We start from the raw sequence: 72,089 nt of genomic DNA, 5'->3' as shown, positions 1-72,089 counted from the left end.
TTGTGGGCAGAGTGGTGGGGATGGTTTAGATCTGGGTTTGTGGTGGCTGTGGCCTATGAGCGTAGGCGGGTTTAGAGTTAGGGTGGGGAGAGTGGTGGGGATGGTTTAGATCAGGGCTTTGTGTTAGTTTAGGGGGAGTGGTGTGGGCTTAGGTTAGGGTTTGTTAAGGGCTGGTAGTGGTGACACGCCGTGCCGGTGGTGGTGCGGCGTATTTTTTTTGAACTTGATTGAAAAACATTTCGACTGAATTTCCGTCGTAAAATTCAGACAGATTAACAATCCATCGGAAATTTACAATTGACTTTTCCGGTACCAGAAAATATCTTCCGAGGACTAAATTCCGTCTTAAACGACCAAGATGTTTCCGATGGAATTTTTCCGTTGGAAATCGCCTATTCTCTAGTAGTGAAAACAACCATAGTTTCTCAAATATTATTGGGCCACAATAAATTAGTGTGAACCAGGTTCATTTAAGAATTTGTGATATATGTTTACCGAATAACATCCTAAATGTATTCACTTTGGCAGAGTCATAGTAGTTATGAAGTTACCCATTTACTGATGAACACACTTTAAATTTCAAAAATAAAAAAAATAAAAAATAACCACCCTTTTATTTATTAATCAATTTATTTATTTTGTAAAAAATAACCAATGAAAATCCTTTTTACTCATAACTACCCATATCACTCAATCAATAACCACCTTTTAGTGACTTTCACTTATTACTATTAGTCAATATGAACCAATAGTCGATACAAGTAACACGCTATAAAACAATCAACAAATTTTACAAGTTTACAACAACTAAGGTCTAATAAAAACAACTTGTTTAACTAAGGTCATGTTCTCATATGATTATTTTCAGTTTAGTTCAACTCCTAATATCCTTCTCTTATTCAGTTCAGTTGAGTTCAGCTCAGTTTAGCCGAGTTCAGTCAATGAGAACAGGCCCTAAATAGGCCTAAAAGAGAGGGGAAAAAAAGGAGAAAAACTTAAGTTATGCAAATTATCTCTTATATAACCAATCATCACCTGTTTAACTGTTTCGTTCTCCGAACCATCTCATAATAAGACATGAATTTGTGATTACACCTAGTGTAAAACAAACATCCTACATACTAACTAAGGGGCAAAGTCTTGTGAAAAGAGTTAGCAAGATGCTTTACTGAGTAATTAGAATATAACATACTTCGTATTAATTACAATACTCATTATTTGTGTTTAAATTTTTTTTTTAAAATGTGAGTGTATATATAGTATAAGACTATATGAGCAACATGAAACCAATAATCTGAGACAAAAGGAGGAAAGGTGAGTAAATTGATAGTTTAAAATTTTCTACTACCTCCGTTACAGGTTATGTGCAACGATTAGGAATGTTTCGTATCGCACTTACCTCAACTTCAGAAAACTTGATTGAGGACATCAAAATTCCATCAAAATTCCTATGTTTGATAGTAGAGACTCTTGGATGTGGCATTACTCGAAGGATGGGCATTTTACAGTGAAGAGTGCCTACAACTTGCTCACTGTGGAACAAATGCGTGACATGGCCTCGACCTCAAATGGAAGCTCTAGTTTTGATTGGAAACTTTTTTTGAGTGTAGATGTTCCCCAAAAGGTTAAAATGTTTGCGTGGAGGTGTATAAGAGAGGCGATTGCTACTCGAGAAAATCTTGCAAGAAGAGGAATGGTGATTGATACTATGTGTCCGTTGTGTGGGGATGAAATGGAAAGCATCCTCCATACGATTGTGAAATGCGAAGGTGCTAGCTTGATTTGGTATACTTCACCGCTTCGATTGACTGTGGGAAACTATACTAGGAACAGCTTTAGGGAGTGGTGTTTATCGGTCCTTAAGAGCTGCAAGGACACGAGTTGGTGGAGTTTATTTTGGAGCCTTGCTTGGGGAATATGGTTGCGTAGAAATGGGTGGAATTTTTCGAAGAAATGGGTGGCTGGGCACGAGGTTATTAGCAAGGCAGTGAGTTTAATTGGGGAGTTTACTCTTGCAAAGGAGGTGAGCAATGTCAGCCCCCTGCTATGGTGCTCGACACAACTTGGAAATCCCCTCCTCTTGGGGTGATCAAGGTAAATTCGGATGCAGCGCTGATATCCACATTAGCTGTTGGTTTTGGGGGGGTGATGCGTGACTATATAGGTGAGGTTGTTGTCTTTACTTGTATGAAGATGGCTGGTAGTTTTGATGTAGACGTAATGGAGGCTATGGCTTTGAGACACGCATTGCAGATCACTCTAGAGTCGGGTTTCTTGAGCATTTGTTTGGAGACGGACTGTTGGAAGCTTTACTCGCATTTGGTGAAGGCAACTATCACTCCAACGGCCTTTGGGGTGGTAGTTAATGACATTCTCAAGCTCTCTCGCTCGTGTCATATGTGTTCTTTCTCTTTTGTGAAGCGTTCAGGAAACCGAGTAGCGAATAGTTTAGCTAAGCTATGTAATTCTTATTCTGATCTTAGAGTTTGGATGGAGGAATACCCTTGTGATGTAACTGAGTTTGTTTTGGCTGATTTGAGCAACTTTGATGCTTAATAATATTTGAGAGCACTTCCCGTCAAAAAAAAAAATGTGCAACGATTAGACATTTTCCCTCTCTGCTTTATGTCAAATCGTTGCACATAACCTGTAACGGAGGTAGTATTTCCTAGTTATCCATTAATGTATCAATGATGCCCAAATATATAAATCTTAAGGATAGATTACCAGATCATGAGCGGTAGAATAGTGGTACATCCTAATGATTGTTACTATGAATTTGGATATTTGTGTGAATGTGTCTAAATTATCCCACTTTAGTCGATAGACAAAAGGGAAAAAACACCCAAACGTGATCAGTGGTTACATGGCCAAATCAAAGGACCCCAAAAGGCCAAAACTAATTATGGTGTTCATATAAAAATCTACCAATAGCTTTAATAGGACCTGCTTCCTCCGTTCTTTATTATTTGACCCGCTTTGACTTTTACACTATTTGCCACCCCTTCTTTGACCGTCATTTGTGAATAATATGTAAGGAAAAATATATTCATATATGATCTTTTAGTGTTCGTCTCAATAAATACTATCATAATATATAACTTTTTATAATTTTTACTTATGGAGAATTTAAGTTATTGATCGTTAAAGTTTTGCATTGGCAAGCGTGATAAAAGAAACAGGTCAAGTAAAAAAGAACAGAGGAAGTACATTATAAAAAATTGTAAAATTAATACTGTTTGCTTAACGAAAAAAAAAATTAAACTTATAAATTAATTGGTTAATGTCTTGAAAAGTGGACACTCAATAATGATCTACTCGTAAGATCAAATTCCATATACAATACAATTGGTACACCTTTCTTTACACTCACTTATAAAGAAAATTAAAATCTCCTAATATTCAAGCAAAATTCATCCTTTTTATCATAAAATCCGATACTAATCAAAGGAGGGTCAAGCAAGCAAGCATGCTACTTACTACTTGCATTCCAAATTTTGAAAAATGACAATTAAGGATCTGTTCTGATTTAATGAATTGAGCTGAACTGAACAGAACTTAATTTTTAAGTTCAGTTAAGTTCAGCTCCAGCCAGTTCAGTTCAGCTCTTAATTTCCTTCTCTCATAAAATATTCATTTCAGTTCAGTTCAGCTCCAATCAGTTCAGTTTAGTAAATGTGAAAGAGACCATAAGTACTTTCAATCACATGATATGATCAACTATTTTTGTGCAAAAAAATTCGGTCCAACTAATAATTCGAGTGCAACTAGGCGCATAGCTGTTATTTATTCGGTATGCATATATGAAGGCTAACTGGTAAATTTACATGATTTTTGTAAATTTTTTATCTTTACAGTGAGATTTTTTTTTTCAGGGAAAAAATTTTAATTAAACATGTACAACATGACTATATTAGACTATCTAGAGGACAAAATATATGTTCAGGCCGGTGCACGTGCACGTGCACAACTTTACTACTCTAATTACTTTTTAGTCCATTCATACTCTTTACACAAATATTTGCATCAAAAAAATACTCTTTACACAAATACATGTACATAATTTCAAGTTTTAGAAAATTCAAGTTTTAAATTACTCTGCTTAGTTCAATTCCTCTGTTCCTCTCTCTAGATCATTCATTCACTCTCTCTCTCTCTTCTGTGTTTTGCTTCTCTCTTATGTGTCTTTCTCTCTCTTCTATCTTGGCTCTTCAATGGACCACCTAAAAGACATGTTTCTTGGTTTTGGAGTTGTTTCCAAATGGCCGAATTCATCACAATAATTAGGTAAGATTCATTATTTTATTGTTTATTTTTAAATTTTTTAAAAATTGAATAATCTAAACTCATTCAATTTTACTTTTATACACCATATTTGTGAGATAAATTGTATAACAATAACAAAACTTGAGGAATCAGAGGATTTAATTTTATATCCTCTAAAAGAACACTTGAGGGCTTTGGTTGCGCTTTGGGATGAATATGAAGAAAAGGATGAAGACCCATAAATTGTATTTCCAACTAAAGTTGATGAGGAAAATGATCCCAGAAAATAGAAAGAACTTCTAATCAAGGGAATTAGGGATTTAGAAGACAGTGAAGTTGCTAAGAGTTGGGTGAAACTGGTTCAATTGTCTTCTTGTAGAAAGGAAGCAATTTTGTTTTTGTATGGCGCTATTTCAGATTGCAACGAAGTTGTTGGTTTTTGGCTAGCTTTGTCTGATTTAGAAGCCTCAACAATAGGCAAACAAGTTCTGAATTCTGATAGGAAAATTTTCCCAAAGGCGCCCTTTATTTGGATCTGTGGCGCCATGCTCGAAGAGCGTGCTAGAAACCTCCTCATACTATTGAATTTTATTAAAAGGTGTAGGCGTCGTTTGAAGTGTGCCTACGTTAAAGCATATGTGAATATGCTTGGCACTCATAGGAAGTGGGAATTGACATAATACGATTAGGGACGAGGAAAGTAGGGAGCCGCCAACAAGTTTTTAAGGAACTTGTAAACCGTTCACGGATCATAAAAGGCAACCACGATAAAGGGACAACGAAGGCAACAACGATTGACCCGTGAAGGTTACACCCCATTCATAATCCATGAGATTACTAACTCCATATGGTTCGGAACCACGAAAGGAAGATCGGAGATGATGGTACAAAGTGAGTCATGGAGTCACATTCGCCCGTATTGGCCTCTACTAGATTCTTATAGTGAAAAGTGATTCCTGCGATCTCAAAGGCATACAAACAAAATATTCAATTTACTCCAAACTATTATTAAGCTAAATTGGTTAAATATTAATGCAACACATAATTCTAAAATATTAGTGATCACTTGATTAAACAACAAGATTAAAAAGGAACCTAAACCGGTTGTCCAAATTATCTTATTAGGCGTGATTTTCAATTACATATTCCCTTTAACATGCAATATAGTGATCATAAAATAATAGAATAAACATTAATATTGGAAGCAATTTAACCATAATATCGTTAGTCAAATTAAATATAAAATAACCTAATCATGATACTAGCAACAAGAATAAAAATAAGAGTAATTAAGTGATTAATTACTCACTTTCCGCGTTTCCTTTAAATTGCTACATCATGAATAAACTGTTAGTAACTTCAATAAAAATATAAATCAAATTGAAAATTAAATTAAATTAAAAGTAGAGTTAATTTGGTCCAAACCCTCAGTTAATTCTACCTTTCACGCTTTGGTTTAAGTATAGAACTTTGGGTATTGTATAAACTCCTTGGAGCGCTTAGGGGAAGTATTATGAGAGAATAGGGTGGCTATTGTTTAAGGCTAAAGAGGAAGAAAGAGAATATAATGATTTTTTGGTGTAAAAGAGAGAATGAGAGAAGGATTTGATGATCAAGCTTGTTGATCAATGAAAAAGGGGAGATATGACCTCTATTTATAAGGAAAAAGAGGGTCGAAGAATCTAAAAGATAAGAATTCGAATTGGATAAAACTCTTGCGATAGACAGCAGTTTTTGCGGCTTTTGTTTTTATCATATCTTTTGATCCAGAAATTGGAATAAGATAAATAAGATATCGTTGGAAATATCTTGAATTCTAATTTCTAACGCAATTAGAATCAGATTAAAATGTTTTGTAGAATAAAAGATATGGCCGAAATAGTGAGACGGTGTCAGTTTTGGATAGAGTTTGACATTTTATTCATATCTTTTCTGTTATAGCTCGGAATTGATATTATAATATATCATTGGAAAGATAATTTCAAGGGCTATCCAACCATATAAAATTTGGATAAAAAATATGAGTCATGAAAATCATATCTGATTATCTTTGAACGACTTTCAATTCTGATAGAATTAGGTCTTTCAAATAAAGGAGTTTTATTCAATTTCAAACTCTTTAATCATATCTTTGCAAAAAGAATAATTAGGATCTTTTAGAAACTTATAGAAGCTTCCAATTAATCCTAATTGATTTAGGAATGGGATTAAATAATTTGGACCCTCTACATGATCATTGGGTCGTAGGTAAGGTGGACTTAGGTTCGGTTTGGGCTCAATTTAATATTTTGGCCATAACTTATTCGTTATAACTCGGATTTGGGCTTATAATATATCGTTGGAAAGCTCTTTCAAAGCCCCATCCAAATATTCAATCATTGGACCCATATTATGGACCAAAATAAACTGGATTAAACGTTTTTATAAAAAGGACACGAAATGAATGATTTTAAAGGACAAGAAATTAATTATTTTGGGTTTAAAGGCACGAAAAGAGGAAAATAAGTTACGGTTTGTGGAAATGGGCTAGGAATTGGTTTTTTTATGAAATGGAAATATAGATTTAAGCACTCAAAGATTAAATACTCAACCCGACCAATAATGGCGATGAAAGGTTGTTCATCATCGGGCTTGGTTTTGGGGAGACATTTTTTGGTGTCTACAGAGGGCAATGATAGTTTAAGGATCATCAGGTGTATCAATCAATAAAAGACACTGGCTTAAGGAAGCTAAAATGGCTACAGATGCTGGGTGTCCTAATACATATTAAATTGTCATTAAACAAATTTTTTGCAATTTTGCAACCGAGAGAGATTTATTGACTGCACTTGTTGTTGATGAAAAATATTACTAAAAATATTTATAATATGAAAAAATCATGCTTAATTTAACATTTAAATGTTTAATGTGAGAATGATTATAGGCAAAATATATCAATATACAAAATTATATGTGTTAATTATGTACAATATAATATTTATGTAGTTATACGCAATTTGTTAAATTATAAATAATTTTACGTAATTTGTTTATACATAAATAATATTAATATTTAAAAAATTTGGGAAATTCTCTTTGGTAACACTATAGTTTTTATTTTTCTCAGTTGTAAATTGCAAAATAAATCATTATCCTTGGTAAACTTAACTAATTATAATTTCTCAATGGTAAACTTAATAAAATTATAAGCTTAACCTTAGTTAACTAAAGAATTAATGAATAATTTACCCTTAATGTCAATTCTAGCTTTTCATCTAAAATCGTTCAACCCAAAAACTACTACGACCCAACAGTCAGAACCACCGCTCAACAATCATAGCTGATGCCTAACCGCCACCTCCACTGCCATCACCTAGAACATTCCCCTTCAAACCAGGGTTAAGTCTTGGCGCATAGCGCCTATTGATTTCAGCACATATAGGATGTCAATTTTGCAATTAAAAACTACTGTTCAGATAACGTATACTTTAGTGGTACATTATACATGCATAATGGTACAGTATAATGTATCATTAGAGAGTCAGCTTTTTCCAGAAGTTGAAACTTATATGATGGTAAAAAGTACCACTACACTCGAAATAGTCCACAAAACATACTATTCAGACAAATTATACTTTAGTGGTACATTATACATGCATAATGGTGCATTATAATGTACCACTAGAGAGCCAGCTTTTTCTAGAAGCAAAAATTGAATCTGCGAAAATTACTTCCTTACCCTCCTATTTACATAACTCACCCATAGGTGCTATGCGCCCAGACTCACTCTTCAAACCAGCCCATTCCACCATTACACAGTCTCAATAATTGCCGCACCACCTGACCACAACCACCGTCACCCACCATCTCCAATCTCCACTCAACCTTGCTGCCTAAAACACCCTCTGGTTCACCCCGTATCACCAATCTCATCCCTCTCCAGTCACGAGTCTACACATCACAAGAACACCAACAACAACCAAACTCACCACACATATACCCTACTCCACCAATCTAGAATCAACATCCACCTTCACCAATTCTACCTCGCCATTCAACCACCAACCACAGCCCACAACCCACCGCTCCACAATCGCAAACAACCACAACGGTGATAGCAATTGGTGGAAGCCCAGCAAAAATCACATTCGCACTTGCCGCCAACAGAAGCTCTTCACAACAACACCATACACAAAATCGCAACCAGCCCACTTCAATTAAGGAGCAGCAGCCCATCAATTTCATTATACAAAGCCCCAATTCAATTGATTATCAACCTAATTTCCCCAAATTTAATTGCAAGGTTTGATTTTCTGATTATTTTGTAGGACAATTCTTTAGTAATTTACCCTAAATATAAACAAGAAGATTAGTGGGGTCGACTAACAATTTGATTTCTTCAATTTGAAGATCAATTACAAAATTTGGGGAGGGTTGGTGGTTTTTCAAGGGGGGGGGGGGGGAGATGCGGCAAGGGTGGGGTGGCCGGCGCACCGGCAGGAGAAGGGGCTAGGTGCGGGCGCCGGCATGGGTGGAGGATGGAGGTAGGGGAGAGGTGGTTGGTCGGTGGTGATTGGGTGGAATTTGTTTAGAAAGTGAAAGGTAAAGATGAAAAATTAAAGAGAGGAGGATGAAGATGATAATAGGTTGGGTTTATGTGGGGGGCATTTTAGGTATTTGAGTGTATTAAGTAAGGACATTTTAGGAATTTTCAATATTTTTATTTTTAAAAAAATTTAACCATAGTTAAGAATCAACTAAATTAATTCATTAAGTTTACCATTGAAAATTTATAACAATAAAGTTTACCAGGGAAAATAAATTTTTTTGCAATTTACCACTAAGAAAAATGAAAACTATAGTGTTACCAAAGATAATTTCCCAAAAAAAATTGGTTTTAATAATCTCAAATTTGAATGATTTTCTTTAGGAAAAATGGAAACTAAAAATCCAACCTTTGCGCGATCTGACAATAAAAATCCAACCTTTAATTAATCTCATAAAAATCCAACCTTTATACCCCACCTTCTCCCACAGATCCATTTGACCTTGAACTTGTTAAACAGGTTAATTTTTTTTTCTTTTTTTCTTTCTCCTTCCTCCTTCCTCCTTCCTTTATCTTTCCTTCTCCTCCATATTTTCCGGTCACCAACCACAACCACCCAACCACGACCACCCAGAACCCACACCCTTACCCCTCCCCCCCAAAATTCGAGCCACCCTAACCCCTCCCCCATGAAAACCGACCACCCCAACCCCCTCTCCCATGAAAATCGACCACCCTAATCCCCAAATCGACCACCCTAACCCCCTCCCCTTCAAAATCCGACCACCCTAATCCCCATATTGACCACCCTAATCCCCTCCCCTACAAAATCTCTGCCACCACCACTTACCCCACCCAACCCATACCTAGTACAGAAACCACCAACCCCACCTTGCGTTTTCAGGGCTACAATTTCAGTGTCTGCGTTTAGGGTTGATTTAGGGTCGCCGTCAATTGGGGTTTGATAGGGGCTAGGTTTCACGCAGGGGAGGGAGGGGGAGGGAGAGGAGGTTGCACGCAGGGGAGGGGAGGGGGAGAGGGAGGTTGCGCTGCGCAGGGGGAGGGAGGGGGAGAGGGAGTGGTGGCAGGGGAAGGTGGAAGTGGTGGCAGGGGAATTGGGTGGTTAGGTACGGTGGGGATGGGGTGGTGGGGACTCAGGAGGTGGGGTTGGGATTTTCTGTTTTTTATATATATATAATTTTTTTTCTTTTAATTTTTTTTGTTTTTTAATGATTAAAAAAATAATTGACCAATTAATGACTGACACGTGGCACAAAATTTACAAAATGTGAAAGAAGGTGGGGTATAAGGTTGGATTTTTATGAGATTAATTAAAGGTTGGATTTTTATTGTCAGATCGTGCAAATGTTGGATTTTAGTTTCCATTTTTCCTTTTCTTTATATAATCTCGACTTGTGATTATTTAGGAATTATCTCATTTATATTAAAAAAAAAAAAAATTGTATTATTAATCCAAACTTTAGGCCATTTACTTTAATTAATCCCAACTTTCGATTATTTTTTTTTATAATCCCAACTTTAGGGGTGCATTTTATTTTATAAGGTTATGACCGGTCAACCACCAATGACCTTTTGTAACAGGTTACATGACATGTGTTAAGTCCTGGTGTAGTGAATATTTCAAGCATTACCCCAAACTTGAACCCCACTGTGATCATACACTTAAGCATGGTGGCGTCGAAAGGGAAGGAAGCTAGAGCAAAAGAGTCGCCAACAAGTTTTAGGAACTTGTAAACCGTTCACTGGGTGAAGGTTACACCCCTTAACGATCCAAGAGATCGTTAACTCCAATAGGTCTGGAACCAAGACTTGAAGTTCGAGGATGAAAGTACAAATCCAATATAAAAGAGAAAGAACCTCCCCAAATAATATGCCTCTACTTTATTCTTCTCGTATTCATGTGCGCTTTCAGACTAACATGCAATCAATAGGTTTACCCTAAACCTGTTTAATATATGTTGGTTGAATATTAATGCACAAACAGAACTATTATTGGCGATCACTTGAATTATAATCATGTTAACCCTAAACAAGATTATTAATTATCTTATTAAGCGTGATTACAAGTACAAATTCCCTTTAAACATGCATAAAAGGCGTGATCAAGCAATAACAATAAATAAATATCAAGCAACATAATAATAACAATAATCATAATCATCATAATAATAATAATCATCATAACAATAATTATAACAATTATAAAAATAATCACCATAATTGAAATAATCATAATTGAAATAATCATGTTAAAAATAAAAGCATAATAATAGCAAGATCCTAGGCATGATACTAACAAGATTAATAACAAACCCTAGCATGTCACTAAACATTAAAGATCAAAGCTTTAGCCCTAACATGATACTAACATGACATTAGGAAAGAAAATAGGAAGCATCACAACAATCATAATTGATATAATTAAGAAACTTATTCTTTACCCTAAACATCATACTAAGAAAAGCATCCTAACATGATACTAGGAATCAAAATAACAACCTAAGCATGATTTCTATATCATAATATCAATAAAACAATTAAAGCACTTACTTGGATGCCTCGTATCTCTTTCTAATAACAAAATACACATGTTAGTAACTTCAAGGAAAATATAATAATCAAACAATTAAATTAAAAAAAAAAAGAAAGAGTTAAAAAGTTTAGACTGGATTTGGGACCAAACCCTCCGAAATATCAAACCTTTCATGTCTAGGACGAAGGCAACTTCGAACTTGGCTAGGTGTGTCAAGTGCTAATGTATGAGGAATTGTGTTTGTAAAAGGGTAGGCTTAGAAAAAGGGAGAGAATATGCTTTAGCTTAGAGATAGAGAGAGAATCATAGAATTCTGGTTATTTTTTTATCATTGAAAACGGAGGTCTTAGGACGCTATTTATAATAAAATAGTCCGGAATTGATAATACGAATTAGAGTTCGAAAAGGAATAAAACACGCCTCTGTCGCCAACAACAGTATCTGTCGCCAGGCGACAGCCTATCGTTTGACGATGTAGAAGGTTTTTTTTACGCGTTTTCACTTTTTGATAAAATGAATTCGTAAAAGTCCATATGAAGGGTAAAATCGTAATTTCATTTAAAACACTTCTCTTATTCTTAATCAAACCCATAAAACATCATTATCAATCCTAATCCCATTAGGATTCAAAAGGACCTTCTAGAAGATTCTAGAAGACTATAATCAATCCTAATTGCATTAGGAATGATAATTCATAATAGGTCCTCCTCTAGATCATTGGGCCGCATATAAGATCCAAATCGGGCCCAGTTTAGTATTTAGGTCATAACTTCCTCATTATTCATCGGAATTGGGATTATAATATATCGTTGGAAAGCTCTTTTCGAGCCCTATCCAACTACACTATTATTGGACCCTTATCATGGACCAAAATAAGCTGGAATGAACATTTTTCATAAATAGGGTAAGAAAAGAAATATTTTCAAAAACAAAAAGAAGAGATATTTTAATAAAAACATCCTCATCACTAGACTTTTCACACTTTCGCTATGTTCAATAATCAATGACATGAAAGGTATTCATCACTGGGTTTGGTTTTGGGGAGACACATTTGGGTGTCTACAGAAGCCCCTACTTTGACTGAGTTTGGAGTAACGCAAGTTTCGAAAACAAAAGTCAAAGTAGCGATAGGGACGGAGAATGATTCAGAACGTTCTACGATCCTAAATCATTCTTGTAACGCCGATACCTGTAAATAGCGTTATTTAAAACAAATAAGAGAATTAAGAAACGCGTATCTTGCACCGTCGAGCACACATCTCTTAGAGTAGCCGGACTGTTGCATTTGCTGTTGTGACAACCTTCCACAAGCTAGGGAATGTCATCCTGCTGCTTTGACGATCTTCCTTAAGCTAGAGGATACCGCCTGAAGACTGCTACGCTTGTAACTGCCTCCAATTTTCGTTGCGATAGTCTTCTGCAAGCCAGAGAATCCTATCAAAGATTGCTTCGCTTGAAACGATCTTCTACCGCCTCATGACTATCTTCCGCAAGCCAGGGAACATGATCGAAGATAACTTCGCTTGAAATCACCTTCAGTTGTTTGTGATAACCTTCCGCAAGCTAGGGAACGCTGCCGAAGACATCTTCGCTTGAAGTCATCCTCATTTGTTGCGATAATATTCCGAAGAAAATTACCGAAGCCTAACACTTGTCGATCCTTAAAGCTTGCTTGAACTTTGCTGTTGATGCCTTGGGTGATGACAATCCTCTTTTCTTTGGGAATAGTTTCCAACACAACTCTTGTATGATATGATGTATGACAATCCGTATCTCGGAAAATTTGTCAAAATCCAATTTTGGGAAAAGTTGCCAAATAAATTCTTCGTAACAATCTGTCATAAGAACTTTGCTACAATCGACAATCCACACACACACACACACACACACACACACACATATATATATATATATATGTGTGTGTGTGTGTGTGTGTGTGTGTGTGTGTGTGTGTGTGTGATCCCATGAGAATGATCTTAAAATGAGAAGGATATAAAGGAATCTCAGCCATTCAAACAAAACAATCTAACGGCTGGTATAAAAAAAAATCCCTTATTTCAATCTCCCTCACCAAACCTCTGATCTACTGCATTTCGGTAGATTATAGCGCTTTGTGGTTGGTCTCCTTAGCTCCTCCCATTGATTCACTCTTCCATTTAATGAAGCCCACATTCGTCCTCAATTTTTCACTTCTGCACTTTCATCTAACACTCTTGTGCTTTCCTCTCTCTTCTCTCTCTAAAAAATATGGAGTCTTTGTTTTTTTTATTAATTAATTGTATTATAATAACTTGAAATTGATTATTATGACATTTTGGTTGCACAATTTTAGTGGATTATGAAGACATTAGTGGGCTCTAGTGAATTAGATGTCTGCAAACATTGTTGTTGAGCTTATGCTTAATTTTAGATATAATTTGCAGGTGCTACTGAAATCGTTAGTATTATTTTTTAGCCAATCATAACATATGCACATTCTATATAAACATTATGCATATTTGATTTATATATTATGCATATTCAAAAAAAAAAATTTAAAAAAAAAAAAGAAAAAACATGCAAATTCAGCCATGAAAATATGCACATAGTCGGAAAAATGTGAACCTGTCATTGCTAGACTATTATATTTGTTAGACGTCAGATTGCATTGGATTAAGAATGATATAGTATATACATGATATTCTAGGAAAAACAATTACTATGCACTTGAATTTTGAGAATTTTTTTTTGCACATTTTTTTTCAAAATATATGCACGTTTAATGTGAGGACTGGTCTACACCTATCCACACCTAGGGTTGCATTAAAACTCTCAACAAAGTTGCTCTTGTTGACATCTGACTTGATTGTTGGATTAAAAGCATGTTTGGACCATTTTCTTTATTCTCCCACCTTATGCATTGTTAAGTAATTAAGTAAATACACTATAAAATTCATGTTCATTATACAAATCACTATGAACACTACATTGTACCTTAGACAACTAAATGAGAGAATCAGGATTTGCCTTTTGTAATGTCTCCATGGCCTTCCTAAATGTAAATGGGTTGTATGCACCACATGTTTTCCAAAAAAAAGAGAGAAAATAAGTGGTCTTGGGAACTTAGACTTCCAGTTCTTGACAAGATGCTTACAAGAATACCTTCATCATATTTAGCCAATAGTTTTGTAAGGGCAATGTCTATACCCTGCACATTTTACAAATTCAACATATGTTAGGCTATATGCATGACATAATTAATTTAAGTGTACATAAATGACAATATTTTACCTGTTGCCTATCTGATATGATACACCACTCATCAACTTTACCACTACCTTTTACAAAGTTCTTCAAATGGCATATAAAAAATTTCCATGATTCAGTGTCTTCACTAGGTACAATGGCCCAAACTATGGGGAATAGTTCATTATTCCTATCCAAGCTATTGCAGATAATAAAACACCCCCATAATTTCCTTTAATATGTTCCCCATCTACCCTATTAGACTTGTTCATCTATCATCAACCCATCTGCACATGCTTTACAAGAAATAAAAATGCTTGAAAATGACAGAGGCCTCTCAGGATGATCTTCTACAGACCATGCACATATTGTCGTAGAGTTAGGGTTTATCACTTTGATAGCTTCTACATACTTAGGCAAATAGCTATAGGATACATCATGTCCCCCATGGATCTCAACTAGAGCCCTGGTTCTCATTCTGTAGAGAGTGCTTTGGTACATTTAAATACCGTATCTAGACCATAGCAACTGGTTTAGTGACTTGGCAGAAATATCATTGTTGGCCCTAATGTCTTCCATCAGCACTTTCATTGCCCACTTGACATTCACCATTGGATTCTTTGTTTCCAGACCTTGGCATGTATGCTTATCATTTTGAATTGACTTGATTTCCTAAGTCCTACCACTAGAGAGTATAGAAGCATGCAACCTCTAATTGCAGTGAGCATATGAACAAATGACTATGTATCTTTGGTTCATTTCTCTGTCAACTATAACTGAGAAGCCACATTGAATACTATCTTACCAAATTCCTCATCCATGTAAATCTCACCATTTTTATACAACTTGTTAAATTAGTAGTCTTTCCCATCATCCTCGTCATCATTAAATTTAGGGCCATCATATGGGTCAGATGAATCATGAACCATTGGACCATACTTATCTTCAGAATCAATTTCTTGATCTAAACTCTCATCATCATCATCATAATCTGTTGAAGCTTAAAGGTTTTGATGATGAGGAACTTAAACTAAAGCAAACTCATTTGATAAAGGTTTTCAAGTGTTTGATTAGTTTAGGTGAAGTTGAACATGGTGATGGAAGAAGTAACTGGAACTAAGAAGACATGAGGATATCTTCATACAAAAAGTTAAATAAAAAAGAATAAGAGTTCTCTAACAAGAACTAAGTTCTCTAACAAGAACTGAGTTCCCTAACAGGAACTTGAAGTCAGCAAGTTAAGGTCCCTGAAGGAACTTAGTCTGCGTGGAGCCCAAGTAACCTACATGTACAAAAGCGCGGCACAACAATTTAATTTAGCTAAGGTTTTTATCTTCTAGATTATTGTTAATATGTTAAGTAGGTTAATGCACGAGATTTATTAGAAGCGTGGCAAGTTTGCTTGGTAAATAAATTAGTAAGGAAAATATAAAGGATAGATTTTAGAAAAGATTTTCTAAAATGTTTTATTTCTTAAAATCGGTTTGTTAAAAGATATGATTCTTTTTCACAATATCTTTCTATCTTATTTTTCGGAAAAGATTTTCTTCAAATATGATTTACATAAAACCGTGTTTTAAAGATAAGTTAAGTTAACTTATTTATCTTTTAGAAAACCTACTTGCTATACAAGTCATACTTGTATAAATAGTAGAGATCGAAATGGTTTAAGGTTTTTGCGAGTTTATGCGTGGAGAAATTACTGAGCATTAATTGAGTAAGTTTACCAAGCTTCTAACTTGTCATATTAGTTTCGGATTTCGTGCATAGCTTGCCTATCGTATACTAGGTGTCATACATTTGTATTGGTTGGGTTATTTGGGTGAGTTTGTTATTTTTACATCGCATACAGATTGTGTATGCTTCTAGTGTGAAGCTGAGAGTTTTGTACTTTGGCAGTACGAGTCTAAGTGTGGTGCTTAGATTGGGTAGGATAGGGTCCTATCGAGTAGCAAGTGTGGAACTTGTGAATAAAGGTATGTGTTTAATAGGTTGTAACTTGGTATTTTCCCTATTATAGTGAAGTGGTTTGTGTTTTAAATCCCTAAGGTAGGGTCGAGGTTTTACTTCCAGTTGGGCCCTGGAAGGTTTCCTCGTAAAATTTGTGTGTCCTTGCAAGTTCCCATATGCATTGTTTTATTATTCCGCAAAAGTACCTATTAGGAACTCGATACAATTCACTCCCCCTCTTGTATTAATCATCTCAACTAACAATTGGTATCAGAGCAAGGTTCTCACGTGTAAGCAAATAACTTTGCTGAGTAAGTTCCTAGAGAGATGAATTACAAGGAGAAACTTGAAGAAGGGTATTCCACCCAAAGTCCACCCATGTTCAACGGTAAGTTTTACACCTACTGGAAGAACAGAATGGAGATCTTCATCAAGGCTGAAAATTACCAGGTTTGGCGTGTTATTGAATCTGGTGATTTTGAAATAACCTCAACCAATGAAAAGAACGAGGTAGCTCCTAAACTTATTTCTGATTTTGATAAAGAAGATTATCAGAAACTTGAATTAAATGCTTTAGCTATAAAGTATTTACATTGTGGACTTGGACCTCATGAACATAATCGTATCATGGGATGCAAGTCTGCTAAACAAATTTGGGATCTACTAGAGGTAACTCATGAAGGTACTAATGAGGTAAAACGTTCTAAGATTGACTTATTGATGTCTAGATATGAAAGGTTTGAAATGCAATCTAAGGAATCTATAGAGGAAATGTTTACTAGGTTCAATGATATTATTAATGAATTGAATTCCCTTGGCAGACATATTCCTATTGATGAACAGGCAAGGAAGATCTTAAGGAGCCTACCATAAGATGAATGCTGGAGATCCAAGGTTACTGCCATGCAGGAAGCTAAAGACTTCACCAAGTTTAACATGGAACAACTAGCTGGATCATTGATGACTCATGAACTTCACCTGAGTTCCAACACTGACAGTTCCAAGAACAAGAGTCTTGCTCTTAAGGCTCAAGACTCAGAGGAATCAGAATTTGATGAGGAAGAGATGGCAATGCTACTAAGAAGGTTTAAAAGGATGATGAACAACAAGAAGTTCGATAGGAACAAGAAGTACACAAGTTCCAGGAACACAACTTGTTTCAAGTGTAGGTCTAAAGATCATTTCATTAAGGATTGTCCAGTACCAGATGGTGATAAAGGAAAGACAAAAGGCAGGAAGCAATCCAAGGATTCAAGAGTCTATAAACCTTAATTCACCAAAGACAATGTGAAGAAAGCTATGCTAGCTGCCAGGGGAGATTCAGATTCAAAAGAAGAAGAGGACCAACCATTAGAGGAACTGCTCATCTGTGTTTGATGGCAAAAACAGATGAAAAAGCAAAACTGAAGGAGCTAGAATCTGAGGTATGGTTTTCTCAAAAAGACCTAAGATATTTCTCTAAAGAAAACTTGATATATGCTGTTTTAGAAATACAAGAGGACTTGAAAGAATTACATAGAGCCAAACAGCAAAGTGATGAAGCTTTGGTAACTTTTAAAGAAAACATTGAGTGGGTTAACAATATGAAATTTGATATTCAATACAGGTTCTTTAGTCTGTTTGATGACAATAATTATTTGAAAGAAATTGTAGACAGGTTGAAACATGATAATATAATGTTAAATGTGGAAATGTCCTTGATGAAACTCTATCTTGATGCTCCTACTTCTGAAGTTCCTCCACTTGCTCAATATCCGAATTTTGAAAAACTAAAATTTCATTTAGATGATCTAAGATCGGATAAGGCACGACTTGAGAGGGACCTTGAGAAAGCTAGGAAAGGAAAACAACCTATAGAGTACAGAGTTCCAGATTGGATCACCAAAGCTCAAACCAAAAGAACAGAAGGTTTGAGTTTCAAAAATAAGTTCCAAAAGGAAAAGAAGTATGTTGACCTGCCTAGTGCACTAGTACAAAACTAACCTCAAGTAACACCCAAAAAGTGTTACATAAAGTGTTAAAAGTGTTACTATAGACAATAGGTAACAGTTTATTGGGTGATACTTCCGCCCATGTTACCTAAGGTCTTATGTAACACTTTGAGTAACGTATGGTAACACTTTCAGAAGTGTTACCATAAACCCTCTTATGTATCACTTATTATATCATTTGTATCATTTTTAAAGTGTTACTTCTTATTTCTTAAGTAACACTTACTTATCTTTAGTAACATTTTTCAATCATATAGTATCACTTTTTCAACATTATGTATCACTTTGTCAAACTAATGTAACACTAGGTTCATTATTAGGTAACATTTTTCGATCTTCTTTTGACATTTAATAGCACTTTATTTGACATTATGTATCACTTTTTGCAAACTAATGTAACACCATATTAATGAATAGGTAACATTTATTATTATTATTATTATTATTATTATTATTATTATTATTGTTATTGTTATTGTTATTGTTATTGTTATTGTTATTGTTATTGTTATTGTTATTGTTATTGTTATTGTTATTGTTATTGTTATTATTATTATTGTTATTGTTATTGTTATTATTATTATTATTATTATTATTATTATTATTATTAAAATAACTTTAATATGTACAGCAACAAAAAAAATTTGAAATTAAGACATGTAATAGTCAATAATTTGAATTGAAATAATTAATTTCATAGTTCTTACAAAAAACATCCATAAACACCAATTTTTTTTATTCGCTAAACAATCTAATAATCAAAATAAAAAGAAAGTGAACTTCAGTCTCTTTTAGACCTTTAATCTCTAAAAAACAGTCAGCGCAGTTGCAGCAAACAATAGTAACAATAGCACATAGCAGCAGCTAGCTAGCTAGAAAAAACATTGGGAGTACTTGTGCTAACTGCAGCCGTAGTTGCAAGTGCGGCACTTATCACAGTGGAAAATCTATTTTGCTGAGTTTCAACAACTATTCTGGGATAAGAGACCATTTTCGTGTCCACAAACTGGGATTGAAAAACTGAACTAGACTCTACACGAACAATTTCTTCTGTGTTTGCAGCTAGCACTTCCTTCCCCCTGATTTTCTCCAGATTCTGCAGAGTACAGGAGCAAAATATCTGATTAATTCATTGTTAAAGGACATCATAATGCCATATGACACTCATTATGTTGGTAGTATTTTTTTTATAGTATCAGCGGTAGATGTCTTTCTTTGATTGCAGCAACAATTTTCCATCTTAAAGAACTCTCATATTGTCCTACACATACCTACAGATATATAGATATATAAAATATGATAGATATGCTCTCATCAATCAACATCATCCCTGATCCAGCAAGTGCCACTTTGATTACAAAGATGATCAGATATCATCAATCATTCAGCATTATCCATATTTCAAAGCATAGTCCATAATTCATGGGCTCATCAAATTTACGCAAGGAAGTACCATCAAATTCTATAATTTACCCAACAAATGAATAATGTACATATATTAAGATACACAAGGTCTTGATCTGATCTAAAGTGTCAAAATGTAGCTTCAAAGTATTCACATCTTTTATAACATGAGAAGCAGGCCCAAATTCAGGTATCAGGTTATCCAAGAGTACTGAACCAGCTTATAAAATTTACAAAGGCAGAAAGGTTTATATAATTAAATATGGTCTCAACCACTTAGAAAGACAAATACATATCAGGTAACACAAAAAAAAAACAAAAAAAAGGGTAACACAAAGCAATCTTATTCTGATATAACTGAGCAAAACAACAATTGTGAATTGTCATTACCATCAGACAAATAAAGACTTGAGCAAACAAAGATTGTAAACTCTCATTACCATCAGATCAATAAAGTAGGGGGTTATCACGCAATTCTAAACTCAACAAATATGTAAAAAGCTTCTAGACTACGTACATCCCGGCCTGATGGTTTTATTCTTGCCAATACTAAAGTCTGATAAGCTATAATCACGCAATGCAAAGATAAAAGTGCATTGAAATTGTGCCAATGGTAGAAATTTACCTTAGTGAATTGAAGTCGGCACAAGTCGCCTGCTGCCCAAGCACCTTAAAACCACTCAGCTCAAAACTGCCAAATGTAAACTTTGTCACTATATAAAATATGAGACCTTGAAAATTTGACTTGCAAAATAGAGGTCAAAGTAAATTTTGTTACACTACACTTAACCACTAACTTACAAAAATCATAACATAACAAGTTCAAATAGAAAAAAAAAAAAAGAAAAAGAAAAAAAGCACTTATATAATAGTTCAGATTGCCCCTCGGCAGTTAAATGAACATGCTAGAAAATGGTAATTGTTTCCTATCAATGTAGGTAAGAAAGGAGATGATCTGAATGAGTACAACCTTAGTGGCCAAACCTGAAGGATGAAAGAAAGTCAAATGCTAGAGAGTAAGTCGTTGGGCATTACACAATCAGGTGACACTTTTTAGCTTATTATTAAATTGCATTGTTTTATTACTTTCTTAATATATGGCCAAAATTTCTGATCATGTTTGTAAGGTGTGTAGTAGCTAGTATTGTGATATTTTATCTGTATACTTTTCCCTGTGATATCTTCCTCTCAGTAACTTAAAGTTTCTTTATGAGTCCATGGAATTCTGGAAGAGAAAGGCCACTACCACCAAGACATTCCTATAGTTTAAAATCTGGAAAAGTCTTATTGAAATTTTGTTCGTACTTTATCAGAATATATATTTCTAACAAGTACAAGAAAATTATATTATCACATCTGTAGAAGATTGTAAAAGTAATTTCAAATAGTAGGCACATTGATAAGAATACCAAGCTGAAACACCAATGTTGGCTAGAATCTGATTCACCTCTTCCCTAGTTCTACTTCATTCAAATGCTAGCTATAGCTAGGGTGGGGATTTAAGCTTGCAGCAGCTGCCTCGCCAAGACTGCTGAATTCATCTAGTTCACATATATTTAGGAATTAAATCAACTATTTCTGTTAAAATTAACAACTTCACATCATTCTTAATGCATATTTGATGCTTTATAGGAAAATCAATAAAATTTAAGATCAATAATAAGATACATATAACATCGTTTAAACAAGAAAAGTTCATTAATATACAAAAACAAAATGCATAAAATCGTGAATAACAATAGATGTAAATTTTAATTTTAATTAGTTAAATAGAATCCAACCAACAATATAAACCCTATAAACTAGATTGTAATAATATAATTCACATGAAAATTAATGATAACATAACCAAAAACGTTGAAAATCCACCAAAATTAACAGAATACCTGATTGGAAGCGCAAATTAGATGAAATCAGAGATGACTAATTCAACTGGATTTGTGATTTTGTGACAATTGAAACCCCAGATGGCGAATTTGTGACGAATGAAACCCTAGATGACAAATTGAACGAAAAATACTGATTTTGTGATGAATTTCGCAAGGCAACAACGAATTGATGAACTGTATAACCAAAGATATAATGAAGTAATGAGCACCGTAGTAGTACCGTATGCTATTATTCCTTCGCTCTCAAACTCTCGATTCATTTGATGATGTTGCTTGTGATTCAGATGATGGTATTTATCGATGATGATGATTGATTCAGGGGATGACGCTGTTAATAATGAAGGCGACTCCATTGATTGTATAATCTAAACTCATTCAGAGAGAGAATGGGTATTTGAGCAAGAATGAGAGGAGGAGATAGATTAGAATAAGATGTTCAAAAAAATGAAAAATAAAGGATACCGCCCATTTTTTTCTACAATGAGATTAGAAGAAAAAAAATATTTAATAAGGAAAAAAAATAAAAAGGATTGAGCATAAATTAAGTGTTACAACTAAGTGATACCTAATATAAAAGTGTTACCGTAAAGTGTTACATAATATTAATGTGTTACAAAATATGTTACTTAATACGACAATGTTACAAAAGTGTTACGTAAAAATCAAATAATCCTAAATTTTTTAAAGTGTTACCAATGGGGCAATGGGTGTTACTTAAGCCCAATTTTGTACTAGTGGTGGTATTGTTCGTTATTTTTGTGGCAATACAGGGCATAAACAGGTTAAGTGTCCTAAGAAAGAAAATAGTACACAGAAAAATGAAAAACATGTAGAACATATCTGGATCAAGAAGAATGAACCTGGTGCTGTTACATATGAACCTAGGGAAACCTGGGTTCCTGACACTAACGTATGATTTCTCTTGCAGGTTCCAGTGAGGGGGAACAACACCTAGTACCTCGACAGTGGTTGTTCTAAGCACATGACTGGAGACAAATCTAGATTTCTCTCACTGGATGCCTACTATGGGGGAACTGTGACCTTTGTGATAACATGAAAGGAGATATAGTTGTTATTGGAAAGGTAGGAAGGTCAAGTTCCCATGCTATTGATAATGTATTTTTGGTCAAGGGTCTCAAACACAACTTGTTATGTATTTCACAATTCTGTGACAAAGGTAACTCTGTAAGCTTTACTTCCAATAAATGCAGAATCATTCACAATGACACTGGGAACATTATTTTAGAAGGAACTCGTAAAGGGAACACATATGTTGTTGATCTTAACGAGATTCCTAACAACAGTTTAACATGTCTCAATGTTATTAAGGATGATCCTCTATTATGGCACAAGAGATTTGGCCATGCAAGCTTTACTTTACTTGATAAACTTATATCTAAGGAACTAGTGGAAGGACTTCCCTGCATTAAGTTCCTGTATGACAAAGTGTGTGATGCTTGTGTTAGAGGAAAGCAGACTCGAATTTCTTTCAAATCCAAGAAAATAGTAAGCACCAAAAGACCTTTGGAACTTGTTCATATGGATCTATGTGGTCCTATGAGAATCCAAAGCAGAAGTGGTAAGAGATATGTAAGAGAAAGAACAGAGAAGGACATGCAATCCATTGATTCACCTTAGATCAGATCATGGAACTGAATTTGAAAACTCAAAATTTGATGAGTTTTGCACTAAGCATGGAATGGATCACAACTTCTCTGCACCAAGGACTCCACAACAGAATGGAGTTGTGGAACGCAAGAATAGAAGCCTTGAAGACATGGTCAGAACAATGCTGATCTCAAGTGGACTGCCAAGGAACTTCTGGGTAGAAGCAGTAAATACAGCATGCTATATTCTTAACAGAGTATCCGTTAGAGCCATCACAACAAAACTCCTTATGAACTAATGAAAGGGAGAAAGCCGAATATATCTTATTTTAGATCTTTTGGATGTAGATGCTTTGTTCATAACAATGGTAAAAGGAACTTGGGAAAGTTTGATGAACGTAGTGATGAGGCTGTATTCTTAGGATATGCCTCAAATAGTAAAGCCTATAGAGTTTATAATAAGAGAACAATGTGTGTTGAGGAATCTGCACATATCATATTTGATGAAACTGAACAGTTAAATGATGTACAGGATTGTAATGATGATTTTGAAATTGGACTTGTGCGCAAGCCAGATCCAGGTGATTAATCAACATCATTGCAGAAGCAGCAAGTTGAAAATGTAGAAGAAACGAATCCAAAAGCAAATGCAGAATCTGAAATGGAGAATGCACCAGGAACTCCACCTTAAGAACAAAATCAAGATTAAGTTGAGGAATATCCTGTTGAAGTTCCAACTGAGACTCAAGACCAAGTTCCTACAGAAGAACCAGTCAAAAATAATCAGGAAAGGTTGTATCTAGTCAAGGACTTTACACCAAAATGATGGAAATATCAGAAATCACATCCTGTGGATGCAATCATGAGTGATATTACAAAAGGAACTCAGACTAGATCTCAGCTTAGAAACTTCTATGCATTCTATGCATTCCTTTCTTCTATGGAACCTAAGAACTATGTTGAAGCTTTAACTGATGCATACTAGATTAATGCTATGCAAGCTGAATTAAATGAGTTTGAAAGAAATAAAGTTTGGCATCTGGAACCTAGACCCAAGGATAAGAAGACTATAGGTCTAAAGTGGGTGTTTAGGAACAAGCTAGATGAGCATGGTATTATTGTCAGAAACAAAGCAAGACTTGTTGTTCAAGGTTTCAATCAACAAGAAGGAATTGACTATGAAGAAACATTTGCGCCAGTGGCCAGGTTAGAGGCTATTAGTTTACTTATTGCTTTTACTGCTTATATGGGATTCACGTTGTTACAGATGGATGTTAAATGTGCATTTCTAAATGGATTTTTAAATGAATAAGTCTATGTGGAACAACCTCCTGGATTTGAAAATCCAGAGTTCCCAAAACCATGTCTATAAGCTTGACAAAGCTCTTTATGGGCTGAAGCAAACTCCTAGAGCATGGTATGAAAGATTGTCTAAGTTCCTATTGCAAAATGGTTTTAAACGTGGTAAAATAGATAAAACTTTGTTTTTAAAATCAAATGGAACTGACATATTAGTTGTACAAATTTATGTTGATGATATTTTATTTGGTGCAACTAATGAATCTTTGTGCAAGTATTTTGCTGACCTTATGAATGGAGAATTTGAAATGAGCATAATGGGAGAATTAAACTTCTTCCTCGGATTGCAAATCAAGAAAACTGAAGTAGGAATCATGATCCATCAACAAAAATATATCAAGGAACTGATCAAGAAGTACAAGCTAGATAATGCTAAGACCAATAACACTCCAATGGGTATAGCAACCAGATTGGATGAAGATCCAACTAGAACTTGTTTTGATCAATCTATGTATAGAGGTATGATAGGTTCTTTACTTTATCTAACAGCTAGTAGACCTGACATATCTTTTAGTGTAGGTTTGTGTGTCAGGTTCCAAGCAAACCCAAAGGAGTCTCACTTGAAAGCAGTAAAGAGAATCCTTAGATACCTGAAAGGAATTGATGATTAGAGTCTCTTCTATCCTAGAAGTTACTTCTTTGATTTAAATGGCTTTACTGATGCTGACTATGCAGGTGATTTGGTCAATAGAAAAAGCACTTCAGGTATGGTACAGTTTTTAGGACCTTGTTTAGTTTCTTGAGGTTCTATGAAGCAAAACACAGTTGCAATGTCTACAGAGCTAAGGCTGAGTACGTGGCAGCAGCAGCATATTGTTCAGAAGTACTTTGGATAAAGCAACAGGTTAGAGATTTTGGTATAATTTTTTAATGTGTGCCTATTTACTATGATAATACCAGTGCTATATGTATTTCTAAGGATCTTGTTCAACACTCAAAGGTAAAACATATCCACATTAGGCATTACTTTTTAAAAGATAATGTGGAGCAAGGGAATATTAAGTTAGAATTTTGTCATACTGAAAATCAAATTGCAGATATTCTAATCAAGCCCTTAAGCAGAGAAAGATTTGAGAAATTAAGATTAGAACTTGGGATGATCAAGCTAAATTGATTGCTTCTGAAGTTCCAAGATGTTGGACTTAATGATTTTGATGATGACACAACCTCACTTACTTACAAACTAATAAGTTCTTGATTGTTTAAGTGTGTACTCAGTTACAAAGACTAGGAGAATGAAGTGTCTTGTAAATATACCATGAGAAACAAGAAGGCCAGAAGCAGAGCTAACCATATAGAAGAATTCCCTCACAGGAACTGGCGCTTCAGAAATGAAGACTAGAGAAGAGAAGGTTCCCTCAGGGAACAGAAGCTTCAGAGAAGAAGCCTCATCAGAGAAGAGAAGTTCCTCCCAAGGAACAGAAGCCTCGGAGTAGAAGCTTCATCAGAGAACATGAAGACTAAATATATTTTTATATTTTAGGATTTATGTAAGTATAAGATATTAAATGGCACTCGAAAAGTCTGTGTGGAATTGGTCTAAAAAGATAAAATTGTGCATGCTAGTTTTTAGGAAAACGGTTGCTTTCTAAAACGTTTATCTTTTGAAAGGGATTTTATTTTATTCTGAATTTCGAAAATATCTTGTGCAAAAAGATTTTATTTTATTTTCTTATTTTCGAAAATATCTTCTGAAAAAATAAAATCACCATGTTTTCCAAAACTTACGGCTTACTCTCCCATGTTCTATGTCAGTCATGGTTTTGCACATTGAGGAGTTCATGGTTCCTTAATTCTAGGAACATGATCTTCTTAGTGGGTATGAGTAGTGGCGTAATGGTGTTGCTGCACAAAGAGAATTTTCCAAAGCATTTGTTGATCTATAAATAGCCATTGATTTCTGTTGGAAAAACTCACCCTTGCTCACATAAGTTTTCAAGCTTCAAATCGAGTCAAGTGTCAATTCCACACAAGTTCATTAGAGTGTTCTTAATGTTCTTATACTAGAGTTTGTTTTTCTTTCGAGTTGTAATTGGGGAATGGGGAAGTTCGAGTGAACGTTTGTGTGTGAGAAAGAGAAGAGAGAGAGAGAAAAGAAAGAGAAGAGAAAGAGAAGAGAAAGAGAAGAGAGAACAGAGAAGTGAGAAGAGAGAAAGAGAAGAGAAGAGTAACAAGTTGGGTGACTTGTTCCTCAGGGTCTCAAGTTCGTAGAGGAACTTGAGTTTGAGTCTTTAGCTTGTAATAGGATCATTTGCCCTATTATAGTGAAGATTCTTTTCCCAAAATCCCAAGTGGTCGTGGTTTTTCTCCTTGTTAGGGCCAAGGAGTTTTCCACGTAAAATCTCTCTTGCATTCTTTAGTTCCTTTAGTTAATCTCTCAGTTCCTTTAGCTAACTTAATTTTAATTCCGCAAAAAGTTTGGCTAAATTCTCATACTACAATTCAACCCCCCCCCCCCTTCTTGTAGTATTCATTAAAACAACACAAGATATGGCAAAGTCAAAAATAATGTAAATAGAGCTAAAAGAGCATTTAGCACAATCTTGGAGTGCTAAACATAGCTGAAGTGTCACTGTTGTTAAAAACCAGAGGTAATTTCATTAAACACTTCAATGTAATAATTAGTAGTAATGTACATTGAATGTGTGTAGAAAGCGTGTTCCAATTGCGCGTTTTATTTTCAGAATTCTTATTTTCGAAAATTATTTGAATTTGGAAAGTAAAGATTTTTGGTAAATTCATCCTGCCTAAATGATTTTACAAAATTAATTGAACGTGTTCAATTAAATGACTGAACAGTGAACCCATTAATTTCCATCACACCGCTTCATTAATTATAAAAGCATCTTTCACCTACCACTTTCACCTCACTGTCAAATCACTTTAACCTTCCTTCAGTAAAAACCATCAAAGCTCAAAACCACCATTCAAAAACCATGGTTATCATTGCCGAAATTTTTTCGTCAGAAAACTCACACAACTCCGAAAGAACAATCCAAGAAGAAACCTCTCCCTTAGCCATGGTAAACTACAAAGCTTCTCCAACGTCAATCAAAGACTCGGAAAACCCTAAACCCTCAATGTCAAACCCTAAACTCAACGAAGAAGTGGAAAGCAAGAGTGAACAAGAGGAATCCTCTGTTTTTGAGAAGATCAAAGAATAGAAAGAAAAGAAGTTGAGAGGAAAAACACTCGAGGAAAAAATGGCAGAGGTTGATGATTTTGCTAAAGGGGTTAAGTCAGATGATGATGAAGACGATGGAGAAGAGGAACAGAACGAATCAGAGGACAGTGAGGAGGCTGAGGAAGAAGATGATGGTAAGCAATCGGAACTCAATGCCGATGCTAAGAGGTATGTTGTTGGCCATAGACTTGATTCATCTTGGTGCAAGAAGTCTAGGTTTTTGGAATTTCTTGATTTAATCAAATTTCAAGGGTGGGAGTACTTGTTAACTAATGCTTCAAATAATGTTATGTATCCTGCTGCAATGACTGAATTCTGTTGAAAATTCCAAGTGAAACAAGGAAAAATATCTAGTTTAGTTAACAAAAAGAAAATTGAGTTTGATGTCACAAAATTGGGAAAAATTTTGAAAGTACCAACTGAGGGTTATGAGATGTACATTAAGGGAAAGGGAACTGTGAAAGTAGGTGAGTATTTAGGGGGTGATTTGCTGAAGCCCTGGGAGGAAAAAAGGGGAAAAATATCATGAGCCACAATGATCTAAGCCCACTGAACAAGCTGTTGTTCAACTTGGTTTGAAAAACAATTCTACCTAGAACTCAAAAGAAGAATGAAGCGTGTTTGATGGATATGGCTGTCATCTTTTATCTCTCTAGAAAAATCAAAGTGAACTTTCCTTCACTAATGTATCAACATCTAGCACACTGTGTTCCAGGAAAAAAACAAAGTGGGCTATGGAGCTGTTTTGTCAACCGTTTTTGAGTCACTTGGTGTAAAATTGAAAGGGGTCTATGAAGGTTTGGAAGAAAAACCTGAGAATGTGATAAATGGAGAGACACTGCAGGGCATAAGTTTAGAGGTAGTGAATGGGAAGGTGAGAAGAGTAGAAGAGAAAAAGAGTGCAGGAGGAAAAAGAAAAGGGAAAGAGGTTCAAAAGCAGCATGTGAGGAAGAGCAGGAGACTGTCTGCCAGTTCAGTTCCTAAGACAAGCATGGATGAACCTCTGGAGCTTGATACTAAAGAAGATAAGGTTCTGGTTGGGCAGGTGGCAGAGCTTACTGATCAAGTTGAAACTGCTGAGAAGCAGCTTAAGGTAGCCACGGGGGAGATCAAGGCTGTCACTGGGAAGGTGCAGTAGTTGGAGAAAAATGTGCAGACACTTGAGAGCAATCTCAGGTCTCGAAAGATGGAGTTCCAGATGGTTATCAAGCGCATGGAAGACAAGCTGGAAGCCTCTGCACAGCAAACCAAGGAGGACAACAAGAAGATTCTTGAGCTCCTTCAGACCTGATCTACATTATTCCCAACCTAGCCTATTTAGCTTATCCTAGCCCTTTCTTATTTTAGTCATGAACATTTTTAGTTTATGTTTTTTAGTTTCTGAACAATTTTATTTTGGTTTTGTAAAAAGTTGTTCAGCAGGATGTTTATTTTGGTTTTAATGAATGCTTTTGGAACTGCTTATACATGTGTGTATTTGTGCATTATGAAAAATGTTGCAGGAAAGTGGAACTGACTTAAGGGAAGTTAGCAGCGCTACCTTCAGTTTCCCACACTCGATGAAATGCTTGTGGGGCTGTGGCTAGATGCTTAATAAACTTGAAAAATCAGGACTTTTTGATAGTGCCAAAAGGGGGAATAGAAGAAGCAAACTTCGAGGTTGAAGTTGTTCTGGGTTCCAGTTGAGAAAGTATTAGAAATTTCTTCTAATTATGATGCTGATAGTTTAGTTTACTTTTTGTCTTGTTTATTTTTGCTTTTTGTTTTTATTTTAGTTGTGTGTTACTTTATGTCAATAAATAAAAAAAAACACAAATATACGACCTTCTATTTTGTTTAACTTTTCTCAAGAGTTTGCTTAAGTTTGTCATCATCAAAAGGGGGGAAATTGTTGAAGCTTAAAGGTTTTGATGATGAGGAACTTAAACTAAAGCAAACTCATCAAATAAAGGTTTTCAAGTGTTTGATTAGTTTAGGTGAAGTTGATCGTGGTGATGGAAGAAGTAACTGGAACTAAGAAGACATGAGGAGATCTTTATACAAAAAGTTAAACAGAAAAGAAGAAGAGTTCTCTAATAAGAACTGAGTTCCCTAACAGGAACTTGAAGTCAGCAAGCTAAGGTCCCTGAAGGAACTTAGTCTGCGTGGAGCCCAAGTAACCTACCTATACAGAAGCGCGGCACGGCAATTTAATTTAGCTAAGGTTTTTATCTTCTAGATTATTGTTAATATGTTAAGTAGCTTAATGCACGAGATTTATTAAAAGCGTGGCAAGTTTGCTTGGTAAATAAATTAATAAGGAAAATATAAAAGATAGATTTTAGAAAAGATTTTCTAAAATGTTTTATTTCTTAAAATCGGTTTGTTAAAATATATGATTCTTTTTAACAATATCTTTCTATCTTATTTTTCGGAAAAGATTTTCTTCAAATATGATTTACATAAAACCGTGTTTTAAAGATAAGTTAAGTTAACTTATTTATCTTTTAGAAAACCTACTTGCTATACAATTCATACTTGTATAAATAGTAGAGATCGAAATGGTTTAAGGTTTTTGCGAGTTTATGCGTGGAGAAATTACTGAGCTTTAATTGAGTAAGTTTACCAAGCTTCTAACTTGTCATATTAGTTTTGGATTTCGTGCATAGCTTGCCTATCGTATACTAGGTGTCATACATTTGTATTGGTTTGGTTATTTGGGTGAGTTTGTTATTTTTACATCGCATACAGATTGTGTAAGCTTCTAGTGTGAAGCTGAGAGTTTTGTACTTTGTCAGTACGAGTGAGTCTAAGTGTGGTGCTTATATTGGGTAGGATAGGGTCCTATCGAGTAGCAAGTGTGGAACTTGTGAATAAAGGTCTGTGTTTAATAGGTTGTAACTTGGTGTTTGCCTTATTATAGTGAATTGGTTTGTGTTTGAAATCCCTAAGGTAGGGTCGAGGTTTTACTTCCAGTTGGGCCCTGGAAGGTTTCCTCGTAAAATCTGTGTGTCCTTGCAAGTTCCTATATGCATTGTTTTATTATTCCGCAAAAGTACCTATTAGGAACTCGATACAATTCACCCCCCCTCTTGTATTAATCGTCTCAACTAACATCATCATTAGATTCTTCATTTTCTGTTGCACTATGTCCTCTGAATCACTATAGTCTTCATCATTCACATCTTCATGACTGCCTAAACTAACATTCATTTTCCTTAATCTTCACCTCCTTGTAGCTTCATTTCTCCCCCCATGATTACTTGTCTCACTTCTAGTACTCTCTATTATCATCAGTGGCAGATCTAGAATTTTACGGGTGCTGGGTCTCCATCATCTATCGACCGCATACAAATCAATAATTAATGCATAAATATTCTAAAAGTTAATAAAAAAAAGTCACTCCAAAAATATTAAATATCTTGTGGGAGAGGAGAAGGGGGATTTGTGACGGATAATGACATAGAATGATGAGCTTTAACAAGTTACCTAGTGAAAATTAAGAAGGTAGAATTTGAAGGATGAAGTTAATAAATAAAAAAAAAATATTTCAACAAGTTGCCTAGTGAGAACTAAGAAGGTATTGTCAAAAATTAAAAATTAACAAGGTAGGATTTGAGCCTTTCTGGGTTAAAGTTAATTAATAAATAAAAAAATAAATAAAAAAATAAATAAATACAAAGGAATTGCTACTCTTAGGTATCAAAATCATGCCCTTTTGTCAAGAAACGTTATGCCTTGACCACTAGACTAGTGAGAAAATATGATTGTTAGTTGCAATGTTTTATATTTAAAACCTCTTTTTTTTTCTTTTTTTCTTTTTTGCTGGATCAAGTGACGCCCCATGCACAAGGATAGGTTCGCCACTAATTAGCATGCCCTTTCTCATAGTAGTTATGTTAGGTACTTTTTTTTGTGTGTAACCAAGATACATGTGAAGAATTGGATGATACTAACTTTCTGGATGGGTTTGTTTCATTTGATCCTGAACCCCTCCCAGTATTAGTGTTCAAGTCAACAATATTAGGTGGAAGGATAGCAACATTAATAGGTGTTGGATTAATCTAGGGCGTAGGTTCAATGTCTATAACAGTATCAGTCACTCTCCTTCTTCCCCTACCTCTCCATCTCCCCCTTCCCCTAGATCTCCCTCTCCCACTATGATCATCAAAAGTCACTTCCTCAATTACATCCTCATTCGCATTCACAACATTAATCTTCATGCCTCCTCAAGCCTACGACATCTTCATGCCCTCTCAGCTTGAAGTTCTCCCCTCCCCCTTATCCTAACCCTTCCTCTCCCTTTTCTAATGCCATCAAATGGTTTGATTGGTGAAATTACTACGTCTAGCCACTTATCATCTTCCCATGAATTCAACAATGCACCTGTACATTTTACATTTACAGGTTGTGGTCCTTTCAACAATGTTCTAGCAATCACTACAATTGGTATTGACTATGAAACCTCACCAACCCATATGTAAATAAGCTTTTTTTAGGTAAATTTGTGAACATATTAATCAGATCAAAATCATTATTCAACTCTCAAGGTTTCATCTTAAAGACATATTTAAAGGTAGGGTTCAAAGGTGTTGGTTTCCTATTCTTTCTAACTGACTCCCAATATCCAGTAACTAAATCAATGGGATTGACCTTATCAATATCATGTACTGCCACATTAGTATCCATACCCTGTACTGAAACCTTAGTATTATTTGGTCATTCATTCTGCAACAAATATAACAAAGCAGACTAATATGTATACATTATGAGATAATGACCCCCAATTCTACATATAATCCACAAAAACTCCCTACATTCAATTCTAACAGAGCACATAAAAATACAGGAAAAGAAACCCAATTCATTTGCAAAAAAAATACGACATGCTATTCACGCAAAACCCAATTCAATCACCAAAAAAAAAAAAAAAAACCCAATTCAATCACAAAAAAATACGGTGAAAAAAACTTCGATTTAACATTATACAAAACTCAATTTTACATATAATCCACGAATAAGTACGACATGCTATCACATAACAGAGCACTTAAAATATAAGAACATGAAATCAAGTAACTCAATTTTAAACTTAGAGTATATACCTTTACGCAATAAAGATAGGATATTTATGTGCCAATTCAACCACAACCCAAACGCCGTACTTCGAATTCAATCTCTACCCAGAAAAATATATACTCCATTGGTTGAAAAAAAACACCCCAATTCTACTCCACCTTTGTCGCAAATTTCAGAAGTAAAATCTTGAATCCAAGTTCTAAGGTTGAAGAACGGAAAGGTAGAAGATGGTGTTTGAATTTGAAATTATGGTGAAGATGGATGGTTTCTTAATAAGAGTAAATGCAAGGAGCGGTGCCCAATTAATTTGGAATATTAACATTGTATGTTAATATGATGGCATTATGAGAGGGGGTTTGTAATATTTTAATGTTTATATTTTTTTGCTGGTGATGTGTCATTTAACTAGATGTTAGTTAAGGGGTAACGGTCGTTTTGAATCCCGTTTGGTCTGGAATTTGAGAAATCAAATGCTTCATATGAGCTTTCATTGTCAAGCTTTCATCCTCCATTAAAGATGCTCAACCTTTTATCCTCCATTGAAGATGCTCAACCATCTCTGACGCCACCATATTTTCGGTCGCTGAATTTAACCCCTAAGAATAAAGGGTATGTTACCCAAAAGGGTAGGGATTTGTTCTCATCTTCGATAACTCCATTGCAGTTGGCCATTGAAGGTTTGATTGTTTGGTTTGACAGAGCTAACGAATGGAAGATGGGTGCCGAGATCTGAATTGCTCAGTCGCCGCCACGACCTCCTCTAACCTTTATTATCGGTACTAAATTGCTTATTGGTGCTGCAATTTGCCTCCACGATACCTCCACGATAATTACCAACTGCAATTCCAGTCAATTCCACCAACTTAATGTCGTGCCCAATTGCCCATTACCATATCATTTGAGGAGATGAAGTTGGAGGGGGAATTAAGAACAGGGTCATGAAATTTGTTCTACGGAGTGTTGAATGCTAAGGATTGACGCCGGTAGTCTTCAGTTAAGGATCCAATTCATGTTTATGACTTTACCCTCACTAAAGCTGCGAAATGACACACTTAACCTCATATAAAAGTGTCTCATTAATATGGCATGTTATCGAGTATTTTCTCAAATGCAAGTGATGTTGGAGAGGGAGGAGTTATACGTAGTGATGGTAAGTTTTTTTTTCTTATTTTTTTATTCGAAAATTAACCTTAAGTTAACCATAGTTACTTATTATTCTTAAAAGTGGCTAATAATGGTCATTAACACTATAAATAAATAATTTACAGTATTATGTGGCTAATTTAGATGATTAAAAAAGTTTTTGACCACCAAAGATAATTAGCAAAACTTGGTGACCACCAATGAGAATTTTTCTTTTAATTTTTGATAAAATTGTTTTACATTTAATTAACCTCTAATTAAGTTACCATTAAAAAAAAGACTCTGATTAAGTCATTAAGTTTGATTTATTTTAAAAAAATAAAAAAAGTTAAAAAAAACCAAACACCACCCTGACACCACTTTCCCCATCACGTAGCCACCACCTCTCACCCTCCCTCACGCGTAGGCTTCCCCGCCACTGACCAACTCCCCCACCTCTGGCCGACCTCCTTATCTCCTTTCCCCCTTACGCGACCTCCCCCTTTCCCCCGTTGCACAACCCCAGCGAAGCAAAACCGTGATAAAAAAAAAAAAAAAAATTCAATCAATTTCTCTCTCCAATCAAAATCGAACTAAAAAAAAATCAAAATTTCAAATCAACAAAAAATTCTTCAATTAAACTTCAAATTACCAAAAAAAAATCAAACAAAAACGAATTAAGCGTTCACTTACTTCGAGTAGCAATGGAGACGAGGGAAAGGGGAGCTGAGGACTGGGTAAGGGTAAAGGGGAAAGGGGAGATTTTGGTGGGGGTTAGTTGTGGTGGTCGGGAAGGGGTGGAAACGAGGCTGTAGAAGGGTTGGTGGTGCCTTGGTCGGGAAGGGGAGGAGGCGCATCTGGTGGTGGGGACAAGACGGAAGTGGTGGTGGGAATGGGTGGACAGAGCACTAGTGGTGTTTAGGGGAAGGAGAGAGAAAAGAAAAAAAATTGTTTAAGCCGGCCAATTGTATAGCAACACGTGGCAAAGTTAGCCTGTTTTAAAATTGAGACCCCAAAAGATTGTAATATTCATGTATAATGTATAATCCAAATGTTGTATTATTTAAAAAGAACGAGCCAAATGTTGTATTTTTTGTAATTTTTTATTTTATATTCTTATAGTCGCATTAGGCCCAAAATATTTGCAACGTATTTTAATTCAAATTTTTGGATCGGATTTTAATAATTGAATTGTAATTGGATTGGATTTGTGAGGAATTCGGATCGAATTGGATTTGATAATTTAAAATCGAAATTTAGTTTAGATATAATTGGATTTGGCTGAATCCAAACCGAAAATCGAATGGACACCCCTATTAACAACACTCTACTTGATATTTTTTCTTGTAGATTATTCCACGCATAAGGTTAAAGTTTGGTCAAATCAAACGTTTAGATAATTCCAAGTTAAAGCAGATCCGACCAAATCAGATTGGATCTAATCAGATGAATAAAAATAAGCGAATTAAACAAGTCGTTTGTCCGTTATAAAAAAAAAAAAAAAAAAAAAAAAAAAAAAAAAAAAAAAAAAGTCTTTTGTAATTCCTAAACAATACATTAAATTGACAAGGTAAGAAACACACGCAATGCGTGTGTGTGCAATTGAAAAAATTTCATTGGGCTATATACTCATATTTATTCTAATAACAAACAATAAATATATGTTGGCGTAAATTTATAAGCTGATGTAAAAAATATATATTAGTAAAAAAAATTATGAAAAAAAAAGTTGATGAACTAACTATCAGTTTGGCTTAAGTTCGAAAAAAAATTGTGAAAAAAGCTATATTATGGAGTAGTTTTTTATTCGTTTTGTTTTTTTTTTAAGAAAAAAGATAAATATAAAACCTTCTATCAGTTTGGCTTAAGTTTGAAGCTAATTCCAATGTAAAAATAAAAAAATAATCCAGAGTAGTTTCCCAGCAAAAAAAATGAAGAGTAAACTCTAATTTTGTTATAATACGCACCGTATTGCGTAATATGAACGGATTAAGAATACCGCCAAACATCATCGTTTAGCTTCCCATGCAAATTAAATATCGCCGCTCGAAACCTCATGCTCGATTAGACATTACACTGTGTGTTTAACATATCGAGTAAACAATGTTCATGCAAGGGTACTATAAATCCTCGCATAATCTGAAGGAAATATACACAACAATTATCGGAGTATCTAAAAGCTTTCTTTTGATCTCTTTGAAATCCTTTGTTGTAAAACACGTTATCAGCACCAATTTGCTCAAATTACTCAAAAGGTAGTTTTGCTTTTTTTCAAATTTTAAATTTAACTATCAAATTATTCATTACTCAAAAATGGAACACCAATATAATGGTGTCAATACATTTTTGAATAATATATCACTTTCACATATATATTTCGTAGTAGAGCGTAATGCCATACCTTGTGGTACAATACAACCAGCCCGAGGAAGTATAAATCAAGCCCGAAACACTAACGCCGCCGAAGCAGTCGAAATTCCACAAGTTGTTCCTAACCTCAATGAAAATCCCCCAATACCACCAACCGAAACCGAACCCCCTCCTCCAGATACTAATAAGTGAGGAAGAGATGAAACAGATACTCCCACCACCGCTACTACTCGTAGTAAACGTCGCCAAGGCGACTAATAGGCCACTCTAAGCAAATTAGCCACCTTTATGGAAGACAAGATTTGCATTTTAAGCCGCCTATATGGACGGGCCAAACTCTCAAAATGTCGTCTTGATGGTCGGCTTACGTTTTATTTTGAGAACAAGGCCACCTAAAATGGTAGGCAATTTATGGCCAGAAGTACGAAGACAAATTTTCCGTTTATTACATAAATTTAATTTTGCCTATTATTTCATGAATCAAATTTATTTTTTACTATAAGCAACTTTCTTCTCCTAATTATTTTTTATGAATATTTCGTTAAGAAGGGGGAAGAAAGAGAATTAGGATATTAGTAAAAAGGAAGAAAATAATAGGATGACTATAGACGCAAAAATGAATGATACTTACCTTTTAGAGTTTACAGTTAAGAGATAAAGATGATATATATTACATGCATACTCATTTACATGTGGAAATTATATTAGAAAACAAGATATAAACAACTGATACATGTTACAAGCCCCGGTTTTTGCATGTACATGCAAACCTACATGCAAACCTGACAAAACAAAATACTAAAACCAATAAAGACTTTGAAATGCATGTAATGGGATTATCAAGTTCTGATAGATGTTGGAGGTTGGCTGCATGCCAATGGTCATATTACATATTGGGTTTTCTTTTGTTTTTAACAAAAATAATAATCATGCTTATGGGGCATGTTTTGATAAGTATATTTATTAAACTTCAGTTTTTTTTTTTTTTTGGTTTTGAAATTTATTTTATTTATGTTTCAAGTATTATTCTTGTTCATTGTTTGGATATAATAAGTACTATAATAATTATAGTTTTTAATAATAATTAAAAAAAAAAAATATGCAGCCTTTATTAATTTTGCGGGGTTTATGCTTTTACCAAGTTTTAAACCCCTAACCTCTTATTTGTAAGTTGGGTACTCGGACCACCACAGCTTGCATTCCATAGTGATATTTTCTAATATTTAAAACCTTATATATACAAAAATATTTGACTTCCCTTTTACTAATTTCTAAAATTTTCGTGTAATCAGAAATGACTCGAATTACAAACCGGGACTGTGAAATTTTAGACATTTCCGGAGGAAGATACCTGGAATGGCGGGTGGACGCAAAATCCTACCTAAGGGCACAAAGCCTAGAACACGCTATCGCCGAAGAGGGAAACCCTACTCCTCTAGAACAAGCTAAAGCTTTGGTGTATATCAAACACCACATTCATGACGAATTAAAAACTAAGTATATTCTCATTGAGGATCCTAGAGAACTTTGGGTTTGCCTCCAAGACAGATTCGAACATTCACAGAGAATAATTGGGCCAAGGGTCCAGCATGAATGGTCTACCTTGAGACTTCAAGATTTCAGCTCAGTACGTGAATATAACTCTGTTGTACTCCGCATAACTTCACAATTGAGATTATGTGGAGAACCAATCTCTAAAAGAGTCATGATCGAGAAAACTCTTACTACAATGCACGCAAATAATATGGTACAACAAGAACAGTACCGAGAGAGGCGTTGTGAAAGGTTTTGTGACTTAATTTCTATACTATTAGTCGTGGAACAAAACAGTCAAATCCTACTGTCTAATCATAATCAGAGACCAGCAGGTACCGCAATACCAGAAACAAATGCCACAAAAACAGGCAAGCGCTGGAATAACATTATTGTACTAGGAGATTTTCAGGGCAGAAGTCAATACCCCAATAGGGGTAGAGGAAGGGGTAGAGGACGTCAAAATTGGCGTCAAAATACTTCCAATACTCCCACCTTGAGAGGTAGAGGTAGAAGTAGAGGCGGTAGAGGAAGGGGAAATTTTCAAAACCAAGGAAGGCCACAAGAAAAGTGTTTTAAATGCGGAATACAAGGTCATTGGGCTAAGGATTGTCGTACGGCAAAACACCTTGCAGACCTATATGTTGCCTCAAGAGGAGGCCAAGGGAAACAAGCAGAAACTAATTTTGTCACGCAAAGTTCCCCTAACCCAGAACTCGATTTAGCCGATTATCTTGTTGATGACATAGAAAATGTCTAGACTACATCGATCATGTGCTTATCCTGTGGTGTTTGCTTCATCGACATTGTCATATATTTTTCGAGTTGTTTGTCTGTTGTATTTGTTTTTCCCCTTTTCATCCAGAATCCTTTCTTTAAGCATGTTTTCCTAGTATCAAGTGTGTTTTAATATTGTAAAATATGCTATAATAAAGATGTGTTTTTCTCATACGTGTTTTATAGATGATAGTTACTAATCCTTTCTTTATTCATGTGAAGACAATGGAAAATAACAACACAAATGCTGAAAAATGCCTGATTAATAGCGCAACCATACACAACATTTTGAGTAACAAGTCATACTTTACTCATATCAAGCCAATAAATACCAATCTCAACACAATTGTCGGCACTATCAATATAGTTGAGGGCTCAGGAAAAGCTTGCGTAATATTACCAAAAGGTACAAAAGTAACTATAAAAAACGCATTATATTCTATCAAAATACAACGTAATCTATTGAGCTTCAAAGATTTACGTCTGAATGGTTATCACATGGAAAACGTTAATGAAAATAAAAAGGAGTATATGTACCTCGTTAAAAGAAAATCTGGCAATAACGAGACTCTTGAAAAATTAGAAGCATACTCCTCAGGATTGTACTTTACTTATATCAACCCAATTGAAACATATTTGGTGTCTAACCACAAGGTAGACAACCAGGAAATGTTTAATATATGGCATGATCGCTTAGGTCATCCTGGAACAAGCATGATGATAAAAATCATTAAAAGTTCAAATGGACATCCGTTAAATAATATACGGATCCCACAATCAAATGAACTTCATTGTAAAGCTTGTTCACTTGGAAAACTGATCATTAGACCTTCAAAAGGTAAACTTGAAGGTGAAAATCTTGCATTCCTAGAAAGAATACAAGGAGACATTTGCGGGCCAATACACCCGACATGTGGACCGTTTAGATATTTCCTCGTGTTAATTGTTGCCTCAACACGTTGGTCACATGTTAGTCTTCTCTCCACCAGGAATGTTGCATTTGCAAAAATTCTTGCGCAAATCACATGTTTAAGGGCTCAATTCCAAATTATCCGATCAAAAGGATTTGGCTAGATAATGCCGGAGAATTTACATCCCGAACATTTAATGACTATTGTATGTCAATTGGGATAGACGTGGAACACCCAGTAGCCCATGTTCATACACAAAATGGCCTTGCAAAATCATTAATAAAGCAATTACAATTAGTCGTTAGGCCATTACTCATGAAATCAAGACTCCCATCTTCTGCATGGGGACATGCAATAATACATGCCGCTGCTCTACTACGACTAAGACCGAGCGCGACACATAAGTTATCTCCAATGCAACTAGTAGTTGGAAAGGAACCTAGCTTGGCACATCTAAAAACATTCGGATGTGCAGTCTATGTTCCCATAGCACCGCCCCAACGTACTAAAATGGGCCCATAGAGAAGGTTAGGAATCTATGTTGGCTATGAATCACCTTCCATCACAAGATATCTCGAACCATTGACTGGGGATCTTTTCAGAGCTCGGTTCGCAGATTGTCACTTTAATGAGACATTCTTCCCAACCTTAGGGGGGGATAAAGAGGGCCCATGCTGGAAAGAAATATCATGGAATGCCCAAAATCTATCATACCTTGATCCAAGGACAAATGCGTGCGAACAAGAAGTGCAAAAAATAATACATTTGCAAAACATCGCAAACCAATTGCCAGACGCATTCACTGATACAAAAGGAGTGACAAAGTCACATATTCCTTCAGTGAATGCCCCTGCTAGGGTTGAAATCCCAGTAAAGAAAATGGATAATCCACTTTCAGATAAAATTGTAGCACGCAAAAGACGTGGCAGACCCCTCGGAGCTAAAGACCTAAAGCCGAGAAAATCCAAAAGAGTGAAAATGAGGAATAAAAAGAGTGAAAACCCCTCAAATAAAGTGGATCAAATCCAAAATGATGAAAATACAATCAACCCCCAAGATGAATCTAAAGAGTCAGATGGTACATCTGAGGGGGAACGTGAAAATGAAATCGTCGACAATCATGAAATTTCAATAAATTACGTCCACACTAGAAAACAGTGGGATAGAGTAAAAACCTATGTCAATGATGTATTCGCATACTCAATTGCCACAGAAATCATCACTGATGTTGAGGACACCGAGCCATCATCTGTAGATGAATGTCGACGAAGGAATGATTGGCCAAAATGGAAAGAAGCCATTCAGGTTGAATTAAAATCTCTCGCAAAACGCGAAGTTTTCAGTCCTGTAGTCCAGACTCCAAAAGGATTGAAACCCGTCGGGTATAGATGGGTGTTCATACGAAAAAGAAATGAAAAGGACGAAATTGTAAGATACAAGGCTAGACTTGTAGCCCAAGGTTTTTCTCAAAGACCGGGAATCGACTATGAGGAAACATATTCACCTGTGGTAGAAGCCACAACACTAAGATTCCTCATAAGTGTATCAGCATGCAAAGGACTACAAATGCGTTTGATGGATGTTGTGACTGCATATCTTTATGGGTCACTTGATACCGACATCTATATGAGAGTCCCCGAAGGACTTGAACTACCTGAACCTTTGAGGTCACAACCTCGAAAGCTACATTCCATAAAATTGAAAAAATCACTCTACGGTTTAAAGTAATCAGGGAGGATGTGGTTTAACCGTTTAAGTGAGTACCTACTCAAAGGAGGGTATAAGAACGACCAAATTTGTCCATGTGTATTCATCAAAAGGTCCGAAAATGGTTTTGTCATAATAGCAGTGTATGTCGATGATTTACACATCATCGGAACACATAAGGAAATCGAAGAAACCACTAAATGTATGATGAAAGAATTTGAAATGAAAGACCTTGGAAGAACAAAATTTTGTCTCGGGTTACAAATTGAACATCTGAAAGATAGTATCTTAATTCATCAATCCAATTATGCCGAGAAAGTATTAAAAAGATTCTATATGGACAAAGCACACCCATTGAATTCACCAATGATTGTTCGTGCTTTAAACATCAAAGATGATCCTTTTAGACCCCGACAAGAAGGTGAAGCTGTACTTGGTCCAAAGGTGCCATACCTAAGTGCAATAGGAGCTTTGATGTACCTGGCCATCAACACTAGGCCAGACATTGCATTTTCGGTAAACTTATTAGCAAGGTATAGCTCTGAATTTACAAGCAGACATTGGAATGGAGTGAAGCACCTACTTCGCTATATACGTGGAACAATTAATTTAGGGCTCTTCTATCCAAAAAATGGAAATCCTACTCTCGTGGGATATGCTGATGTAGGTTACCTATCAGATCCAGTAAAATCAAAATCACAAACTGGTTATCTTTTCAGCTATGGCAATACAACAATCTCTTGGAAGTCAACCAAGCAGACACAAACAACAACTTCATCAAACCAAGCTGAATTGATTGCCCTTTATGGAGCTGGTAGGGAATGTATATGGTTGCGATCTGTGACCCAACATATACTAAAAGAAAGCGGCATTAAAACAGTCGAAGACGACCCAACTACAATATTTGAAGACAACACTGCTTGCATCTCACAAGTTAAAGGAGGCTACATCAAAGGTGATAGAACAAAACACATCGACCCCAAGTTCTTTTCTACTCATGACTTGGAAAAAGAAGGTAAGATCGATGTCAAGCAGATTCAGTCATGCAACAACTTAGCCGATCTATTCACAAAGACATTACCACCTAGCAAATTTCAAGAACTCGTGCATATGACCGGCATGCGTCGTCTTTGTGATTTGTGCTAACTTAGGGGGAGCCCTATATGTGTTGTACTCTTTTTCCTTCGTCCAAGTTTTTATCCCACAGGGTTTTTCTTGGTAAGGTTTTAATGAGGCAGATAAACATATAGGTACAATAGCGGTAATATTTATTTTTACATACATGTAAATTAGGAGTCACCCTATAGAAATCCCTTCAAGGGGGAGTGTTGTAATATGCACCGTATTGCGTAATATGAACGGATTAAGAATACCGCCAAACATCACCGTTTAGCTTCCCATGCAAATTAAATATCGCCGCTCAGAATCTCATGCTCGATTAGACATTTCACTGCGTGTTTAACATATCGAGTAAACACTGTTTATGCAAGGGTACTATAAATCCTCGCATAATCTAAAGGAAATATACACAACAATTATCGGAGTATCTAAAAGCTTTCTTTTGATCTCTTTGAAATCCTTTGTTGTAAAACAAATTTCAATTATTATACGGGTGGGAGCAGGTTTTTTTTTTTTTTTTTTTGGGAAAGGGTGGAAGCATTTATGATAAGGTAGTTATTATAATTTTTGTTTTTTTATAATATTTAATTTTTAATTTTAATTATGAATAAAGAGGTAATATTGTAAATTAAGAAAGGTTATTTGGGGATAGTACTCCCTCCGTTTTTAAATACTTGCTTCATTTCTCCATGCGCGGAGTTTTAGGGGAAATTAAAGAAACTAATAAAATATGGAGATAATGGGATAGTTGAGAAAATAAAAAATTGTAAAAAGCAAAAGTAATGGAAGAATAGGAGGAGAGAATATTATTTTAGTCCACCAAGTGTGAGAAATGAATTAAATATTGTAAAAGCTTTCCAACACAAGTACTAAATGCAGTACAAAATAACCTAAATGCAGGAATTATTTATTTATATGAAAATAATAAAAGACTAAAATACCCTTATTCAATTTTTAGAACTCAATATATCATTTTAACTTGAACGTAAAATTTAACTTAAAAAATTCTCCATTTCTACGATCTACCTCTGCTAATCCCACGACATTTTGCTAATCCCGAAAATTTTTGCTAATCCCACAAATTTCACATTCATTTTTCCTCCCATCTAAGGTAATTTATATGTGTAATTTTGTTCTTATTGTATAATATTTCGTTCTTTTTTTTCGGGATTAATATTGACCCCCGAAAATCTTATCCGGGGGGTATTGTTGGCCCCTGGAAATCTGATCTGGGGGGTATTGTTGACCCCCAGAAATTTTATCCGGGGGGTACTGTTGACCCCCGGAATTCTGATCCGGGGGTATCGTTGATCCCCGAAAACACATCCCGACACCCTGACATGTCCTAGAATAGAATTGTATAATATGGAAATTTTATTTTGTTTGATTATTCATCTATAAATTAGATTTTACGGGGGAAAAAAAAAATAAAACACATAATTTTCATACCTCAAACAAATCGTCATAGTGCACTTCATTATTGTCCATCAATTTGTATAGTATTGAATATTACATAGGATAAAAGGTTAAATAACGGTAGGGATGATTATATTGTTAAGAGTGTAAAGAATTAAATAAAAACAAGGGCAAAATTGGAATATAATCATTTTTTAAAAAATTAACTTATTCTGCATTTAGGTAAAATTCTTCCTGTATTTAGTACTCCCCAAAAAAAAATGGAGCAAGTATTTAAAAACAACCGGAAAAGAAAAGTGGAGCAAGTATTTAAAGTAAATTTTATTCGCCAAAAAGCCCTTCTCTTCATATACAAGTATTACTATACAATTATACATACTATCTCCGTTACAGGTAGACCTGGTTATTAGGCGGGTCGGGTCAGGGTCGGTGCGGGTCGGTTGTGGGTCAGGGTCAAAGAGGGTCACATTTTATAGGGTCAATATAGGGTCGGGACAATGCGGGCCGCGGGTCGATAATTGGCGGGCCTAATATCAATTAAAATAAATATTGGACAAAGCCATTATTAAATACATATGAATACAAATTAATCTATATAATTATTTTTATATTATGTATTTTCTTTATCAACTAAATTGGAAAAACATGTTGGCCTATATTGACCCTACCCAATAAGGGTCCTGTCCATTAAAAACCCTATAAGTTTGGCCTTACTCTATTATCATTGGGCTAACCTGTCCAATAATCACCTCTAGTTATAGATTATATGTAACGATTTGATATAAAGCAGAGAGGGAAAATGTCTAATCGTTGAACATACTTGTAAGGCTGTAACAGAGGTACTACATATGTTGGTAAGGATATCAGTTTCCAACAACAAGAGCCTCAAATTCCCATCATTTTGAATGCAAGCAGCATTGGCAGCCATGGCAGCACACAGCATCCTTGCATCCGCACCTTCACATCCCACATTCTCTCTCCTCTCTCCTTTCTCTTCCACACCCACTACTTCTTCTGCTACTACCCTTTCATCTTCCCTTAAATCTTCTTCCTTCAATGGTGTTTCTTTCAAGCTTTCTTCCCACACTCAATCCCTCTCTCTTTCCGCTCCCGCCGCCTCCAAACCTCTCACCATTGTTGCTGCTACCAAAAAAGCTGTTGCTGTTCTTAAGGGTACTTCCGAGGTTGAGGGTGTTGTTACTTTGACCCAGGAAGACGATGGTATAATACTATAACTATCAGTTTTTGTTCGAATTGATTCATTGTTTGATGTTTATTGCATTTTGATTGAAATTTGAAATTTTGCAAATTGTAGATTGTTTTTTTGTGGGTTGAATTGATTAATTAATGTTACCTGTTTTTGTGTGTTTACTGCAATTTGATTACGATTTTGCAAATTGTAGAATGTTTTTTTTTTTTGGGTTGAATTGATAAATGTATATCCGTTTTTGTATGTTTATTGCAATTTGTTAACGATTTTGCAAATTGTAGAATGTTTTTTGGGGGTTGAATTGATTAATGCTATTACTTTTTTGATGTTTACTGCAAGTTGATTGAGATGTTTTGAATTGGTTGATACTATCAGTTTCTTATATTTACTGCAGTTGGATTGAAATTTTGCAGATAGTTGATTTTTTTGGTGGTTGAATAAATTACTACTTTTCTTTTTTGATGTTTACTGCATTTTGATTACATTTTGTTGTTTTGTGTGGTTGAATTGATTAGCACTATCAGATTTTGATGTTTAATGAAGTTGAATTGAAATTTTGTATATCCTAGATTATTTTTTGTCATTTGAATTGATTAGTGATATTAGTTTCGACGTTTACGGCACTTTGATTATATTTTGCATTTCGTAGATTTTTTTTAAAAAATTTTGGTTTATTATGATGGATTGAGTTGGTTATTGTTGTTGACCTTTTCAGGTCCAACTACAGTCAATGTTCGTATTACCGGACTTACTCCCGGGAAGCATGGATTTCACTTGGTTCATCTCTTTCTCTCTAAATTTGATCTGGTTTTTTTTATTTTTTTTTGTAATGCTTGTTTTTGTATCTAAATTTTGCATTTTTGTGGTTGTTCTTTATTTCTGGACAAATGGTGTAGCATGAGTTTGGAGATACAACAAATGGGTGCATGTCTACAGGTTCTTGATTTCAAGTCTCTTATGTCAAAATTAATGTTTAGATGTTCATTTCCTTGGTTGTTACTTGGTATCTTACCCCTACTGAATTTGGTTGATGTAGGTCCACATTTTAATCCTAATAAAATGACACATGGTGCTCCGGAAGATGAAGTCCGGCATGCGGGTGACCTGGGAAACATTGTTGCTAACACAGATGGTAAGAGATTTTAAATGAGGTTGTATTTACGGAATCCTTGAATAGCTTGAAGCAGGGAAATTCTTGGTGCTTCAACTGTCTGTAGTGATTATAACTTTTTGGCAAATTGAAAATTGCAGGAGTGGCTGAGGCTACCATTGTTGATAATCAGGTGTTGATTTAAGAGCTTATGCTACATTTATATAGTTTTTCTATTAGAGTTCTTCACCCTTTCTTGAAGTTCCAGCCTTGTTGAATTTTCCATCATCTTATTTTGCAGATTCCATTGACTGGACCAAATTCAGTTGTCGGTAGAGCCCTTGTGGTACATGAACTAGAGGATGACCTTGGAAAGGGTATATTATCTCTTATACTTGGTTGATTTGTTGGTTGTTTTCTTATATACAATAGTTTGGTTCTGTGTTGCTAACTTTAGTCTCTGTTTGCTTGCAGGTGGACATGAACTTAGTCTGACCACTGGGAATGCTGGTGGAAGATTGGCTTGTGGTAAGCTCGTTTGGCGTTTTTGTTTTCATCTGTGCAAATGTACTTGCTTTGCATGATTGTTTTGCTTAAGGATTGAGTTCTAGCGCTGTGTTAGCTGAGTACTAGATGCAAGTATAATGTTCTTGCAGGATATAATTAATCTTTAAACCCTGCAGCCAATTTCACTGCACCTAATTACTAAATCTACCTTGTTGAATACTTTTGATGAAACCCTCTTAAATACCACATCCAGTGTGCAAGTTGTTTAAGTGCATGTAGTGTTGCTTGGTAAAATGAGATATATCATGAGTTAGTTTTCATTGGCTCTCCCTTGAAGCCAGGACTACGGATCTATTGGATAAATTTCGAACTTTGTCATCAATTTATTCTCTTCATGATACATGAGGTGCTCCCAGATGGTATTTTAAGGTGCTCGGTATGTGGATGGGTAAAGATTTAAGAGGATTGCTTGTGAAAAAATATGCCATGGAAGTATCTCTATCTCTTACTGATAAAGCTGTAACTGATTTGAAGACAAGACTTCCTTTCATTAAAAAAAAAAAAAAAAAAAAAAAAAAAAAAAAAAAAAAAAAACTCAATTAGCATTTTTCATGCTCTACAAAATAACCCAAACAGGTTAGTGTAGATGCTTAGGCAATTGGAAAACTATTTTGGATGTAGATTACTGCGTAGTTGCCCAAGCTGTGTGTAACAGCTAACTTATAGGCATTTATCCTGACAGAACCTACAAGGTTAAATGAAGCTTTATTGATTCTTATTTCTTTATTATATTTTGAGCCTGTCCTTTAAATTACTTACTATTCTTGAGAAGCGACTAATAGTCAAATTTTAAAGGCCCATCCCACTGAAGATTAGAGATAATATTGAAGATTAAAATTTTCTTTTCGATATTTTCTTTTCAAGCACAATGTCCTGTAGATTAAAATTAACTGTCTTTTTCAATTTTTATGTTGGACGCTACCTATCCACCTCTCTTATCTCTTCTTTATGTATTACTCTGTAGTTAAAATTTGTGTTAACTCTGTAGTTATATTTTCCAGGAAAATGGTTCTATTTGTTTTTTTAAGGGTAGAAATCAGTTTTCCGAAGCGTGAAAACCATTCCTTTTGTAAGGAGTGCCACATTCACTCTATATCATACTTCTCTTATTTTCTCCTCCATTTTCATTCCCTGCATTTCCAATTTTCTTTTCTATCTAACCTTTTTGTCAAGGAGACCAAGGAAGTTTAATTTTCAATTGCATTTTCCCCTGGAAAAGATTTGCCATATAAAGCCATTTTTCTTTCGACCAATTTAATGGAGTCCACATCTAAATGATCTCTTCTCATCCATGCTTACCTTAATCCATGGTGTTAGTTATCAAGAGAGCTTATCTGGTCAATCCCAAACTCTTACATGCATGTTGCAGCTTATTGTTAGTAGGTAACTTTGGAAGTTGTATTAATTATTATTGGCCAAGGCACAAGTGTATAGTAGTTGTTTTGTTGTGTATGACTAGTGAATGAGTCTTTGTTTTGAAGTGCTACAATTCCCAATATAAACATCTTTCTATGAACTTTTGACAAAGGATTATGAGGTTTTCCATTTAATAGCGGACTAAAAATAAAAATAAAGCATCAAGGAATTAATCTAGTTAATAGCTGAAAAAAACATTAAGGAGTTGAAGAATGTAATAACCTAAAATATACCTCACTATAGCTTAGGCTGTTCATTCATTTTCATGGTCAGGCTTATTACAGCTGATCACTTATGTTTATTCTGTCTACGAGTTCAAATATGAAGATATCACAGCGTATAGATTGTCTGAAATGATGCAGTAATGTCTATATGGTGACTGGGTATTATGCGGAGTATAGAGCTGGTTCTAAGATGTGGATGAAGGTTTATATTAAGAAAGATGATAAGGATAATTTCTGCAATTCCTACTAGTTGTAATTGGCTGAAGCAAGCTGCTAAAGCAAACTGACCCAAGATAGAAATGGTTGGCTCAATGAACCAGTTGATCTGAAAAGCCCACGTGTTATTTGGTAGAATACTTCATTGATTCTTGATTCTGTCTTAGCTCCCTAAGAATGATGCTTATTGTTCAGTGTCCTACTAGGCTACTATATATAAGAGAAAAGGGGAAACCTTGAGGATGGGATCTGGTTCTACGGTTCTACCTATTGGTGTGCATTTTCAAAGGAGTGAGGCCTTGAGTGAGGAAGAGGGTGAGAATTGCGCATATATGTTAAGATTAGGCATTTATTTTGGAATGTTTTAAATTTAGTAAAGAGGACATCTAATCAGGAACTTTCCTTTTCTTTTTTTTTTCTCTTTTTTTTTTTTATTTATTTTAATGAATGCCACATCATGTTGCTACTTTTACATCTGTAAGTACCTTTTATAATGGATGATTTATAAATATATTTCTTTGAAAGGCTTTTTAATTAATTTGACTGAAGATAATGACCCAAACTTGATAGATGGCCAAATTATTTCCAAATTATGCTTAAAGAATCTTGCTTGATGGTATTATGGGGGACGATTGAGATATAGTAGAATATGTCTGCAGAGAAAAAGCACTCAATTGCAAAACATCAGATATCAGATTTGCTCAAGTATATTAAATCTTTATCTAAGCTTATTGCTGACTGAGAATCTTTTCACAGTGTTTAGTAAGGATAATTTATCAGTCTTGTATGTTCATTTTAGGTGCTGCACATAATTTTACTTTGTTTGACTATTTCGTTAGGTTAATATGAAATTGAAAAGGAAAATGATTCCCCCTTCAGAAATGTGACATATATGGACCATTTCTTAAAGGCATAGCTTGACAATAAGAGTGTATCGGTATCCAGTTAGGTTTGTCAAATATAGGAATCTTGTTAGTGGTACAGAACATCCAAACACTCAGGTAATAGCAATATCTACTATATGCTTGAATTTGACTCATATGAGAATATGTACACCCTAATATTGTTTCGAGACAAAATTTTCATTTTTTATACTTTGTAATGTACACATGTTTAAATATCGAAGTTATTTTATGCTTTTTGTTTACTTACTTTACCCTTTTAACCGATTAGAGCAAAAATCCCTAGTTACCACTTTGTTCTTGTTTAGTTGTCACTCATTTGTTTAAGTATTACTGGTAAAATGTAAAGCATCGAAAATCACCACCATATACTTATTTGAAATGGTTTTCTTGATGCAGGTGTTGTTGGCTTAACTCCAGTGTAATCTGATGAATTTATCTTTGGACTGTTCTCTGAAAATCGTGAGTACTCCGTATTAAAGAATTCTATTGCTGGTACCGTGTGAACCATAAACTTACTTGTCTTGCTACTCGTACTAAGATCTAGGAGATGTATCTTTATCTGTACTATTGATTGTGTATCTTGAGGCTAAAGATGGTTCCTGATTTTGCAGAACCACTAAAAATAATAATAAGTTTGTTGGGATGCAATGTTGATGACAATTTGCATCACTAACTTCCCTCTTTATGAGCATGCATTTGCACATGTTGGTGTGTATGTGCACGTTGATTTTGCCCTCTGTTTCCAATAACTAGAACTTAGGAGACTTGTCGCTGTTATAAGCGAGCGTGTTTCGAAAATTATTGAGCATAAGAAGCAATCTACATCCTCCCATTGCACAAGCAAATGAAATTCTCTTACACTAGGTTTTGAAATGTGGAAAAGTATTCAAAAGATATTTAAGAGAAGTACTCGTGTACGGTATAAATTACTTCGCACTATTTTTCATTTGTTTGATTGCTGAAGATTACTATTTTAGACTAATTTCAACTATATTGTTATAATTAATACTTGTAGTAATCAAGGTCTTGCTAACAATATATATTTCGTGATCATACTTTTTTTTAATTATTACACTCTGGCATACAATTAGACTACTATGTTGTTGCAAATTTGTTTGTTTATAGTTTCTAATGATCAAATTAGTGTGGGATTTGTCGTGACTACTTTGTCCCATGTTCTTAAGATTCGCTAAACTTTCCATACTTTTGTGTTAACTACCAAGTATTAAGTAATCTTTCACTAATTCAGTCCGAGTGCTATCAATAAATATTTGGAAAAAAAAAAAAAAAAAAGGTACGGAGTATATAATAATATAAAAAAGTATCACCCCCTCGTTTTATATTTTCTTCTTACTTAAAATCTTTTTGTAAGGCAAATTTGATCAAAGTGTGAATAAACAATGTAATACGGAGTTTCTTATTTTTTTGTAAGGGAAAATTATTATTTTAGAATATTAAAATCAATAATTCGGCATAATTTGCATAGTGAATCAAAATAAACAATTTTTTTTTTTTTTGGTAATGATTTTTTGGTGTTTAGAGAGTCACAAGGACGGGTGATGAGAATCGATCCCATGAATCGGAAGATGAGCTCTAACCATTTGAGCTATCCCTCACTCTGATGTGTGGAAGTGATAATTGACCAACAAATTAACAATGCATTAGAAAATGTATTTAAAGGGGGGAAAAAAAAAAACCTAAACCTAATAAAATACTCCATTATACACTATGTCATACTTTACTTCATATTTACAGAATTAGAAGTACGGCTACCTTAACAACTGTAGTGTCAAACTGTCAATTAATTCCATATAATTTTGGGAGATTTTCTCTAAGATTTAAGATTATTTGTTTTAAATTGTTTGTTACAAATAAAAAAAATTTAAACACACTTAACCATTGTATTTTGATCCTACTAAATATTTGTTTTAGATTCGTCATTATATTTAACTCCATTAAACTTGTTAAATTTGAATTATGGGTATCCTAAAATGTATATAGACGGGTTTTGGGTCCCAATGTCAATGACCCAATGCATAGATAATGTCCATAAACCTTCAATAAACTTTCGAGTAGCAACTTGTTGTGTAGTTATGGTTATTTAGAAGCCCCACACTTTGTAAAAATGATTACGGAGTACAAATTAATAACCCTTTCCAATTTAAGACTTCCCCCTATCAATTGGAAAGGTTGCATGTTTGGAATATTTCTTCTCTTAAAAATGATGAAAGTTGACTATTTTTTTTGGTTGTTATAATTGGCAAAACTCTATAGTAGCAGCTTAATAAAACTTGAAAGGTTGCCCATTTTCTTTTGTGCGTCTATTTTATCCCCAAAAATGAGATACATTTATAAATTTTGCACATTTAGTGAATGTTGAATACTTTCTGTTATATTCTTGGGTTGACTTTTAACGTTTGTACTTCATCATATTTATCATGCTTGTATAGGTAAATATTATGTGCATTGAAAATGTTTTTTTTTTTTTTTTTTTTCTTTTTCTTTTTTGATTTATTTTATTACAATATGCCGGAATTTCAATATTCATTGATAGGTAGAGCTTATGATTATTGCAAACTAGTTTTTGGCCCTGTGCCATGCACGGATTTATAAAGTAAGATTTTTTTAATAATTATAGTCGACTGACATTAAATAGAGTTAATTGAAATAAAATGACTTATGTAATAATTTTATTTTATTTTTTCAAATTTGAATTTATTAATGTCTATCTTGTAAATTCTCAAATTAATATGTGTTGCATAAATAAAATTTTTTAAAAGAATTTAAATTTTTAATAGAATTTTTCAAGGAAAATAAATGAATAGTATTTTAGAGGGAAAATTTTTCACAAAATTATGCCAAGTGTCCCATTTGGTGATTACTTTAGTATATAGTATAGATTAGCTTTTTTTTTTTCCCTTACTTTTTTATCTAAGCAAAAAGTGGTAGGTTGGGAGAGGCACCAATTTCTGGTAAATTTGTAAATATTTTGAAATAATATATGGTTAATTAATCTCATGTGTTGAATTTGTATCAATAAATCTTTTGTAAAACGAGTGTGTGTTCATTCACTGCATACGATTTCAAATTGGTGCCATGCATGATAAATTATACTCTGTATTGAATTTGATAGTTTGCTCAACTTAAAAAAGTAAGCACTTGAGTAAGCCTTCCTCAAAACCGTCACATTGGGATATTTTTTTTCTTTGGTCAATCACATACTCTTTGCATCATTTTACAAACAACCCGTTTTGCATACTTGCATTACTTGTATCTACAGGTAAGATCGTTTACTCATTTTATGCGCTCGAAACTTCTAAAGAAAAAACTTAAAAACCGTTACAAAGACCCCAAAATTCTCTTAATTTCTGAACGACAAACTCCAAATCCGTTATAAAGGTCCCAAATTATTTTTTCTTCTATTAGTATTTACGAGCATTTTAAGTTCAAAATATTCTAAACAAATTAGTTGAAATGTCCTCTAGCTATCAATGCCCATTATGGGTCCAACCCATGAAAAACTTAATTCTCTTTAAACTTATTTAAACTTTTATTAACTATAAACTCAACTTGTTTGAATTTAAGGGGGCGCTTGGTTGGTGTATTTTTTGAGTTGGAAACGCATTCGATTAAACCAATACCGTTACCAACTTACCATGTGTTTGGTTTGAAGGCATGGTAACAATTACCATTACCTAAGGGTAATGATTACCCCTTATTTGTTACCTCTCAAAAACTTGGGGTAACAAATACCCTTACCCTCCTCTTAACATATACCCTTTCTATGGTTAAACCAAACAAATGAAAAGGTAATAGCTAAATGATTCCTTTTCCCCCTCTTATTTGTTTCCTTTCCACTCCGTTTCCACTTTTCAAACCAAACGCCCCAATTTCTAATTCAAGACAAGGTGTGGTAAGACAAAACAAGTTGAAACAAATAAAGCCTTGCTAAGGCTCATTTTCAACATGAATATTCGACCTTAATTAGGGTAATCAGCATAAGAAAATTAAATAATGATAATGAATTGTTAAATTGTGGTGGAATGCATAAGAAGTCTATCATTAGTGAATTTGTAATTTTCTTTGACTTTTTAATTTGGTTTGATTTGCAGCCTATTTTTGTACTTTGTTTGGAAAATCCTTCTTATAAGCTAAGGTAATCCATATCTTGGTTCTAAGCTAAATGAGGTGTACATTGTTCTAGCACTTTTTTTCCCCTTCTACATCAAATTAAAATATGTTACCTTTGTAAATTAATAGATCTAGCTAGAATGATTTTTTTTTTAAATCTTAGATGATGTTGCATCAATGAAATAGTTTTTATTGAAAAAAAAAAAGAAAGAAAGAAACATGTGTAATCATTTTATCTTATTTTATTTTATTATTTCTTAAAGGCACTATCTTTTCGTAATGGTAATTTGGTATTTCTATTGTTTTTGTAATGTACACAATATCCATTTGCAAGTGATAGATGTGTGATTGAAACTTCAAATTTTATACTCCATCTATCTCATAAAAATCTACAGAGATAAACTGAACTGAAGTGAAAATAATTTAAAGAAAACAAACCCTTAGCCCAATTACTACAATCTACGGAGTAGAATTTTACTTCTTCAATCTCATTTTAACTATCATACATATTCTACACCTCTCGATAAGCTCAATAATCAATTTAATAGTAAAAACAAATCTTTTAACAAGATGTTAAGAGAATATAATAGATGTGTTATTATACTCTATTAACACGAGGAATAAAACTAACCTCAATATAATAAATTGAGTTTAAGACCAATAAGCATTAAAAAAAAGATGATAATCTTGGAAACATGAGTTTCTAGTTTAAAAGAAACCAACAAATAGATAGAAGAGTTGAATGAACTAGTAGTACAAGTACTTAACTTAAGGTTACTTCTTTAAATTAAGTTGAGTGTTAAAGGCAAGAATAACACTATTAATTAATAATAATGTTAATAAAATAATAATAAGATTTTAATTAAGACAAAGTCATAATATATGACGTTGCAAAAAGAAAGAATTTAAGTTAGAAGTAGTAGAAGTACTCCTTTCCTTGGCGACTACGTGTGTGATCACTATTCCATTCGATCACTCACCACGTCTATCTTCACGCGCACTCAAAGTGCGTCATTTTTAATTTTGTACTTACCCAAGTGTCCCTCCTAAGTTAACTAAGAATCTCCCCCACTCCCTTTCCTCTTTATGTTAAGGTAACGCACACATTTAATTATACTATACCCCCTCTACTATTTTACAATTTTAATTTATACTCATCATCCGGTCCGTTCCGTACTGTTGAAAAATAAACCTCTAAAGTGTCATCACATGTAAGTGAGTGTCTTTCACTAGTCAAAGAAGAGAGAGGTCAAACACTTTATAAGGCTAAATGACTACTCTTTCTATTGTCATACGGAGTATGAATTTTGGGATGTAATCTTCTTTGAACTTGTGAAATAGACCTCTCTCTTGCTTTGTGGGTGCGGCCCAGACTCATATTTCACACGTATTGTAAACCCTGATCCTTTCATTTATACAGGTCTAAACTAATCTTTGATCTTCGAATTTTTAACATTAATTTGTATGTAGTAAAAAATAAGTGGAGTAGTAGTAGGTAGTACGATTTCGATCTTGTAGTGTCTGATCTGTCTATGATAATAAAATTTGATAATATTGTAAATGCAAACTAATTTAGTTGATTAAAGTCCTAAAAGACGTATCAAATATATAAGAGACTGAGATCAATTCTCATTTACATAATTGCTTTTGAAAAAATAAATATCCTGATGATCTTAAAAAAATGTACCATAACCGTAAAAATTTGTTATTTTTTTATTAAAAAGGGTGGGCTCTTCTTAAAAAGGACAACTTTTGACTCTCACAAGCCCCCTCTATTATTTCTACTTTATTTATTTCCTCTGTATTTGCATATATATACACGCACACAAACACACCCTCTTTTTCACTCTCCTTCACTCACTCCAATTTTCTCAAAAAATAAATAAGCATATTATTTTTATTTCTTCTCTCATTATGGAATCAACAGAAGAAGAGTTCTCAAGTTTCACAACAAAAGGAAGGCGAACAAAGCGTCAACGATCACTCCTTGCAGCAACCGCTTCCTCAAGTTATCACGGTAGCGGTGGTGGTGGCAGCGATGGTGGTGCGGTTGTTGTTCTTGCTTCAACTCGAGGTGGTGATAATTGCTCAGATAACAACAGTTATGGCTCATCCTCCTCTGGCGCATCGCCGTCCGATGAGCATGACATCATGAGCGAGGTCACAACAACCGAAGAAGAAGATATGGCTAATTGTTTAATCCTTTTAGCTCAAGGGATTGAAAGAAAAGTTTCCCATATTATCAAATCCAAGACCAAAATCAACAACAACAACAACAACAATAATACTAGTACAACAAGTACTAGTAATATTAGTACATACGAATGCAAGACATGTAATAAAACATTCCCGTCTTTTCAAGCACTAGGCGGCCACCGTACTAGTCATAAGAAGATCAAACCCTCCACTCCTACCGTTGTCGTCCCACCAGCCCGATCCCCGGACACCATCGACACCGTCCTCCACGATCGCGATCGTAGCCTTGATGATCTAGATGTAGCGGAATTCACTAGTAAGAAATATTTTCTTGTACAATCCAATAATAACAATGATGCGAGTAAGGCCAGGGTGCACGAGTGTTCGATATGTGGGTCCGAGTTTCCGTCAGGACAAGCGTTAGGAGGTCATATGAGAAGACATAGAGCAGCAGCTACCACAACAACCACCACGACAACGATAGCAACTTCTCCAATAAGTACCACCACTGCTGCTACTGCTGCAGCTGCAGCAGCCGCAACGACGACGACGGTGATCGATACGGGTGGGCCAAGGAATATTCTATCCTTGGATCTAAATCTTCCAGCTCCGGATGATCAGGATGAACAACAACATAATATTGAGGTGGCTGATCACATGGATACCAAGTTTGTTCATGTTCTTCCTACGCCTACTCCTTTGGTGGATTGCCATTACTAAATGAATAGAAAAAAAAAATATATAGAAATACAAACAAATTGATATAATTGATTATACTTTATTGTTATTGACTTTTACTGTGAATTATTGATCATTTGATATACTATTTTTATAAATACATATTGAAAAAAATTATGATTATTTATTTTGTGATTTGGGTCAATAATATTTTTTTTTTTTTGGGTGAGTTTGCTTAACATAGTTAGAAGTTGGTTAAATTACATGAAAAAAATAATAGTATAATTAGAGTTTTTGGTTGGATGACAAGTTTGAATTCTTTCCTTTGAGTAAGTGGCTAGTATTGGTGGTTGCCTTTCATTCACGAAAAGTGAGGTGATGGGGGCATCTACTTAATCTTTCCTTTTTGGATCAGTTTACTTTCTATTCCCTCTTTTTCACTAATCTTATTTCATTATTTTTTTGGGTTTCCTTATTTTTAGTATTCCACACTTGTCCAATTTTGGGTGTTTGCTCCATTTTATCTCCCCCCTATTTACTCAAGAGTAAAGTTGTACATACACTCCGTATATATTCCTTTCTTTTCTTAAAAATTTTATCTACCTTGGCGTAACGTACGCAGTATCAGAATCAATTCTCAAGATTAATCCATTCAATTCGCATCAACTTTTTATACCGTTAATTAGACATTGTTTATTTTTACTCAAGTGTGTATATATAGTAGCTTTTACTATATATATCTCATCAATTTTAATTTTAGTTTAGCTCAAATAAATTCGACTTTTTACATTTGCTTGATATACAGATGTAGCTAGCTAGAATTTAGGTGCTTATATAGCTCGAATTAGGTACAATTGATTTTTATTAAGATCAGATAAGTTTGACTTTTTTTTTTAACCAGTTAACAGACGTAGTTGATAATGGATATGTGTAGCAGAGTGCATAATCAGATCGATGCATGATTTGATTGGAGTAAGTAGTAAAGTACTGATTAAGATCATATAGAGTGTAAAATAAAAGAACGGAAGAAGTATTATTTGTTGGTATGGAGTGAGAGTAAGTGATAGTTGCTTGGGTGAAAGTAAGGATTGGGGAGGGCAGCTAGGAAGATAGACGTACAACCACAACAGAAAGTGGTGGATTAGGTTGTTTTGTTGGTTTTTGATTGCAATAAAAGCTAAAAAAAATCCAATAGTAGGGTTTTCTATCTGTCTTTCTTTCTTTCTTTCATTCATAAGTTAAGTTTGGTTTGGTTAGCATCTATCAACGAAGTAAGTGACAGAATAAATGGATAGGAAAGCTGAGTTGGTATAAGGGACCTCCCACATGCATGCACGCCGCACCAAAACACACACACATTAACACTAACACACATACACTACTTCTACTACTACTACAAGTCTACTACTGACTCACACCGCTTTTATGATACTTGAGTAACCGCTTTCTTATTTTAATTCTTGCTTTTAAGATTATATTTAATTGATTGAGTGATTAATTAAGTATTTGTTTCCACTTAATTTCATGCCTTTACATACTTCTTTTATGTCAAGATACCATAACAACATTATTTCATAGTTATCATTCAATTCTCTTCTTAATTAATTTAAACCCCTATGAAAAAAAAAATTAAAAATTTAAAAAAATTCCATCCCCATTTTCTAATTAAGCTAGTTGATTAGTATTTATATATGTAGGCCAGGGGAAGACTAAAGAATGGAATGTAATTAACAATTTAGTCAATATAATTAATTAAGGGTTAATTCTAAGAGTTTTGTACAATCAAGCAATTGCATGTAGTAGCACTCCATGATGTGGTAGGAAGTTGAAAATGTATATCTCATATAAATATTATTAAGAGGAAGACTTGAAATTTAAGTAAAAAATTGTTTGTGAATCAATAATAATAATTAGCTAGTAAGCCACATGTTTAATCCCAATTTTACTTGAAATTTTAGCCAACCGACGCAAAGTTTTATTATTGTGAGATAGCCTCATATGATTAAGAACATGTATTTTGCACGGAATAACTAACGGTGTAAGATGACAAGAAAGTGTTGATTTTAATAGCCTTGGCAATCTACTTGCTATAGAGTGCTTTTTTTAAATTTTAAAAGCCCTCGGCATTCAACTTGCTATAGAGTGCTCCTTTTAAGTTTCACTAATTTCTTAATAACACTAATCTCCTTATGATTGGCTTAGATAAACATATCAATCAAATAATAAATCCAAGAAATTGTCAAGGATTCTTTATGTTACACCTATCTAATTTGTTCGTTGATCTACTTCTTTACATATTTTTGTATGAGAAAAAACCTCTTTTATAGTAAATAATGACTAATTCATTCCAATTTTTTGACAACAACATAGCCAAGTTAAAAGTTTTTCATATATATATTGTAGATAAGATTTAATTTCTTATCCAAAATTAAAAAGAAGAAAATCCAAAAACAAAATATCATTGTTCACTTTCTATATTTTTTTTATTTTTTTAAAAAAAATTCATTATTTTTATAATATGAAGTTGCAACTGCCTCAAAGTCCTTATCCTCAACTTAGCAATACCTCTATAAATAATATAACAGAAAAATACAGTGACATCATTTTAGGACATGCAGTATATACTAGTACTAACAAATGGGCATCTCCCATGTTCCCCACCACAAATATTAGTTGTCATGAGATAGAGGCCGGTTTTAAAGAATTTAAACCCGCAATCCAACTTGGCTTGATCACCTCACTAAACTAATTATTGCATTAACCAATTATTTGGAATTTGGAATAATCAATCATCAAATTTTTAGTTAAATATTCTTATCTATCATAAACCACGCTATTGTACGTACTTCTTAGTTCTCTCACCACAATTTTGCACATGCCTCTCATTAATAGCCAAGCCAAGGAAACTTGATCCGACCATCTAGTAATACATGCACACATCAAGCCAGCTGATCTATTATACACTTGATTGTATCTAAAAATAGCGATTTATAAGATTTTATGTTTTTGAAAGGTATTTTTGTGAGAGGTACACCCGAGAATATAATGTGCTGGGAGAAATTGAAATGCGAAACGCGAAGGAAATCGAGTGAGGAGTTAAGTGAGTGACACAGTCACTAGGGTGAAGCACAAAAAGTGTTTGTTATGTGCACGTTTTCAAGTGAATGCTGGCAAGGTATAGAAAGCATGTGGGCACGTTGTTGCGTGAGATGTCCAAATATGGGCGGGCCATTGACAATTTAAGCATTTATCATAACTAATACCCTTTACATTACTACAATGTAATTAAAGTAGTTGGAAAAAAAAAAAAAGAGGCCCCTTTTTGTTACTATTATTAATTTTTTTGTTTCATAATTTTAATATTATTTTAATTAATTAAAAAAGTCGTGAAGAAGTGATCATCGATCATACCTCTAATCATTGAATTGGTAATTGATTAAGATGCTTTAATTTGTTTCAAGTATAATTTATGGCCTCCCAATTAAGCAAAAGAGACTTGGAATCTGTCCTTTTAATTACTTGGCTTGTACATAGAAGTCATGATCTAGGCACAATCTTTGGAACACTTCATAAGCATATAACAGGTATTAGTATTAACCAAGTCAATTTAATTTGTTTGAGATTGTCTCACTATTAGCTCATTTTGTACTTATATGATATTAGCAAGGTAGTGGGTTTCCACTATCACTTAATAATAAACACTCAATAATGACTAAAGTTAACTAACAACATTTGAGATATGATTGTGAATTTTAGGAGTTTTTTTTTTGTGTGTGTGTGTGTGTGTGTGTGTGTGTGTGTGTGTGTGTGTGTGTGTGTGTGTGTGTGTGTGTGTGTGTGTGTGTGTGTGTGTGTGTGTGTGTGTGTGTGTGTGTGTGTGTGTGTGTGTGTGTGTGTGTGTGTGTGTGTGTGTGTGTGTGTGTGTGTGTGTGTGTGTGTGTGTGTGTGTGTGTGTGTGTGTTTAGAGAGCCACAAGGGTAGGGGTAAGAATCGATCCCAAGATTTCTTGAAATCGGGAGAGAAGCTCTAACCACTTGAGCTATCCCTCACGCTCATTTTAGGAGTGATAATGAGTCTAGCTAACTAGTAGATGTACACTTTCAAGCTAAGCTTGACTATAATTTGAGCATGGCTTGATGATCGTGAGACTTAAATTGAGTGATGTGAGTAGAGAACTAGAGATAAATTTGAAAGCTCTTGAGTTGCCTCGAATAATATATTAATTGAATAAAATATACGAGATTTGATTACTGAGAATAAATAGAAATAAGAAAAACAATAGGAAATACTTTTCAATATGATGGTATCTTTTATAAAGGGTTGGAGATCAAATCATGACTCAAGCTCTTATGCTCAAGTTGAGCCAAGCTTGAAATTTAGAGCACAAGATCTTGTTTGAGTTAGTTTGAGCCTTCTAGTAGTATAAATGTATAATCAATCACTAATTGCAACATTTTTACTCAAGAAAAGTATGTGTAATGATTAGAAAACACATAATAATCATCAATCCTTTCACTTAAAGAGTTTAAGACTCAAAGTTCAAACCACAACAAATAACAATCTTGTTAGTTAATGATATTTTTTTTCCAGTTCTTTTATCATTGCAATATAAGAGAAAACATGATACATTAATTAAAAAGGTTATGTAATGATCAAGAAAAGAGTTACAAGAAAAATAGAAAGACACTGTAAGAACGGCGAGAGATAGAGTTGTTTTTCCTTTTTAGTAATTGTCACAGTTTCGTCAGTTTTAACACTAGGCACAAATATTCAGTCAATACTCAATATGACACTTTCATAATAGTTCAATGAATTAGTAAACATGCCTTAAGTCAATACTCTCTCCTTAGTTAATGCTGAAAGAATATTGTTACTGCTACTAATTAAACTAATAAATTAATGGGCTAAATAATTCATTTTAGTAAAATTTAATACTTTGGTCTTTTTTTTTTTTTTGAAAGAAAATTTAATACTTTGATCTAGAAACACACCAACTGCCGAACAATGGATGTATTAAATATTTTCAATTAAGTTGAGAAAACGGATCAAACTTAGAAAAATACAAGTAAATCAATTATTCAACAGAATAAATGAGGTGTTTTAATTTTTTTAACGTCCATTATTCAGTCATATGGTAAAAATGATTATACGTTATTGAATTAAAAAGTTTCAATGCTATTGACAATATAAAAATTAAAAATTAAAAATTAAAAAACGTTTCAAATTTGTTTTGTTTAGAATTTAAAGTACAAATGTACAATGGACATCATACAAAATATGGCATGACATCTACGATCTAAACTGAAGAGCACAGCTGTAGCTTGTTTGTAAACTTACTAAAAACAGCAAGTTTCTTGATGAGGGTGGCATGTCCTACTTTAATTTTAAGAGCACTTACTATTAGCCATCTAATCAGAAGCCAATACAAAGAAAATGTTAAATTTCTTCGTACTACACACTCCAGATTAATGAGTTTTCCCGAAATCTAATATGGTATCACAACCAAGGTTTTAACTTATTCCAGATTGATGATTTTATTGAAATCTAACAAATTATTCTGACTTGCATCTTATACATCAATTTACATAGTAGTTTACTCTATATAAATGAAAGATTGAAAGATATAATTCAATAAATATATACTACCTCCGAATCGTATTATATGCAACTTTGGAATTTTTTATATCTAAAAAATAATACCCCAAAGTTGCATATAATACGATCTGGAGGTAGTATATGCAACAACTTACGACATCACCAAGACCCGACCAATAACTAGTTTTTCCATTCAAAAGGTGCTCAAGGTGAGAAGTGAAGCAGATTAAGTGTGAAGAAAAAGTGTAATGCTAGACTCAACTCCCTCTTTGAAAAAAACGAACAAATTTTTGCCAAAAACACCCCAAAAAAAGTCTTCCAAAAAAGTGTCAACTACTTAAGGATGAAGACATATATGTTCCTGAAATACCCCAACGACAATGTACATAAATATGAGGTGGGTTTGTTTGTTAGTTTTGTGGTTGTGAAAAGACTCAAAACACAAGTCATTCATCAACTAATTTTTTCATCTTCACTTGTGTAAACCGGATTTTCCGCCATTTGTAGAACGCGGTTTTCTACTAGATAGCCTAGCTTTCAAGTATACGATTAGCCGATTAGGTGATCAACATTTGATACATACATAAGCGAACTACCTCCTTAATGAGTAAATCCCTTGCTAATTTGCTATCCCCTCGGCCTCGGGTGACGTTATGTTTGATTTTGTGAGTGTTAAGTGTGCACCTTAATGATATGCTCTACTTGAACTCTTCATTTCACTTTAAATATTCGTGTCAGATCCTCAATACTTGAACATAGGAAAAAAATTCACAAACTAATCGAGTCAGGCACTTGAACACGTTGTTTAACATGGAAACCCAAATTTGAATAGCATACCTTAATTTTATACAATGTGTTGTACACTAGCAATGAGCTAATAAGTGTGTAATACGTACCTATGTTACATGAACTCTTTATTTTACCTCTTAATTATCTGGATTAGATCCTCGACACTTAATTTTGGACTAAAATTATGAAATTTTTTCACAATTTAGTCAAGTCAGACACTTGAACACATATCCATATCCGACGTGTGTAATATAGACTAGTGACATGACATACGAAGGTGCTCCGTCAAATTGAGAAGAGAGTGAGCTTAAATCAGTTTTGCGAAAATCAAATAGTGGAATAGGTGCATGCTTGGGTGTATAATAAATACGTACAAGTCCTAATCAAAATTGTCAATGGGAAGGTTAAAATATGAAAACAAATACTTTTGCATGATGGTACAGTAACAAAATATAATATCTGTCAAAAAATAATAATATTAGTTATGACTTTTGCTTTTTTTTGTTAGTGTTTAAGTGATGTAGTGTTCTAGTGTTCACAGAAACTTCATGGTCTAGAGTGAAGCAGGCTGCTTGAAATTTTCATGTTTCTTTTATTGGGTCAGGCATGATAAATCCTTTACTACCAATCAAACAAGTAAAGCCTTAATTTCATAAATAGAGCCCGAAAGTAATTATTTTGTAGTGATCGACAAAAATCTTTCTCCTCTATCCCCTACTATATATGGAAAAAAATAGCTTAATTCAAGTCTGTATATTCATCTTTGACATAATATATTTTATGAAAATCTATAGCGATAATTGTAGTTTGATTTTAGTGAATCGTACAAATGATATTTGATTCAACAAGTGGTTGAAGTAGCTAAACACACTATTAATCATTAAGATTTGAAGGGTGTAAAGCGAAAAAAAATAAATAAATAAATAAATAAATAAAAAAATTAAAAAAATTGGAGTAAATTTATTTTTAGTACTCCGTATTTAATTGAAAATAAAAATTGAAAATTACCAACTCAAACCACTCAAGACACACTTTGATTTAGCTTTCCATACACACACTAGTTAAAACACTAGGGTGTACCTAAAAACTCCACCAAACACACAAAAAAAAATGGTGGTAAATTAGTGGTTGTACCCAATTAAACTACTTATCTCTCTACTTCAAAATCTACTGCCAAGCATTATCTGAGATTAAAAAAATGTATGCATAGTTTAACAATGATGACCCTTTTCGTATATTTCGATTGCTTTGAATTTCATTAAAGCTTAAGGTATGTCTAAGTGTCTAACTAAAACCAAATTATAATTATTATTATTTTAACTAAATATTAAGGTATGTCATAAACTGTAGTCCGGGTCCTGAGAAAGTGGGAATAGCTTAGAGGGAAAAAAAAAAGGATGATTTACAAAAGTATGATTAATTGAAAACTTATTTACACTTTTGCGTCGAAATTAAACTTAACTACAAAAACTACTGTCCACATAGGCTCGGATAAGTTTATTTTTATTTATTTTTTTTTAATTTTTCAGAGTAAAACTGCAACCTCAAGTAGCGGTTTATTACTAAAACCACTACTTGAGGTCGGTTTTACCCTTTATAAATTGCTACTCCGTATTTTTACTTGTAATACTAAAGACAAACTACTACGGTTTTAGACTAAGGTAGTGGTTTGTCTATACAGAAAAAATTACGCTAAATGTATTCCCGAGCCTACGTAGATTGTATTTTCGTAAATAAGTTTCATTCCAACACAGAATCGTAAATAAGTTTTTTTTAGCTATACTATTGTAAATCATTCGGAAAAAAAAAAAAAAAAAGTACTTACTCCCTCTGCTTTTAAATAGTTGCTACTTTTTACACTATTCATTTCTACTTAAAGAATAGCCTTAGGGTCAAGCTGAACTGAACTGATTGGAGCTTAACTGAACTAAATAAAGCTTAAATGAATATTTTATGAGAGAAGGAAATTAGGAGCTAAATTGAACTGAATTGATTATAGCTGAACTGAACTGAAACTAAGTTGAAGTGAACACGCAGAGGCGCTTAGTATGCTTAAAAGAATTTGGCATCATGTATTCATGTTGGGTGCCGGTGAAAACATTTGATGCACAGACGCACAGTCTGAAGGTAGTAACGAATAAGTAGTGATTAGATTACTGGGATCAATGCTTCTCTATTCTTAGGTTCTCATACGAAAGTAATATAGACTATTGTAGCATTGCATTTGAGCCCTCATTCATCTAAGCTTTGGGGATTAAGCCAAGACAGGTCGACCACCCTAGTGGTAAATTGATTTTTTGAGGAATCCATCTTTAAGAGAAATGCTGAGAAACTTGAAAGGACTCTGTATATTTTGAAGAAGGTAAAACCAATAAGTGCAACAGAACCCTTTGATCCTACGGGCGGGAGACGTCAATATACTAATGGTGTACTTGAAGTTTGTACTTGCATTATCCTTTTATTTAAAAGGCTTTCACCATAGGCTTCTGAATACAGCTTAAAAGTGGGTTACTAGCTCTATAGAAATATTTGTAGAATTGTAGCTAATAATAATACATGTCATGTTTCAAAAAAAGTTATCTTTGAATAGCCAATAGAATGTAAAATTTTGCTGCAAATGGGAAGTAAAGAGCATGAACATACAGAAAAAGAAATATATATATTATTATGGAAAAAGAGGAGTAACAGAACAACAGAATTGACTATGCTAAAGGATCTAAACACATACAGGTTACAATGCTTGGTGCATTATATGAGCATCTACAGTTTGAAACAACAGCTGTATCTCTCCTGCAAATGACCAAACAAAAAATAAACATTCTTATGTGAGCAAATGATTTGAAGATAAACATGAAAACCATGTAAAGACGACACACAGCATGGGTATAGACCCGTATTGAAAAAGCCTATTACAACAAAAACAAGTTGAATTTTTGGTTTTGTACTTCAGATAGTAATCTTGGCTCTTGAGCTGTACAGTCATAATTTGATTAAGCTTTTTGTATAAAAGAAGCTAATGCTGTTTTATCAAGTTTGCTAAACAGAACACTTTATAGCAGTCATCTGAACTTTAAACAGCTAAAATATAGTAACCTTTTCTTCATAAGAAATCCAGATGGTTGCTTACCTTGGAATGAAATCAAAATGCAAGGTTGTCTGATAAAATACTCCGCAGGCAACTTTATGTTAGTTGGCAAACACAGTCACACGGATCTGAGCAGTAACTTCTGGGTGCAGCTTTAATTCTGCTATATACTCCCCAGTTTCTCTGATCTCAGGGAGGAAAACAATTTTTTTATCCACATCCCTGAAAAAAAAAAAGAAAAATTTAATGTTTTCGTAAACCTACAAGCCTCAAAATATTCTGGCCATACCTACTGTAAATACGGAATGTGAGATACATTGACCACCAGGTTCCAAATTTAAGCATACCCCCATTGATACTATCAAAAACAGTATGAAGTATTTTAACATAAGGAGAGAGGGGGTTGAGATCTTGAGAACATATAAACTCTATTGCATATATCAATGAGAGGGATTAAACATTTCATCATTAAGGTCCAGAGTAAGGATTCTATTAAAGGCCCACTTATAGCCTCTTCATCAGGGAAAAAAATTAGGGAATGGGACTGCATCGGCAAAATGGCAACCACATGTTCTCCCCGAAACCCTGCCTGCCTCACTGGCTCTGCCCTCAGGTTTCCATTCACAAGTCCATTATTTTCCACAATTCCATGCTAAAATAAGCTGGGTTTCTCACACCAGCAACAAAAGTAGCTTAGCTTATGCATTTGTTAGGGTTTCTAACCCTAAGACAGGTAGGGCCTTTGCATAAGATTTTCATTTACTTAGAACAACACACAAGAGATGACTACAAGCTTGAGGCTCTACCTCCCTTCTTTTTCATCTTTTGTTTTGGTGGGGGTGGGGGACAATTAACCATATCTGTTTATTATCGGGATTTAAAACTCCTCCAATATGATCAAGGAATCAAGCTTATATAAAATGTTGAGACACACACGTATAAAACCAACATAAGGATTAGCTTGATCAACATTGAAGAAATTTAAACTTCAATAGGTCATTCTGTTAACCCAACCTAGTTAGATGTTTACTTATTTTGAAAATGGTTAAAAAACAGTTCACTAGTATGGTCTGCTAAAACAGTTAGTGTAAATTTTGGTTTCAATATTCATTATCACGAAATTTATTAGTGACGAGGATATCAGTAACTATGACAGTAATGTTACCTTTGAAGCTGTGCCTTAATAATGTCAACAAGATCTTGAGCAGTCACACTGCCAGAACCACAGGAAAATCAGATTCGTAAATAAGTGACAGATCACAGCAAAGAAGGCAAGGCAAGAACATTATATGTGGTTCCTGTTACCTTCCAAATATTTGTTTTCCTTTACCACCTTTGCGTTTAACCTTGAAAGCTCCAACAGTTTCAAACAAACGAGCTAGCTGTTGTGCCTCTTCTTTTACCTAGCAAAGATTTTCAAATAAGATTATTGAATCATTGTCATGAAGAGGTATTTTTTAAATCAAGCCTTAATGCAAATGCCCCTCTTTGTTCAAATGATATAGCACATAGTAGTCCACTAAAGTCCAACAAACCGTTTAAAAAAGAACGAGAACAGATATTTGAAAAACAAAAATGAGCAACCAAAACAAAAACCCCAAACAAAGAAATGCCAGCCAATTAGTTCCAAAATAGCAAACAAATACAAGCCATTATAAAGCAAGTTTGGGCACCATGAACATTGAACAGTGAAGCTGTGTTTGTAACTTTGTATCCACTAACATTGATATCTATCCTTCTATAAGTGGTAAATAATCAATTATCACAATGAACAATCCAGGTACACCTTAAACGAAAGCAACAAAGATACAAAGAGGTCTAATACACAAACATTATAAAGCAGACAGTTAATAACAACAATAATACATGTTACTAAGAACTATTATACTCACCCTTCTCTTCTCAGCTTCAATTCTTTCCTCCTCCATCTTCATCTCCCTTGAGCAATAAAAGCAAACAGTATAATTATGTTCCATTGTAGGTAAAGAGTATGTTTTAGTAACATGTTTAAATGAAAAAAAAATGTAGTTAAATATCCTCAAAGCGGCAAGATTTATGTAGTACTGATGCAGAGAACCTAATATCTCCTTATACATTGTCCACTAGATCATAGAATCCACCTAAATTACTGTTTTAAAAACCTCCGTAAACAAAGGAGAAGATGTTAACAAGAGTAGTTCCCTTCTTGTGCCCTTCTCAAGGAGGGTTAAATTCCAGCACCACAACCTCTTCCCCACTCCCAGAGGGAACTATTCAGTGCAGAACTGACCAGAAAGCAAAAGGAATGCAAGAACTACCTTACTGCACCCAACGTACGACTCGCTTTGTCCTATATGACAAGTTGACAACTGTCGTTGTAAGAAACATCAAATTTTCTCATCAAGTTTTCACACTTAGGAATAACTAGTGCCCTCTATTGGTTTAAGAGTGTGTGATTCTATATTTTACTAGGCTACGCAAACCTTTGTACTGAGTTTCATTAGTTACGGAACTGAATAGAATAAGAGACCAAAACAAGAAGCCTGAAATAAAACATGAGAGTTAACAGAATTTCATAGAATTCTTTAAAGAAAAACAGATTTCCTAAGATTTATAGTCATCAATTTAAGTCATAGACCGGCATAGTTCATTTTTCATCTCCTTAATTTTGCCACTCTTCTATTTTACTACTCCGTAGTAACTACTCACTTGTATGTTGATGACCTTAATTGAAAAAAATTAGAGGCGGTAGACAAACATGTTATCACGAATTCACGAGCATAACACCAAACTCCCAAATACAGGGTGGATTTAGAACCACCACATTTTCTCAAACAAGAATTTAACAGACTCAATGACAATCTCTTTATATTGTACTCCATAATACAGAATATATTTCACAGAACCAAAAATATCAGCCAGATTACTAAGGCCACTACGGTATAGAGCTATTGAGTATGATAAAATCCCAAGGAGCATTACTCTAACATTAAAACCCAATAACCATAACAAGTAGCCCAATCTGCTCCCAGAATTCATCAACATCAAATACAAGGATGAGCTATTTCTCCCTATGCATAAAACACCTCATCATTCGAGGCCCGAAATAGTAGCACAACAAAATCATCTAAATATTGAGCATAGTATATTGATAGCATGGATTTTTTTTTTTTTTTTTTTTTTTTTTTATCAAAATGATAAAATGAAGCAAAATGCCAGTTATTCAAATGGGAAAAATACTAAGAAATTCAGAGTAAAAAAACACACTTACTTAATCAACGATGAGGTGACAACCTGAGCTTTTCCCAAAGGCAGCAAGAAATTCCTGTAAAAACCAGCTCTTACATCCAAAAGCTGCCCCTTTTTCCCCAAATCTGGTATATCTTCCTTCAAAATTATCTACAACCAAAACCCCACATAAAATAAAGCCATATTTATCAAAATTATCCCACCAAATTCCAATTTTTACAAAATCATTATACCCATAAACCAAACTATGAAATTTTCAACCAAAAAAATTAATAATTGAAATAGAAATATAGAAAAAGAAGTTCAATCACCTTACGAATCTTCTTGGTTTTCTTTTGTGCCACAATTGGGAGAACCACTCTTCCATTTTCTGGGAATTTCTGAGGTTCGTTAATGGCTCCTGCAAAACTCTGGAAAGAATTGCTCCATGATAGAGAAACACTTGAGGTTGTTGATGCCATTGTTGCAAATTTTTTTCTAACTCCCACTACCAGTCTTCCACTACTCCACACTACCTCCAATTCCTCAGCTTCTATCCCTTTTGAAAGTTAAGAGACCTTATCTTCGGTTATATAAAGCTAAACAACACCCGCATTTTACTTACTAACACCCTCCTCCTCATTAATGACTACTACACTTGCTACACACACCCGCAATTTACTTACTAGCTTCGTTGGTTAAATCTTAAATGCTTAAATCTTTTCCCCCAATTTTAAAAAATACTAGAATTGACTTTCAAAGCACCAACATTATTACTTTCTTTATCCTAGAATATCTGACACAATTAATACACATGCCAATATACTTGTAGACACTCATTTGTGTCTCCCCAAAACCAAACCCAGTGATGAGTACCTAGTGAAAGTGTGGAAAGTTTAGTGTTGCGGATAATTTTAATTTCTTTTCTCTTCTCTCTGTTTTTGAAAACTTATTTTGAGAAAACATCTAATCCAGTTTGGTCTGTCCATGATATGGGTCCAATAGTAGTGTAGTTGGATGGGGCTTGACAAGAGCTTTCCAACGATATACTATAAGCCCAATTCCGATGAATATTGAGGAAGTTATGGCCAATTTACTAAACTGGGTCCGGTTTGAGCCTTATGTGCGGCCCAATGATCTAGGGGAGGGCCTAATATAGATTTATCATTCCTAATGTAATTAGAAATGGTTTTAGTCTTCTAGATTATTCTAGAAGGTTCTTTTCATTCCTAATTCAATTAGCATTGATAAATTGACTTTTGTTGACTTTTCAGAGTTTTAATTAAAATCAAAGAGCATATTTTGAGGGAAATACGATTTTATCCTCCTATACGGCAATTTTTATCTGATTTTAAGAAAACGTGTGAATTTCCAAATCAGCGCCAAACGCCAACTGTAGCGCCTGGCGCTACGCTTGGCGCCTGGCGCCAATGGGCAGCGTTGGCGCTGGTTCAGTTTTGTTTGCGCCGGACTCTTTTTTGATATTTTATCTTTTTGGCTGATTTACTCTATAAATAACGTGCTAAAAACTCCGTTTTCGATAACCAGTTTTCATCAACAATCAACAATAATCAATTCTTATTTTAACCAATTCTTTCTCTCTCTCTCTTTTCTAAATTAGGTTTTACATACAAAATTCCGCATTCATTAGATCTAGATACACCTAGCCATATTCGAAGTTGCCTTCGCCCTAGACGTGAAAGGTTTAATTTTTGAGGGTTTGGTCCCAAATCTTTCAATTATTATTTAATTTAATTATTGTTTTGTTTATTATTTTCCTTGAAGTTACTAACGTGTGTATTTTGTTATTAGAAAGAGGTACGAGGCATCAAAGTAAGTACTTTAATTGTTTTATTGATGTTATGGTATAGAGTTCGTGCTTAGATTGTTATTATGATTCCTAGTATCATGTCTAGGGTAATTTTAATACCAAGTATGATAGAAAGTATGATGCCTTTTATTTTCTTCCTAATATTTATGATTGTTAGTATCATGTTAGGGCTAAATATATGATTTTTATGTTTAGTGACATGCTAGGGTTTGTTATTAATCTTGTTAGTATCATGCCTAGGATCTTGCTATTATTATGCTTTAACATGATTCATGATTTATTTTATAATTATTGTTATTATTATAATTTTATGATGATTATTTATTATGTTGCTTGATATTTATTGTTATTGCTTGATCACACCTTTTATGCATGTTTAAAGGGAATATATAATCTTGTTAGTAATCACGCTTAATAAGATAATTAATAATCTTGTTTAGGGTTAATTTGATTATAATTCAAGTGATCGCCAATAATAGTTTTGTTTGTGCATTAATATTCAACCAACATAGATAAACAGGTTTAGGGTTAATCCTATTGATTGCATGTTAGTCAGAAAGCGCACATGAATACGATCAGAATAAAGTATAGGCCTATTATTAAGGCAGGTTCAATCTCTTTTAGGTTGGATTTGTACCCTCATCCCCGAACCCTATTTGGTTCAAGACCTTATGGAGTTGACGATCTCTTGGATCGTTAAGGGGTGTAACCTTCACCCTGTGAACGGTTTACAAGTTCCTAAAAAAACTTGTTGGCGACTCTTTTGCTCTATCTTCTTTCCCTTTGGACGCCACCGTACTTTAGTGTATGATCACAGTGGGGTTCAAGCTAGGGGATTAACGCTTGAAATATTCCCTACAATACTAATTTGACTTTATTTTAATATAATTAATGTTAATAAAAATGCAAATTTTTATATGTGGTTGGCCACACCGTGTCGCAGAGATTACTTGATTTACTTGGTTAGGGGATACTTAAAGGG

The 72,089-nt window shown here is 34.2% G+C and overlaps 5 protein-coding genes and 1 long non-coding RNA gene across 6 annotated transcripts; 4 read left to right on the top strand and 2 right to left on the bottom strand.

Moving 5' to 3' along the window:
• The first annotated feature begins 1,450 nt into the window (after positions 1–1,450).
• Positions 1,451–2,556, top strand: LOC145557383 (uncharacterized). Its single transcript, XM_081618564.1, has 2 exons — positions 1,451–2,023; positions 2,194–2,556. The coding sequence occupies exons 1-2, from the start codon at positions 1,451–1,453 to the stop codon at positions 2,554–2,556; spliced, it is 936 nt and encodes a 311-aa protein (XP_081474690.1).
• Positions 2,557–19,219: 16,663 nt separating this feature from the next.
• Positions 19,220–22,285, bottom strand: LOC145559488 (uncharacterized). Its single transcript, XR_014092731.1, has 3 exons — positions 21,802–22,285; positions 20,541–20,606; positions 19,220–19,607 (listed from the first exon to the last, which is right to left on the bottom strand). It is a non-coding gene; the product is annotated as an uncharacterized LOC145559488 (long non-coding RNA).
• Positions 22,286–37,798: 15,513 nt separating this feature from the next.
• Positions 37,799–38,797, top strand: LOC145557382 (uncharacterized). Its single transcript, XM_081618563.1, has one exon. It carries the CDS (start codon positions 37,799–37,801, stop codon positions 38,795–38,797), a length of 999 nt encoding a protein of 332 aa, XP_081474689.1.
• Positions 38,798–44,823: 6,026 nt separating this feature from the next.
• On the top strand, positions 44,824–50,280 carry LOC145558331 (superoxide dismutase [Cu-Zn], chloroplastic-like). The gene is made up of 8 exons (XM_081619543.1): positions 44,824–45,188; positions 45,893–45,954; positions 46,074–46,113; positions 46,214–46,309; positions 46,429–46,460; positions 46,569–46,644; positions 46,742–46,795; positions 49,992–50,280. Exons 1-8 carry the CDS (start codon positions 44,873–44,875, stop codon positions 50,015–50,017), a joined length of 702 nt encoding a protein of 233 aa, XP_081475669.1. The 5' UTR covers positions 44,824–44,872; the 3' UTR covers positions 50,018–50,280.
• Positions 50,281–55,490: 5,210 nt separating this feature from the next.
• Positions 55,491–56,794, top strand: LOC145559487 (zinc finger protein ZAT5-like). Its single transcript, XM_081620907.1, has one exon. The coding sequence runs from the start codon at positions 55,641–55,643 to the stop codon at positions 56,640–56,642; it is 1,002 nt and encodes a 333-aa protein (XP_081477033.1). The 5' UTR covers positions 55,491–55,640; the 3' UTR covers positions 56,643–56,794.
• An 8,752-nt stretch (positions 56,795–65,546) lies between these two features.
• LOC145558330 (large ribosomal subunit protein bL9c) lies at positions 65,547–69,835 on the bottom strand. The gene is made up of 7 exons (XM_081619542.1): positions 69,609–69,835; positions 69,320–69,447; positions 67,962–68,007; positions 67,375–67,472; positions 67,235–67,282; positions 66,112–66,291; positions 65,547–65,774 (listed from the first exon to the last, which is right to left on the bottom strand). The coding sequence occupies exons 1-6, from the start codon at positions 69,756–69,758 to the stop codon at positions 66,171–66,173; spliced, it is 591 nt and encodes a 196-aa protein (XP_081475668.1). The 5' UTR covers positions 69,759–69,835; the 3' UTR covers positions 65,547–65,774; positions 66,112–66,170.
• Between the last annotated feature and the right edge of the window lie 2,254 nt (positions 69,836–72,089).

Source organism: Chenopodium album, chromosome 9 (genome assembly GCF_948465745.1).
Source record: "Chenopodium album chromosome 9, dcCheAlbu1.1, whole genome shotgun sequence".
NCBI classification, from domain to species: domain Eukaryota; kingdom Viridiplantae; phylum Streptophyta; class Magnoliopsida; order Caryophyllales; family Amaranthaceae; genus Chenopodium; species Chenopodium album.
This window is presented reverse-complemented; position numbering and strand designations above follow the sequence as displayed.

What these genes read in the sequence shown, in the direction of transcription:
- LOC145557383 (XM_081618564.1), top strand. Translation starts at nt 1,451, where the DNA reads ATGTTTGATAGTAGAGACTCTTGGATGTGGCATTACTCGAAGGATGGG. An exon ending in AGTTTACTCTTGCAAAGGAG is followed by an intron (nt 2,024 to 2,193) that starts GTGAGCAATGTC and finishes ACTTGTATGAAG; the next exon opens with ATGGCTGGTAGTTTTGATGT.
- LOC145558330 (XM_081619542.1), bottom strand. Translation starts at nt 69,758, where the DNA reads ATGGCATCAACAACCTCAAGTGTTTCTCTATCATGGAGCAATTCTTTC. An exon ending in GGAAAACAAATATTTGGAAG is followed by an intron (nt 67,283 to 67,374) that starts GTAACAGGAACC and finishes TGGTTCTGGCAG; the next exon opens with TGTGACTGCTCAAGATCTTG. An exon ending in ATTAAGGCACAGCTTCAAAG is followed by an intron (nt 66,292 to 67,234) that starts GTAACATTACTG and finishes TTTTTTTTTCAG; the next exon opens with GGATGTGGATAAAAAAATTG.
- LOC145559487 (XM_081620907.1), top strand. Translation starts at nt 55,641, where the DNA reads ATGGAATCAACAGAAGAAGAGTTCTCAAGTTTCACAACAAAAGGAAGG.
- LOC145557382 (XM_081618563.1), top strand. Translation starts at nt 37,799, where the DNA reads ATGACTCGAATTACAAACCGGGACTGTGAAATTTTAGACATTTCCGGA.
- LOC145558331 (XM_081619543.1), top strand. Translation starts at nt 44,873, where the DNA reads ATGCAAGCAGCATTGGCAGCCATGGCAGCACACAGCATCCTTGCATCC. An exon ending in GGAAGCATGGATTTCACTTG is followed by an intron (nt 45,955 to 46,073) that starts GTTCATCTCTTT and finishes CAAATGGTGTAG; the next exon opens with CATGAGTTTGGAGATACAAC. An exon ending in CTACCATTGTTGATAATCAG is followed by an intron (nt 46,461 to 46,568) that starts GTGTTGATTTAA and finishes CTTATTTTGCAG; the next exon opens with ATTCCATTGACTGGACCAAA.